Below are 58,520 nucleotides of genomic sequence, written 5' to 3' on the forward strand. Positions count from 1 at the left end.
TATTAGAAAATACATATATAATAATAATAATAATAATAATAATAATAATAATTAAAACTCAAAATATGTGTCCGAGTGCCACAATGACCTTCCTTGTGATTTAAAAAAAAAATTATTTATTTATTTATTTGATTAAAATGTTTATTTTATTTTTTAAAAAACATATTAAATTAAAAGTATCGTTATCTTTGACTAAAGAGAAATGGTTAAAGGAGCTTTCAAAACCCCAATCCGAAATTCGAATCGGATTAAAAATCTAAAATTCAAACTCAAAATAATTATTACTTTTTATTATATTTTTAAATATATTATATTAGATTTTTAAATAAGCTCTTAAAAAAAATTTATAATCTGTCATATGATCCTANAATTGGATACAATTTTCTGTAAACATATTGAATAGCAAATATATCTTTATAAAGTTCAACTTTTTATATTTATTTCTTTAAAAGTTCTAGCATTTTTAAATATATCCCCACTGTAAGAATTCGTTAGAAAAATAAAATATTTAACCATGATTAGTGAATGACATAAAATAACCTTTTTATCCCTTTTCTATTATTTGTGATGGTAGAAAGAAAGAAAATAACCGTTGAAATTTTTTAGAAGGACATTTCTATATAATTCTAACAGTTGGAGCTTTTGGAGAAATATATTTGTGATAGTAAAAATATCATTTCACTTATCTTCTATTAATAACAAATAGTTTTCCAACGGTAATAAATCAGAGAGGAAAATATGAATATCATCGGACTTTTTACAAAAATAAATATAAAAAGTTAAACTTTGTAAAGATATATTTACTATTCGTTACGTTTACAGAGACATGTTTGATAAAATAAAGTTTGGTGTTAAGGCCTATCAACCGCTATTAGATAAAATGAAGTTAAGGAAAAAGTATATAGGGATATACTTCTACGTATACCGTAACCGACTCATCGCGATATGCGGAATGCAATATTACGTACGAAAATAAATATGATATCTTTCTAACGTACTGTCTCACCGCAAGTAACACAATCTCCCGGCAATTCCAAACGGAGCCTAACTCTAAAAAAAAAAAAAAGTCTTTTACTGTGTGGTTAAGGCTATTCCTGTAATTATTAGTAAACAGAGGGGCTACATCTTACCAGCTCAGCATGATGTATTGGAATTCTCTTTATCCTGCTGCTGCTTTTCTTCTTCTTCTTCTTATTCTTCTCCCACTTCCATTGCCTTCAAAAGAACTTCTTCTTCCACTTTCAGTGCCTTCAAAGGAACTGCCCAGAATCAGACTTTGCTGACACACTTCTTCCTTTCACCCAAGGAAAAAAAAAAAAAAAAGAAAAAGAAAAAGAAAAAGGAGCAAGAGGAGGAATAAATCTCCATTTTGGGTACTTCCCGGTTTTCTCTGAATCTTTTTTTTCCCCCTTCTTCTTTTTCTTTCTAACTTAACTGAATCATTTTTATGTACTTTTTTTTGTGTAAATTATGTTCAATTGCTTCCAAATTGATGGTGTGTTATGCTGTAATGGATTGAGTGGAGTTGATTTTTGTATGTTTTCATTTGAAATTGAGGGATGTGGTTATGCAATGAAACTGGGAAAAAGGGATTAGGGCATAAGGATATGCCCTAATAAGAGACCCACCCACTTGTTTTCATTCTTGTAGAGTGGGTTTACACACAAAAATCAAGAGAAATAAGAAGTAGGAANTTTCTGTAAAGATATTGAATAGCAAATATATCTCTATAAAGTTCAATTTTTTTATATTTATTTCTGTAAAAGTTCTAGCGTTTTTAAATACACCCCCGCTGTAAGAATTCGTTAGAAAAAGTAAAATATTTAACCATGATTAGTGAATGACGTAAAATAATTTTTTTACCCCTCTTCTATTATTTATGATGGTAGAAAGAAAGAAAATAACCGTTGAAACTTTTTAGAAGGACATTTCTATATAATTCTAACAGTTGGAGCTTTTGGAGAAATATATTTATGATGGTTTCACTTATCTTCTATTAATAACAAATAGTTTTCTAAATAGTTTTCCAACGGTAATAAATCAGAGAGGAAAATATGAATATCATCGGACTTTTTACAAGAATAAATATAAAAAGTTAAACTTTGTAGAGATATATTTACTATTCGATACGTTTACAAAGACGTGTTTGATAAAATAGAGTTTGGTATTAAGGACTATCAACCGCTATTAGGTGAATGGAGTTGAGGAAAAAGTATATAGGGATATGCTTCTATGTTCTCTGATGGGACCACAGAAAATATATCATAACCGACTCATCGTGATATGCAGAATGCAATATTACGTACCGAAACAAACATTATATTTTTCTAACGTACTTTCTCACCGCAAGTAATGCAATCTCCCTATAATTCCAAACGAAACCAAACTCAAAAAAAAAGTCTTTTACTGTGGGGTTAAGGCTATTCCTGTAATTATTAGTAAACAGAGGGGCTACATCTTACCAGCTCAGCATGATGTATTGGAATTCTCTTTATCCTGCTGCTGCTTTTCTTCTTCTTCTTCTTCTCCCACGTCCATTGCCTTCAAAGGAACTTCTTCTTCCACTTTCAGTGCCTTCAAAGGAACTGCCCAGAATCAGACTTTGCTGACACACTTCTTCCTTTCACCCAAGGAAAAAAAAAAAAAAGAAAAAGAAAAAGAAAAAGGAGCAAGAGGAGAAATAAATCTCCATTTTGGGTACTTCCCATTTTTCTCTGAATCTTTTTTTTCCCCCTTCTTCTTTTTCTTTCTAACTTAACTGAATCATTTTTATGTACTTTTTTTTGTGTAAATTCTGTTCAATTGCTTCCAAATTGATGGTGTGTTATGCTGTAATGGATTGAGTGGAGTTGATTTTTGAAATTGAGGGATGTGGTTATGCAATGAAACTGGGAAAAAGGGATTAGGGCATAAGGATATGCCCTAATAAGAGACCCACCCACTTGTTTTCATTCTTGTAGAGTGGGTTTACACACAAAAATCAAGAGAAATAAGAAGTAGGAAAAGAAATAGACAGAGTTATTAGCACTTCCCTTTCAAGATTGGGCATAGATATTCTTGTACATCAAGGATTTAAGTGCCGACAAAATATCGACACTATACGACCCCTGTGCTAATGGTGTGGATCTTAAACGCTAACTAACTATTTTGAAAAAAACACGTGCTGATAGAAAAAAAACAACCAGAATGTTCGTGGCCTTCTACCTGATTCTGCCCATCTGCATGTTAGGTCTATTGTTGGGCCTCTTGCTGTTAGATCTATTATGAACTACAACCTCACTCAATTTATTGGGCTCACTCAATTCAATTTATTAGTCTCCTGGACCTACTATCACGGACTAGAAACTTAAGACCTATTTTAGCCAATAATAAATAACTAACAATCTCTTGCTCACCCAACTCAACTTATTAATTTCCTGGGTCTATTGTCACGAGGTAGAAAGTTTGACCTATTTTAGACCAATAATAAATAACTAACAAATGGCACGGCTAAGAACCCTCTGTTTTTTTTTTTTTTTTGAAATTACCTAGTTAGTTACCTTAATAAAATACAAACGATTAAACAAGGAGATATAATAAGCAAGTAAAATATATTGATGCCAATAACGTAGTATGTCGATACACAGGTATTTTTGTGAACTGCACACATCGGCATGCGACGCTATGAACTGCGCCATATCCTGCAGGCAAGTCTTTGGCACAACCAAGTGCCACAGCACTTAATCCTTGTTGTACATGATGCTGCCCTTATCCAGCTTTTCTTTTGATGGAATGTATATCCATTTTAATATGTTTTGTCCTGTCATGCTACAATGAATTGCGAGCAATGCTGATAGCCGCCTTTTATCGCGATACAACGTTAGCGGCCTCATATCTGACTTCTGCACAAACTGTCTGAGCACTGATAGTTGCCATGCGCCGTAGGCAACCACTGTCTGTTCTACTTTGCCAAATAACTAAGTTTCTGCTTACAAATGTTCGCTATCCTACCGTTGACCTCCTGTAATAAGGCGATCCGATCCAATTAGTATCTGTAAACATTTCAATCTTTAAATGCCTATTACTCGAAAATAGAAGTTTTCTTGCCAGAGAGCTGACTTTCGGTGCCTCAGAATACAGTTAGCGACATCTAAATGTAGCCTTCTGGGATCATGTACGTACTGGCTGTACGTAGTAACTAGAGAGGCAATATCGAGTCTAAAAGTCGTCATATGAAGTTGTTCACTTTATTTGTCTACATTTTTAAATATCTTCAGCTGTTTTATAATGTGGTGGGCTTGGTGAATTTGATGTTCTAATTCAACATGCATATTCTCATCTAATACTTGCAAATTATATATTGCTCATTCTCCGTGTTATTTGCTCGCCGAATTCATGGTCAACCTAAATTTGTTAAGTTAGTTTCTCTTCAGTGAAAATGTATACACCTCTTCTTTACTGTAGTGAAAAAGGTCGGAAGTCATGGAAGACGGCGGTGGAGATTGTCTTAACATGTTCTGTCTCGAAAAAATCTGGCAAAACTACGTCTCGTTCGCCAAAGAGTACAGCCTATATGGCATTATTGGTGCTCTTCTTCTTGCCGTCATTAGCCCTTTAATTTTTTCCTCAATAAATGCACACAAGACGAAGAACAGAAAAAGAGCAGTTCCCGTCGACGCGGGTGGCGAACCGGGTCTAACGATGCGAAACAGTAGGTTCTCATCTTTGATTCAATTCCCGTGGGACGGGGCCACGACAGTGGCGGCTCTCTTTGAGCAGGTTTGTGAAAAGCACTCGAAGGATCGATCACTCGGAATGCGGAAGCTAATCTCAAGAGAAGTAGTAGAATCCGGCAACGGAAGGAAATTTGAGAAGCTGCATCTTGGGGAATACGTGTGGCAAACTTACGGATTGACCTTTGAACGGGCTTGTAGCTTCGCTTCTGGGCTCATCAAAATGGGCCATGAAAGAGATTCTCATGTTGCTATTTTCTCCGATACGCGAGCTGAATGGTTCATTGCCGCTCAGGTGCAATTATATTATGTACATAGCATTCGGCATTTATAAAAGAAGAAAAAACTTGAAAAGTACCATATAGTGACTACTTTTCTTTCTCCCAGGGATGTTTCCGTCAGAATATAACAGTTGTGACAATCTACGCATCTCTTGGTGAGGATGCTCTCGTGCATTCGCTCAATGAGGTGATTTTATTTGTTCTGCATGTTTTTTTCATTGTGTAAAAGAATTCTTATACTACACCGATTTTGTCGTCTCATCTTGACGCCGACAAATTTCTTACAAAACTAGACTTCAGTATAATCTGCACTGTCCTTCTCCAACTTCTTTTCTCTTGTTTCGTTCATTTCCAGACGCAGGTATCAACCCTTATTTGTGATTTCAAGCAACTGAAAAAGCTACCTGCAATAAGCTCGAGACTGCCGAGTATAAAGCGTGTCATTTACTTCGAAGATGAAGCAGTTGATGCTGCTGATGGTGGTATAGTTGATCACCTGAAGCATTGGACGACTTTGTCCTTTGCAGAAGTTGAGAGTCTTGGGAGAACAAACCCTGCCGATCCAACACTACCTTCGAGCACAGATGTCGCTGTTGTAATGTATACAAGCGGAAGCACGGGTTACCCAAAGGTTAGCGTTATTCAACGTAGATATTCTGTGCAACATCATGTTTCTTCGTAAAAATTTTCGGAGAATACTCTGCGCTCTTTTCGGGAAAGAGCAAGTTTTAGTTGAGGAAAATAAGCACAATTCTCGATATCGTAATGGCGGGCTATCAACCTAACATATTGCTTGTATTTTTTGTGTACATCATTTTGTATTTACTTATACATTATGTTGTCGCATTCTCTAACTTTAACTGTCGATTTCGTGAAATTCCATCATATAGAGCCTCGGCAATGCTTACAACAGGTAATATAAACTATATTTCAAGAGACCTTTTTTTTTTTCCAAATTCTTGAAATCGCTGGGATCTAGTTAAATAAAGGTTACAATTGGGAAAAGGAATTTTAAAAACAACAGCAAACCATTAAATTAGACATTGAAACAATAAAATCTTAGTTGCCTGAAAATTTGACAAAAAGGGATTTTTGGTTCATGTCATCAATGTTGATGTTGATATATTGACACTGTAAGTGCTGCACTTCTCCGACCAATTTTTATGCGTCGGATACAATTTATTAAGGATGAAATCGATGTGATATAATATGAGTGTATCCAAGGATTTAAGTGTCGTGGTATAGGGTAGTGCCAAAAACTTGCCGGCACGGCACGGCATGGTGCGTGCCGGACCGTGTCGATACGTGCCGGTCACAAAAATTACATATATACCAACACATAATTGCATGAAATATAGCAACAAAATATTCTAATTGCTTATTATGTATCTTTATGAAGTCTTTTGAACTTTGAAAAAATTAGTTACTAATTTAAAGAAAAGAGAGTTTTTAGCTGTGCAATCGGCATGGGGTTGTATCGTGCTGATATCTTATTGGCACAGTACGACACGACAAATACGGCCTCTGCTGAAAGGCACTTAAATACTAAGTTCTAACACTTTGCATTTCACTTATTAACAACTTAAAATTCTAAGTTCTAACACTTTGCATTTCAATTCCTGTTTGGATTATTTGAACTTTGCCCACATCCTGACAGTTTATATTATGTCTAATATAATATACTGACCTTACACTTTGAATGATGTATTTTATAATGCAGGGAGTCATGATTACTCATGGAAATATAGTAGCCACTGCTGCAGCTGTTCGGACTATTATTCCCGATTTAGGCCCCAGTGATGTGTACATGGCATACCTCCCCTTAGCTCATGTTTTTGAGCTCGCAGCCGAGGTCATTTCATCTTTTCAGTAATATTTCGTAGCCTACATTTAAAACTATTAATCAGTAAAATGTAATATTGTTTCGTTTTCGCTGTCTAGGTCGTGATGTTTTCTGCAGGTTGTGCGATAGGTTATAGTTCGGCGTTGACGATGACAGATACTTCTAATAAGATCAAGAGAGGGACTAAAGGAGATGCTTCCGTCTTAAAACCTACTCTCATGATCACCGTTCCTGCGATTCTGGATCGTATTAGAGACGGGGTGCTGAAGAAGGTTTCGCTTCCTACAACAAACTGTTATCTACCTTGTTATGTATATTGATGAATGTTAAATAATATGAACCGACCGTCAATCTCTGATAGCTTGAGCTACCAGAGAGCGGTGTTTTTAACATTTCTATTTAACACTCCCCCTCAGGAGCGTAGCGGGACTGAAACTCGTGACCTTTTACTCTGATACCATGTTAAATAATATGAAGCAATCGTTTATCTTCAAAAGCTTAAGCTACCGAGGAACAGTGTTTTTAATATTTATTTTTAACAATGAATATATGCACTCGGAAACAACAATCTATTTTTGGTTTTTCCGTTTAGGTTGAGGAGAAGGGTGGAGTTGCTAAGAAACTTTTTAATGTTGGATATAAACGAAGGCTCATGGCGATTGACGGGAAATGGCTCGGGGCGTGGGGACTCGAAAGGCTTCTGTGGGATAACTTTGTATTCAAACCAATACGCTCTATAGTCGGAGGACGAATACGTTTAATGCTTTCTGGAGGTGCCCCTTTGTACGCCGATACTCAACGATTCATCAATATATGCCTGGGGTAATTTTATTTTTTTTTTATAATGAAAGTTTTAGATTTATTGGTCATTAAATTTTAAATAGCATATTGCATTTGTGCCTTGGATTTTCCAACTAATATTTTACAATGTTATTAATAAACTGCATTAAATACACGCTGCAGTGTTCCGATTGGTCAAGGGTATGGGTTAACTGAGACGTGCGCGGGAGCAGCTTTTTCCGAATTTGACGACCCTAGTGTGGGTCGTGTCGGTCCGCCTCTCCCTTGTTGCTACATTAAGGTGCCTATCTTTCCCCACGTGAGAGTTTCGGCATGTCAGTCATTATCACCTCTAAAGAATTCACGCGTGGTAGAAACTTTTTTTTTTTTTTTTTTTTTGAGAGATAGGTAGCATGCTACCCGCTTCGTTTATTTCATTTAGAAATAAACTTAGCTGGAAATGTGAATCAATTAGGATTCGAACTTGGGACCTCGGGTACCAACCACCAAGCCCTTTGCCACTTGCGCTAGGGACGGTCGGTCGCGTGGTAGAAACTTATTGGATCGATTTGGTGGATACGCTAATTTGTGCATGTTGCGTGAATTCGTGTGTGAACTGTGTCTATGTAATCACATGTGCGCGTCGCCTGCACGCGCTTCAGCATGTGATCTTTGTTTACATATAGATGTTTCTTTGTTTTGTGAATGATGTCTTCTTCTATCTTAATCTTCCACAATGCTTGTTGCATGTGTAGCTCGTGTCGTGGGAAGAAGGCGGGTACACGATCTCTGACTCCCCAATGCCTCGTGGAGAGGTGGTAGTCGGCGGTCATTCCATAACGAAAGGATACTACAACAACGACGAGAAGACGAACGAGGTTTATAAAGTAAGTCTGACTTCATTTTGAAATTACTTTCAAGAACATAGCTTGCTATCCGCTGAAAGTCTGCCGAACATTTCTTCAGGTGGATGAGAGGGGAATGCGGTGGTTCTACACCGGTGATGTCGGGCAGTTTCACCCTGACGGTTGCCTCGAAATCATCGATAGAAAGAAGGATATCGTAAAACTTCAACATGGAGAGTATATATCCCTCGGAAAGGTATCTTCTTCCCCCTTTTCTAAAAGAATAATGCAAGTATGTAATTTCCAGCGGCGCAGTGCCCTGCCGAGCACTTGCCGGTGAATACCGTGCCATGCTAATGTGTGTCATTGACAAATATACTTGTGTGGCGACACAGACACCATTGGCATTGGCAAAGGGGTACAGGGTTGTATCGTGTCGATACCTTTTTAGCATGGTACGGCAGGGTGGACATATCTTATCTGAATTTTCTCTCTTTGTATCTCTCTCTCCCTCTCTCTCTCTCTCTCTCTCTCTCTAGATTGAGGCAGCTCTAGGGACGAGCAATTATGTCGAGAACATAATGGTCTACGCCGACCCATTCCACAATTATTGTGTTGCCTTGGCCGTTCCGTCCCGTCAGATACTGGAAAAGTGGGCGCGAGACGCAGGGATAGAATACAGTAAGTTTGAAGAGCTGTGCCAAAGTGATAGAGCCATCCAAGAAGTCCACCAATCTCTTGTAAAGGTTAGCGTCGACTATTAAAATAACCATTTAGTCTTGTTGCTTATCTTCGCATGATATATCAAAATGATCGTCGTCAGCTATCCGTGACAGCTATCCGTGATAAAATCGGGGAGAATGTGGTCAAAATCCGTAATTGAGTTACAATCACAATGACCGAATTTATTATTTTCATGCATAAGGTTAATGATTACAAAGTAGGAAAGATTTCAAAAAGATTCGTAAGGGTTGGAATCAACATATAATCTATTGAATATAAACTATTAAAACACTACTTTTTGTTAGCTTAAGTTTTTGGAGATTAACCGTTCTTTTATGTTATTTAATACGGTATCAGATCCAGAGGTCGTGAGGTCGTGAGTTCAAGTCCAGCTGGGCTCCGAGCTTCATTTAATTCAATTTTTTCCTATTCAATTCATTTAACTCTATGTTAAATATAAAAATATATAAACACTGCTCTGTAACAGCTTAAGCTTTTAGAGTACAACGGTTGGATGTTTATATATACTTATATTTAACACTCAACGAGCTGAACATGAGCGAGCTAGGGCCGGCTTATGTTCACTCGTTTATTAAACGAGCCGACCGCGAGCTGGCTTATTAAAATATCGAGCTGAAAGATCCAGCTTGTGATCCAGCTTGTGTTCGGCTTGTTTATTAACGAGCCGAACACAAGCTGGCTCGCGAATAATAAATTAGATTGTCAGTCCTACTATTGACTGAAAAGTTGAAAGAAAATTAGAAAAAAAAAAAAAATTACATTTGGGTTGGCCTAAGCTGGTCTAAAAACTAAATAATAAAAATTTATAATATATTTATTTATTTATTTCAGCTATATCAAGCCAAACACGAGCGAGCTGCTCTCAGCTTATGTGCGGCTCGTTAAGATTTCGAACTGAAATCAGCTCTTTTATTAAACAAAAAATCGATCTCGAGCTCATTTCGACCCGAACACAAACTGGCTCGCGAACAATAAGCTGGATTGCCAGCTCTAAACAAAAGAAACATTCAATCGTTTTCAATACAGCGGTAGCGATTCTAGCGAGTATTAACTCATGTGCTCTCGTGTATAAATTGTGTAGGCGGCGAAAACCGCGGGGCTCGACAAGTTTGAAACCCCGGAGAAGATGGCGCTGCTGCCCGATCCGTGGACGCCGGAGACGGGACTCGTCACGGCGGCTCTCAAGCTGAAGAGGGAGCAGCTGAAGGCCAAATTCAAAGATGAACTCCACAAGCTCTATCACTGAATCTCAAATTTGTGTCTCCTCCCACATATTATTGTGATACATATATATTATTATGATATGTATAATTACATGAGTTTGATGTGAAATTAAGCATTGGCTTTTCAGAACTGGAGGTGACAAATTTGATGCATCTTAGATGCTGCTTTTTGTTCAGTGTAGTTCAATAAATGCCTGCAGAAGGTGAAATTACGGATTTACCCTTGTAAAGTTTACATTGTATTTTTGTAATTATGTGCATATAAACTGGTTGGGGTTGAGCATCGATCGGTTCGGTTCGTTTGCTTTTTTTGTATTGTTTTCAGAACCAAACCGAAACGAACCGAACTTAGAAACATAAACCGAATAAAATTGAACAAATTCGGTCGGTGCGGTTCGGTTTGGTTCAGTTTGGTTCGGTTCATTTAGATTCAATTAAATGTTTAACTTGTTTAACTCCTAAAAGTAGAAATAATTATTTGGACTAAAATTGAGAAAACCTTCTTGAAAATATTCAATTTTTTTTTCTTTTGCTTTCTTGACTTTTAAAATTTATGTTTTATTTTTTGTAAAATTTTAAGTTGATGCACTTTTAGGGTTCCTCTATTATGATTCTATTCCTATTTCATCTATTTCATATTATTTATATCGAAAAATATCCTTTAGAGGGGCAAGAATACGTTAAAAAGTAAAATTAATTATTTTGGGTAAATTTAGAATTTTTTTTTATAAATACTCGTTTTTCACTTTGCTCTCCTGCTGTTTAAAAATTTATATTTTATTTTCTCAAAATTTTAAGTTTATGCACTTGACGCCTCCTTTCATAATGTTTCGTCATCATTGTTCCGTCTAATTTCATATAATTTATATTAAAAATATATTTTAAAACTAAAATTCAAACAATATATTAAAATTTTATTTTTTTTCTCTACAATAAGTATGAGAATAATTTGGTCATTTCGTCATCTTCAGTAAATAGCATTTTTAAATTTTTTTTTTTTAGAGAGATAGGTAGTACGCTACCCACTTCGTTTATTTCATTTAGAAATAAACTTAGCTGGAAATGTGAATCAACTAGGATTCGTACTTGGGTCTCTGAGTACCAACCACCAAGCCCTTTGCCACTTGCTCTAGGGACAGTCGGTAGCATTTTTAAAATTTTAAGAGCGTAAAATGCAGGTTTAGAAAGTCAAAGAGAAAAGTAAAAAAATGAATATTTAGAGAAAATTTTCTGTATTTTTGCCAATTATTTGCAACATCAACTGCGGAATTTTTTTTATAAATAACCCTATTAATTTTTATAATTATAAAAATTATTTTTTTAAAAAAATGAATATTTAGAGAAAATTTTCTGTATTTTTGCCAATTATTTGCAACATCAACTGCGGAATTTTTTTTATAAATAACCCTATTAATTTTTATAATTATAAAAATTATTTTTTTAAAAAAATAATTATAAAAATCGACCTCTAAATGTGGTGAATGATTCACCGCATTCATAACTCCTGTTTAAAATAGAAAAAGAATAAAAGCGGTAAACCATTCATCGCTTTTACCATTGTAGAAATGTAGAAATAAGTGGGGAAAAAAAAAAAAGCAGTAAATGGTTCTCCGCTTTTAGAAGCGGTGAATCATTCACTGTTTTTATAGGACCATATTTATAAATAAAAATTTAATAAGTTTATTTTTAGAATAAAATTTTCGATGAAGACTATTGCACTAAAAACCCCTCAACTGCGCCTACGTGGCTACGTGAAATTGAACCCACGTGTCCAAATAATGCTTAGCATGAAAACCGCTTTGTACTCAACTCAAACTACATACATACACATACAACCCCTCTACACCAAAAAGCCGCTGCTTTTATTATCTTTTGCTTCTGTTTCTGCTTTTGCTTCTGCTTCTCATTCATGGAAAGCCAACAACAGAAGATGAACCCACCGCACGTAGAACAAGATCTCCAAAAAGGGGCGGAGCCGCCACCGCCGGTCCACCGCGACCGCCGTGCCGTCGTCCGATCCTCGATCGAGCGAGCGGTCGCGGAGGAAAAGGACGGAAAAAGCACCGATGATATAGCCGAAGCAACCGGGGACGACAGGTCGGGGGATGCTGGACAGCGGTGCCCTGGCGTCGCCGAGCAGGCAGACCACTTCCGCTGCGTCTGTGCAGCAGAAGCTGATGCTGATACAAATACTAAGACAGTGTAACGAGAGATGCATGCAATAGTAGCAAGTGATGGAGACCTTATATGTTATGTATGTATAAATATAATCTTATATGTATTGTATAGTGTGTATGGTGTTTAATTTGAAATATAACTTACAAGTAAGAGCTCCGTACTTTCAAAAGCATAGAAGCCTAGCTCTATATAGTACACACACACACACACCACACACACACACATATATATATATATATATAATATTATATATAGTGCAGAGCTACTATGCTATCGGAAGCATAAAGTAGTTGATGCTTCCGATTTTTTAGCCCTTGATCAAAAATTTTACGATTGGGATGATAGCGTCCCTTAGGGTTGAGTGGTCTCCATTGGTTAATAATATTAATCCAATTGTTAGAATGATTAATGGAGTTGATCTAAGGGCTAAAAAAATCGGAAGCACAACTACTTTATGCTTCCAATAGCATAGTAGCTCTACTCTCTCTCTTCTTCTCTCTCTCTCTCTCTCTCTCTATAATATACTATATATATATATCGAGAGAGAGAGAGAAGAGAGAGAGAGGAATTAGCTACCCTATCCTATTGAATAGGATGGAGACCATCGTCGTGTCAAGTCATTCTTTATGGTAGAGATGCCGAATCGATGATCCAAACCATTAAAGTTGATCTAGAGTATTTGAAGTATCTAGAAACTAAATTTCAAAAATTTTAACAATCATTTACATGGTGACCAAAGGATCGTAAAATTGGCAATTTTTTACGGCCTATATGAGCTGTTTGCTTGTTTAACGGTGTAGGACAATCCAAACTGCTTGAATTTTTGATAAAAAAAAATTTTATACTATTTAGATAATATTTGATAACTTTGATTATGAATTGAGAAAGTCTAACCTCTATTTTAAAAAGGTTATTTATTTATGACCGTTCATTTTTGGACTCTTCAATAGACTTGATAATAATTTTTAAAAATTAAAAAATTCGGTTTTTAAATTTTTCTTATAGTGTAGATCAATATATATATATATATATATATGACATAATAATTATGTTATTCCTTCTCTAAATAAGATTAAAAATACTTAATAAAAATTCTTCAGCTTATGGTACTATTGAATTATTTTCAATGTTAAGTGATAAAAATTTGTGATCCATAGTATTGAACATGATTTGAAATATTTTAGAACATAGGAATCCATTTGTGTGTGTTTTTTTACATTATTTATTTATCTCGTGATCGAGTGGTTTTAAAATTAAACAATTTTAGGCGCTCTCTTGTTTAATTTTGTAAAATTATCCAAAATTGTGATCAAATTGTTTCTACATTTTTTAGAAATTATTTAGAATTTCCTTTTATTGCAAAGATCAAGATATATCTTGAATATAAAAACCATATCCTTTATTTTTTTTAAAAAAAAGGTCAATTGATGAGCTAAAAAGTAATTTTCAAAATAATAAAATTTTTAGTTTCTAGAATGTTCAAATGTTTTATTAGAGTACTTCAAAATATCACCCCTCGCAAAATCTAAAATATCACAAATACCCTTTTAATCATTCAAAACTATCTAATACTTCTCAATACATAAAAAACTCTCATCAACACCCCTCTGAACTCCAAATCCTAAGCTTAAACCAAAAATCTTTTTATATTTATAAGGACTTTAATAATATTTTTAAATTTAGAGGGGTATATATGAAATTACATTATTTTATAAGGATATTGAAAGTAGAGGAATTTATTGCAGCATTGCCTATAATTAAATTATTGATGAAGATAAAATGATTTTACACTACAAAAGCTGAAATATTAGTTTTCATAGTTCTCTTCTAATAGTTCTATTCGAACAGCATTTTTACAAAAGTTTAGCACGTCGAGAGACTTTTATACCTATTTACTAAAGTACTAAACCAAAATTTGAGTCTAATTTTTCTAAAAAAACTTCAATTTGCCCCTTGTGATTTAGCGCATTCTCGGTTCAATACTTTGTGATTTGAAGTGTCTTGCTTATGCTATCTTATGATTTTACTTCTATCTCATTCTTATGACATGTCATTAATTAGAGTACTAAATTAATATATTTTATAAATCACTGGATAGCTATATAAAAATATAGATTAGTAAAATGCTATAATTTTGTCACTATGTGGTTTGTAAAATATATTAAGTGGTTTACTATTCTCTTTTTTTTTTGGAATCCGAGATAGTACTTCAATATCTATCTATAAAGAAAGATTTTTTTTTCTCAATTAAAATACAAATTTTCAACAAATTTTATCACTTTAGAAACTTAACACTAAATCTGAACAGCGAGATAGAAATAAAACCACAAAATACATAGTAAAGTGAAGCACTTCAAACCACATATACTAAATTGAGAATGCGCTAAACTACAGGGTTACAAATTGAAGTTGTGACTTGCAATGAGGTGAAAGTTTAGAGGAAATATAGTGTCGAATTGTTGGCACCAACCGTTAATTCCAAAAATTCGGACTATTTTAAAATACACAGCCAATTCACTTAAAGCAAACTAACACAGCATTTACAGATCTCGATTGTGATTTGACCAAACTAGCCTCTCGCTATTTCGAACATGACTCGCCCCAACCTAACATCCCGCCACAGGGCAAAATGCTAACCTATTTTAACCAACAAATAGCTTCTAAGATTCAAATCTCTCTCTTATAGATTGAAGCATTTAGGAGGTGTTTGGTTCCTTGAAAAATCATATAAAACTATTTTTAGAAAACAAAAGTTTACGAAAAAAAAATCCCTTTCTAACAATATGTTGCAAAGGATTCAATAATTCATTCAAAAAAAATATTACACTACTACATATTCAAATTTGATTATAACCATTACATAGCAAATAGTTATTACATCCAAAGATTAGTAGTGGTGGCTAAGAAAATGGTCCTCAATCCAATTGTTGCATTACTCAAGCAAATGAGACATTATCCTTTTCCTTTTTTTTTTAATCTTGTTTCCTTTTTTTTCAATCATCCATATTCTCCGAGTTCCCGCGCCGCCTCCACGGGGCGACGACCGGCGAATGCGGCGGCGGGCGGGGGTTCCGGAGGCACTCGACAAGGCGGCGGACGAAAGAGAAGAACGGTCGGAAGCGGTAGAGCAGAAAACCGATCTGACCGATCGCGCCGCCCGTGAACGTAACAATCGCGAGAGGCTCCATAACTTTGAACTTTGGAAACAAAAGAAGTGTGAGATTTGTTTATAAATAAGGATCTAAAACTATAGATCTTTTAGAATATGTGTAAAAGCTAAGAGGGAGATGTATTTATAGTACCTTAGCCCTAACTAAGTAACTACTATTGTTTAGGAGTTTTGAGTTGGTTTGTGAAAGAGAGGGAGAGGTTGATGTATTTCTCTCTTTTGTTTTCCGAAAAAAAAAAATTAATAATGACTATTTTAAGTAACAAGAAGAATACTACTAACCAATCCTTAATAATAATAATAATAATAATAATAAAGAGAAAAAGAAAAACTAGGGGCCAATTTCGGAACGGCGAAAAGTTGAGGGATGTGTTGGCTTTGGAATAGAAGAGATATGAAAGGCTATAATAATTAATAAACAATAATAAAAAAGAAAGGGTCTTTCTTAAGTTTCTATTATGTTAAAAATAAAATGGCCCTTAAACTCCTTTTATAGCCCTTCATTTCTACAAGAGTTTTAGATCTACTATTTGGTAACTTATTATTAGTAACTTCACAGTTTCTTAACCAGGTTGTAACTCCAGGGAAGTGCATTAACTTAGGGAGAGAGTTTGAATCCTTAATGTAGACTAGATTTATGATAGAACACATGCTTTGAATGAAGAGAATTTAGAAGTAAACAGAATCTGAATCTACGATTAGCACCATCAAACACAATTTATAACTTTCGAGGAATCGAATTTTGCGATTTTTAGAGTCTCAAACACCTGGTGGATTTACGAAGTCAAGTATTCGACAAATGATGTCATAGAATCACAAAATCTATTTACTATATACTAAAGTAGAACCCTGGGTGATCACTTCGTATAAAATTGACACGTGGCACCCTCTAGGCTTGCCACGTGTCATCTTCAAATGTAAATTAGAAAATTAGAGAATAATTATTAATTAGGAAATTAGTATATGGAATAATTAGCATATGGAAATTAGTATAAAACTAACACAAATATAAATTAGGAAATTAGTATATGGAATAATTATTAATTAGAAAAAATCTATAACTTTTATTTTTATTATTATTCCATAGNGTTATTTCAAAAATTATAATTTTTCAACCATTCAGCTCTGTCATTTTATTTTTTAAATAAATTTAGAGATTTTTTTTGAAAAAATTTACTAATATTATGATATTTATCATTTCACTTATCTAACAATTTATCTATATTGTTATTGGAGCAGATACTTTCCATCTTCATACAATAAAGTTTTTTTCTTTATATTTTCTTGAAGACAGATATCTATATATTTTTGAATCTTGGAAGTTGGTATGTCTCTCATATAACTTTTGTTATTTTATATTATTATATTTGCCGTGCATCGCACGGGTCAAAAACTAGTATAACAAGAAGAAGAAGACAGCATGATGTTGCGAAAGTGGAAATAGGATCGACTTAAGTTTGCAAACATGGTAATTGCAAGAACTTTTAAGGTATGTTTTCATAATAGCAGGTACCCTGGTGAAATGGTATAAGGTACTCACGTAAATTATCCTAAAGATCGGGCATTCCAATCCCGGCTTTAGCATCGTATGTCTTCTCTAGAACAAGTTCCATCGGTGTATCCTTAGGACCAACTGCAAAGTAAAAAGAAAAAAAAGAAAAAGAAAAGAAACCGAGTGACCATCTTTAATGCATACGGCAAAAGCAGATGTGAAAAAGCAAAAGCAAAATATGGCTCAGTACATATATTCATAACAACTATGCAAGACGCAAATACACTCAGTCCATGAATCGGTCTAGAATCAAATCTAAAATTCATACAAACAAGTGACCATCTATCAAAACTACGTGGGCTCCGGAAGTTACGGAGAGTGTAACGGCCCAGCCTACTAGCGCTAATAACTCGTTGGGTCCAAACAACTGGCTCAAAATGCTTAAGCCCGGTTATTAGTATTAATGTGTCCATCACATATAAAAGCCCCTCACACTCTCTCATATTATTCGATGTGGGACTACTAGAGTGTCACACGCTGCACGACTGCTGACGGAACAACTTTCATGATCTGACATGCATGTCAATAACTCGTTGATAACTTTGTGAATAACTTTTGGAGTCCGAATCTTTGATAGGCATGTTGTTCACTACATAAAAGCCATCCTGTGGTTCTTATCTGTTTCTGTTCTTGGTCTTATTTTTGGTCAATTTGGTTTCAATGTCGATAATCCAACTATGGAAAAACTTATTTTCACCATACACACCCAACTCTAAAAAACTTTTTCTCAACGTATACACCCAGCTCTTGTACGTGCTCACAACTAGTTAATGTCATCAGAATAAAATTGTAGAATAGCATAAGAAAATCACGAGTGCTTTAATCTACGCGGCTACGCCTAAAACAAGTGAGCAGAATTAGGCATCTTAGGAAACGTACGTATGGTTGGTCTAGGTTTTCTCCTCTCTTTTAGTATTTCTGGGCGCGGAATTACGGCTCCAGATGCTTCTTGCCCTCTAGAGACTCTGACCTTAGCCCCATCTTCTAGATACTTGTATCCAATCTTACAAGGTCTCCTGCATGAGTAAGTGTGGGACGCAAATTACTAGCCAATAACAACAGAACAAAAAAAGAGAAGAAAATAAAAGAAACAAAAAATAAAAGAGTATTACACATGGCATTCAATGACAGAAACCAGTCGAGTCTAAAAATTGGGAATAACAAATATCGGATTGAAAGAACGCCACGAAGGTGTTGTTTGTACCCCTCGATATATTGTGTTTTGCACACAACTCCCAAAAATGACACAAGAAAAGGTGTTTTACCCCCCGGATTGATACAGTAATCACATCGAATGAGGTAAATACCGACAGAATTTGTATTGTTGATAGAATTTGTTCTGCCTACCGCTCGTAGATGCAATTATTGTATCATCAGGGAGGTAAAATATATATATAAATACTGTTGGAATTAAAAAGCAGCGAAAACTTAGAAACTGGATAGCCAACACATCTAGAGACCGAAATCAGATCAGGGTTGAATTAGAACCGGCCAATGTGGAGACACCACATGGCATACATATATATATATATATATATATATATATATATATAGAGAGAGAGAGAGAGAGAGAGAGAGAGAGAGTCCATCTACTATCCTATGTTGAGGACATTGTCCTATCAAATCGATTTGAATGATCAGAACTTCAAATTGATAATCAGCACCGTTGAAATTGATCTACACAATTAGAAATGTTTAGAAACCAAATTTTGTAATATTTAAAAATCATTATCAAGTTCATCTTAAGAGTTGAAAAATGAACGGTCATAAATGAATAACCTTCTTAAAATAGAGGTTAGACTTTCTCAATTCATAATCAGAGTTATCAAACATTATCTAAATAGTATAAAGAATTTTCTATCAAAAATTCAAACAATTTGGATTGCTCTACACCGTTAAACAAGCAAACAGCTCATATAGGCCGTCAAAAATTGTCAATTTTACGACACTTTGATCACCATGTAAATAATTTTTAAAATTTAATAAAATTTAGTTTCTAGATATTTCAAATACTCTAGATCAACTTCAACGGCTCCGATCATCCAATTTGGAATCTCTATCATCAAGAACAATTTGATAGGACAAGTGCTACTATCCTCTTAAGAGGAAAGTAGCCCTAGCCTAGTTATATATATATATATATATATATAATATATATATATATATATATATATAACTAGGCTAGAATACTATCAATAGCACCAACTAATATGTTATGCTATTGATTTTTTAGCCCTGGATGAGAAACGGGTGGTTAGGATGATGTGAGCCCCTTAGGTTGAATGAGTGGGTGGTTGAATAGTATAATCTAACGGATAAAAATAATCAGAGGGTTAAATCTAACGGTGAAAAACTCAATAGCACCAAATCCTTGATGCTATCGATAGTAACCCCAGCCAGACTCATATATATATATATATATATAAGAGAGAGAGAGAGAGAGAAGAGAGAGAGAGAGAGTAGGGCTAGAATACTTGTAAAAGTATCATGGGGGTGATACTTGTGTGTTTTTAGCCCTTGGATGGAGAGATGTGAGGTTGAGATGATGGTGGTAGTGGTGGTAGGTGGAATAGTGTTTAATCCAAGGGCCATTAATAATCAAAAAGTAGATCCAATGGCTTAAAACCTAATAGCACCATGATGGTGATACTTGTAAAAGTATCATAGCTCAACTCTATATATAATATATATATATATATATATATATATATATATATAATATATATATATATATATATATATTATTTCAGGATTATGTGCAAAACATGATATTTCAGGGGGAACGAAGTGCCGATTTAGCCTTAAATGAATCATACCCAGTGACTGGATCAAGAACTTGGACATTCGAAACATGAAGAGGAGCTTCAATTGAAAAGATCCCACCTTCATGTCCTTGCCCCTGCTTTATGTGCTTTTTGACCTGTAATTGAAATCACTCGCAATGTTTAAACCTAGGAAATAAGGGAAGAAATAGCCGAAATAAACTAAAACCCGCAACATTAAGTGAGAGGGGGAAAAAAGTGCCCGACCATCCTGAACACTAACTCGATCACAAATCGCGACATCAACTTCAAAAAAAATAACTTATCTTTGTGATTGTTTCAATACCAACCTAGCTCCGAATTCTGTTAATTCGTCTTAACGATTTATCCCAAAAATTCTCCAAGCATTCAAAAGTAGAGAGGCAATTGAATCATTTTGCTTTCACTCAAATTGTTATGATGAATCAACATGAAAGTGTTAGGTGGTCTTTTAACTCTCTAAAGTTTGGGTGTTGATCTGCGATCGAGCGAAAGTTCAACAGTGTCTAGGCATAAATTTACATAAAGTGGGACATAAACCCTAAACCACTAAAACCCTAATTCTTGCCAGAAACAAAATAGCAGGCAATTCTACCCAAAACAAACCGATTACCCGTCAACCACAATAACAAAATTGCACCGAATTTGATGTTAACTTCTGATTCAAAATACCGCGTAAATTACAAGTAATCTGAAATAAGGCTGATTCACTTAGGATTGATCATGAATACATCAAATTAAAAGTTGAGATATGGAGAGTTAATACCAAATTCTTGCCCTCGACGATGACGCGGTTTTGGGATCGGATGACGCGCTTGATGATCCCCGTCTCGCCCTTATCTTTCCCCCTTATGATCATCACCTAAAATCCCTCCAAGAACAGCAGAGATTAGCTCAAAAAACCCAAAAAAAAAAGGACAAAGAAAAATTTGAAGAAAATCGGATGTTATAATACCACCTGAAACACTCCCAAAAACAACAAAAAGTAGACCAAAAAACGAAAAATGATGAAGAATGTAAGATCTAATACCATCACCAAACACCTCCCTCCCACCAAAACAAACAAAATTTAGCTCAAAAAAAGGGAAATTTTGAAGAAAATTAGATCTAATATCATCACCTAAAACCCCCCAACAACAACAAAAGTTAGCTCAAAAAAAAAGAAAAAAAAATTATTAGATCTCAATATCATCACCTAAAACCCTCAAAAAAAGGGAAAAATTAGACAAAAATTGTATTGATTAGATCCATTTGTTTCTCAGAGAGATTACGTTGTCTCCTCGGAGGATCTTCCAATGCTTGATGATCTTCTCCGCTGCTTTCCACCCCATCTCTCTCTCTCTCTCTCTCTCTCTCTCTCTCTCTCTGTAGCTTCAAATCGCTCGGATTTAGGGTTTAGGGTTTACGAAATTGGGGGATTCGACATGGTCGCACTCGCACCTTAATTTTCAGAGTAAATTGCCCCGATAGTCCCTGAACTTTCACATATTTTTATTTAGTCCTCAAATTTTTAAATTCAACATTACCCATCTTAAAAAAATTCAAAAATTTTCATTTTATTACTTACCTATATTTTCTCAAGAAATACTAAAAGGGCACGCTACATTTGGGATGTCAATCATAAACTCCACCCATCCAAATTACTAATTATATCGATGTGATTAATAAAAAATACTGTATTCTTAAAAGTAGAGATGCCAATGGAGCTGATCCGGAAGAGTATGCATAGCTGATTAATCATACAAGGCGGGTCTCGACGAGAACACATTTTTAGCAGATCGGACTAGATCAAAAAAAAAAAAACACTCCTTATCTCCCGCTGTATTTTCTTAGCGGATCGGGACATATTATTATTTTTTTTTTTTTTTGGCCCTCCACTTATCACTCCATTTGAGAAGGATCTGAATGCGAACTCTACTAATCCGAACCCATTTGCATCCCTACCTAGAATGGATGGGGTATTAGTCTATGATTTACGCCCACTTTAGAATGCATAGATAGCATTTTGCTTTTCTATTAGGGGGTAAATTATTGCGCTTATTATACACCTATTGCATATGTACATCTATATATATATATATATATATATATATATATANTATGTATATAATATATATATATATATATATATATATATATATATATATATATATATATATATATATATATATATATATATATATACATTATTTTCAGGATTATGTGCAAAACATGATATTTCAGGGGGAACAAAGTGCGATTTAGCGTTAAATGAATCATACCCAGTGACTGGATCAAGAACTTGGACATTCGAAACATGAAGAGGAGCTTCAATTGAAAAGATCCCACCTTCATGTCCTTGCCCCTGCTTGATGTGCTTTTTGACCTGTAATTGAAATCACTCGCAATGTTTAAACCTAGGAAATAAGGGAAGAAATAGCCGAAATAAACTAAAACCAGCAACATTAAGTGAGAGGAGGAAAAAAGTGCCCGACCATCCTGAACACTAACTCGATCACAAATCGCGACATCAACTTCAAAAAAAATAAAGCAAACAACCTTATCTTTGTGATTGTTTCAATACCAACCTACGTTAATTCGTCTTAACGATTTATCCCAAAAATTCTCCAAGCATTCAAAAGTAGAGAGGCAATTGAATCATTTTTCTTTCACTCAAATTGTTATGATGAATCAACATGAAACAGTGTTAGGTGGTCTTTTAACTCTCTAAAGTTTGGGTGTTGATCTGCGATCGAGCGAAAGTTCAACAGTGTCTAGGCATAAATTTACATAAAGAGGAATATAAACCCTAAACCACTAAAACCGTAATTCTTGCTGGAAACAAACTAGAAGGAAATTCTACGCAAAACAAACCGATTACCTGTCAACCACAATAACAAAATTGCACTGAATTTAATGTTATTATGATTCAAAACATCGCGTAAATTACAAGTAATCTGAAATAAGGCTCATTCACTTAGGATTGATGATGAATACATCAAATTAAAAGTTGAGATATGGAGAATTAATACCAAATTCTTGCCCTCGACGATGACGCGGTTTTGGGATCGGATGACGCGCTTGATGATCCCCGTCTCGCCCTTATCTTTCCCCCTTATGATCATCACCTAAAATCCCTCCAAGAACAGCAGAGATTAGCTCAAAAAACCCAAAAAAAAAAAGGACAAAGAAAATTTTGAAGAAAATCGGATGTTATAATACCACCTGAAACACTCCCAAAAACAACAAAAAGTAGACCAAAAAACGAAAAATGATGAAGAATGTAAGATCTAATACCATCACCAAACACCTCCCTCCCACCAAAACAAACAAAATTTAGATCAAAAAAAGGGAAATTTTGAAGAAAATTAGATCTAATATCATCACCTAAAACCCCCCAACAACAACAAAAGTTAGCTCAAAAAAAAAGAAAAAAAAATTATTAGATCTCAATATCATCACCTAAAACCCTCAAAAAAAGGGAAAAATTAGACAAAAATTGTATTGATTAGATCCATTTGTTTCTCAGAGAGATTACGTTGTCTCCTCGGAGGATCTTCCAATGCTTGATGATCTTCTCCGCTGCTTTCCACCCCATCTCTCTCTCTCTCTCTCTCTCCGTGTAGCTTCAAATTGCTCGGATTTAGGGTTTAGGGTTTACGAAATTGGGGGGATTCGACATGGTCGCACTCGCACCTTAATTTTCAGAGTAAATTGCCCCGATAGTCCCTGAACTTTCACATATTTCTATTTTGTCCTGAAATTTGTAAATTCAACATTACCCATCTTAAAAAAATTCAAAAATTTTCATTTTATTACTCACCTATATTTTCTCGAGAAATACTAAAAGGGCACGCTACATTTGGGATGTCAATCATATACTCCACCCATCCAAATTTACTAATTACATCGATGTGACTAATAAAAAATATTGTATTCTTAAGAGTAGAGATGCCAACGGGGCTGATCCGGAAGAGGATGCATAGCTGATTAATCATACAGGGCGGGTCTCGACGAGAACACGTTGTTAGCAGATCGGACTAGATGAAAAGAAGAAAAACGCTCCTTATCTCCTGCTGTATTTTCTTAGCGGATTCAGAAAGATTATTATTATTATTTTTTGGCCCTCCACTTATCACTCGATTTGATAAGGATCTGAATGCGAACTCTACTAATCCGGACCCATTTGCATCCCTACCTAGAATGTATGGGGTATTAGTCTATGATTTACACCCACTTTAGAATGCATAGATAGCATTTTGCTTTTCTATTAGAGGGTAAATTATTGCACTTATTATACACCTATTGCATCTGTACATCTATATATATCGTAGATTTATAAACTTTTATTTTAAATCTTGCATTTCAACACTATTGTCTATGACTCTAATGGACCATTGAGTTATAATTTTTTTTTTTTGTGTAAAATTAGATATTGAGTCATAATCTTGGCACTAAAGTAATAGCTCAATTTACCGCCGAATCTGGCTACAACAATTCAGATAATTCGAACTAAAAATTAAAACAAATTAAAATTTAGGGATAGAACTATAGCCTAGTACAGTGATTCTTATCCTGTAGGGTTGTTTGATAGATAGCAGGATTTCGAACTCTGCATTGCATATTTTTAAGACTTGATCTTTCGACCTTATCAAATAAACTCAGTAAATTATATTTTTTAAGGCATGTGCATATTTTTTTTAAGTTTAAGGATACAATTGCACCCGCCTTATAATTTGAGGACCGTCGGTGACTTTTAGGGTGTGTACATCTTACATCTTTGATCTAAGAGGTGATAATTTTTAAAAAAGTTTTAAGTTAAAAAGGAAAAAAAAAATTGATAAGATAAGTGAATTAATTAGGACCATGATTAAGGTTAGGGAGTAAAATTTACACGCTAATTACAAGGTGTATGTATATAGCATTGCTCATATATTGGTCAATCCTTTTTGAGGGTTAAAAACAAGGGTTTGTTGTATATAAATCTCTTCAAAATCCTCTTAAGATCAAAACATTCTTGAGAAAAAGAAACTTTTAGAAGAGAAAAAGTAAAAGATTTAAATTACACTTTTGGCCCTCAAACTATGATGCATGTGACGCTTTAGTCATCAAATTTTAATTTGTTATAGTTACTTACCCAAACTTTCTACATTATTGCAATCAAATCCTATAGTCCAATTTAGTTAATTAAATATTAATTATCACTAATGTGAAAGTAATAAAACAGTATTATGATAATAATGCAATAATAATTAAGATGTTATATCACTTTTATATAAGCGACACATATAAAGTTTAAACGCAAATTGCAATAAACTAAAGTAATCAAAATTGCAATAAATCGAAGTTTAATGACCAAAGTGCAGGGCATCTCATAATTTGATGACCAAATGTGCAATTTAGCTCAAGAAAAGGCTTTTAACTTTTTCTAAAAGATGCTTTTTAAATCGCAAAAATATACAAATTATGTATTAAGTAATCTAGGGTTTCTATGGTTCTTGTAACATCAGTAAGCCCCCCCAAAAAAAAGCATTTATTGATGGATTATTTGTCAAAAAATTGAGTGAAAGTATCCAAGATACACCAACATTTAACCCTCCTTTGTACCCTAGTAATAATAACCAAAGATATACCAACATTTAACCCTAACTTTGTACCCTAGTAATAATAACCGAAGCATGCATGGCAAAAGAACAAAAAAGAAAAAAGTGGAATAACACAAAGCATGTGATAGTAACTTAATATAACCAAAATTGTGTAAGCTCAAAAGGAACAATCCAACCAAGAACCGAAGAGAAAAAAAAGGGGGTATGTTTAAGCATATATTACACAGATTAATCACTCTTTCCAAAAATGGTAACATAAAAAGTTTCTGATTATATTTTGCTAACATGTTACGTTTCCGACGAACGCGAAACTCCGGTTTGCGTTTAATGCATCGAACTCGTTACATTAGTTACTGGAGACCTGGAGGGGGGTGTTAGGAAAGTTCGGTTATCAGCCGGTTGCACTTCTCTTCCAAGATCTTCACAGCTTCGGTGAAAAGCACTTCCGGAGGTAGAGCTCCAGTAGATTCAACGGTAACTGAGAAAACAGATCACAACAATTGAGTTCGTCGACGGTGAATTATAGGAAGACCCCCTTAACTATGGTCACGGTTTGAGATAAGACCCCTCGAAACTTTTCGGTTTGAATTATTTCGGTCGTTGGAATCGGAGATTTCGTTAAAACATGACGGTACTTCACTAGCTATTGGATGTTTACAATTAGAAAAATATGGTTTAGTAGTCAATTTTTACAAAAATAACCATTGCCTTAAGTGAAATCCCCAATTTATTTGGTGTGAATAACTTAAAAAAATGAAAAGCATAAAAAGAATTAAAGTTCGAAGGGCTATTTCATAATGGCCTATAGTTGAGGGGTTCTCTGTACATTTTTAACAAAACGAAGTAATATAAGTAAACATTTGAAACTCCTATCAACTCGACGAGGAAAAAAAAACAGGAAAACAAAAAAACAAGCATAACAATTCTATTTTTGCACAAGAATCTTAAACAAGGAAAGGCTCTCCTTACCCAAAGTTGCTTATCCTGGAAATTATCTGGGCGAATAAAGTGTATTTACTGTAGGATTACTTACAGATGAAATGATCCTTGACGCGCCTAAGTTCCACGGCTTCTTCAGTTACCCCCCGGATGCATTCTCTGCAGAGGGTGCAGGCTCGTGGTCTTGCTGCTACTGCTCTCTTCTTACCTGATAATGAAAATATAATAAGGATCAAATACAACTGCTCTCTTCTTACCTGTTAATGAAAATATAATAAGGATCAAATACATATTTACTCGCTGAAGCTTGATTCCGATTTCAATTTCGTTCTCAAAGAACTAGAGGAAAAACAAACCTCGCCTGTGTCGCATCTCACATGCGAAAAACAAAATCCATGACAACTGTTGTTATTCATCTCTCAACAAAGCGTATCACATAATTTACCAAATATTAGGCAACAATTTATATTAATGTTTTGACGATTTCACAAAAGATGTACTCGCCATATCGTCCAAATTATGGCTACGCCTATTAATCAAAAGCCATCCGTCCATATGCTATTCAGAACACAGCGATGGTGATACACACAAATCATAAGTTTTTTCTTTAATTTATGATATTTCAAACTGCATACGTTCATATATTAATTATTATAACCCTACCAACCACAATACTGCAACGAACTCCTTCAAATGGAGCTCCAATATATTTTTACCTTGACCAACAAAAATAGAAACAAAAGAGAGAGTATTTGCAAAAATGTGGAATGCATCCCAGATTAGTTGGAAGTTCATGGATAAAAAGGATGGCAGAGCACCCCATTATCCAAGTAGTGAAGGACAACTAAAGCAGGTAACAACTTAACGGGACAGGAAAAAGAAGGAAAGTTGGCCAAGTTGTCTCTAATTAAAGGAGAAAAAAGAAAGGAAAACAAAGAATAGATTTAGAGCATGAATGCAATAAATATGGACAGAACTCATAGGCCATCAGACAAGAATGATAGAGGCGGCATATATCAAATGTAGTGCTCCACAACAGACGTTGCATAAACGCTTATCTAACTTCATAATGTAGTCATACAGTCCCTCCAATTAAATGAGCTCCCTGTCATCATACTTGAACTCCTTAAAAGTTGTTTAGTTTGGTTTGCAGTTTGCACTCCAATTTAGGTAGTCTTTTGAATAGCGTAACAAAGAAAAGCATATTTTACAACCTAGTCATCAGAAAAGTCTATTACGACCCAAAGAAACAGAAAAATAACATTATTGCAACCAATCTATACATCACAAAATTTAGAATGAAATTACAATCCTAGTTTCTAAAGAACCGATTTGTATTTGACAAACAGTGTATGCTAGAGATTAAAAGAGAAGTTACCATTTCCGAGGTCTTCAATATCAAAAACATTAACCGGACACTTCTTTACGAGCTCCTCCGCATCAGCCCCAGTAACTTCTTTCAGAAATACAACCTAACAACAGATGAATAACTTCATAAGGAAAATAAGAGATTATAAAAGATACATGCATATGTAATAAATAAGCTTACAACAAAGAAAACATTCACCTCGGGAAGCATTCTGTACCACGCTGTAGCAACTGGAGACCACTTGGCATGATCTTTGCCGATACCCTTCACTGCATGTGCCTCAAGCTCAATGGCCTGTAAAAGGATGCAAAATGACATGATCAGTTGCATCAAAGCTCTTATTTATATTCTCCATATTCATTTCGCAGATTTAAAGGGTCATGCGGTAAAGTGTAATGAAGAAACTTCAAAGAGAAAAGGATACGTGCTAGAGACATAAAGTTATGAGAAAACACGTAATGCAACACATAAATATCAAAAACTGAAACAATTGAAAATGCACTGCATAGATAAACCCAAACTACCAAGTCATGGCTAGGGCTTGAACCACATCCTGACTAGAAATTAAGGAATAAAATCTAATGTGAATTGGGTTTCTGCATTTTAGACCGATTGAAGTAAATAATGTTATACATGAAGCAAATCACATTGAAGTAAATAGTGTTATATATGAAGCAAATCAACATTGTCACTTCACTTGATAATATTTTTAATTTGTTGATAGGATTCGCAAATACACATATAATAAAAGAGCGTATGTAGTCACAGAGCAAGGCTACCCACTAGCATACCAATTTCGGAACAAAAAAAAACTGACTTAATTTAACATTATATGGAGCTCCTTCTGACGAACTTAGATGCTCCGTTCTACATCAAGAGTAACTCCTAAAACATTAGAAATGCTTGCATAATAATTAAAACACAGTTATATCTTTGTTAATTTTCCTTATCTCCAAACTATTCACCAAACAGAATTTTAGGACAGTTCATGAAGGTATCATACAAAATGGACAGAATAATGTCAACAACCACAAAGGACAAGAATTGAGAAGTACCTGTCCTGCACCAAGCTTAGCAAGAATAATATCTTTATACGTCACTCCCAAGGGCTTCTTAGAGACTTCTAGTTGATTGCCACTGAAAGAAGTGTATGTTTTTGGTTCCGCGGACTGGCTAGGAGTTTCCTTGTGAAGTTGACTGCCGTCCGGCAACCACTTCAATTGATCTGACTTTACTGCACAGATATTAAAAGTCATAAGAACACAACAAAATCGCACCTAAGATTTGACTATTTAGAAGACTAGGCAGCATCATAGGACAGAGAATCCTAAGTATTAGAAAATATTTAGTTATGTTAACAAGATAGACAACAAGTAGACGGTGTGATTTACTGCAGAAGGTGAGCAGAAGGTGACAAACTTAAAAATTGCTAACCCACAAATGAAACAACTTAGAAAGAAAACAATGGAAATACACTTGGTTGAGAAATATGTGAACTCCAATGGGAAGTCACAGCTAAATTCATGAGATATTTCCACTTGAGCATGTAGCAGTCGATGCACGCCGATAATAAGTGCACATAATTGAAGTTGATAGCATGTAAAACCTACCTGTAAGCCGTGGGGAACCCTTTTTACATGATATTTTCAATTCATAAACAATAGTATTCCTTTCATTCGGAACATCATTTTCTGTAAAGAAGGACAAAGAATAATAGACCCACCAATTAGCACACAAGTCCAATAATTGCAACTACAATCTTTAGCATAAAGACTAAGCACACAAAAAGTGAAAATAGATGTTTATTCATTGTACAAACCTGAAAGATATTCAAATTGTCTTGGGTCAGCATCTAGTGGAATAAGGCCTAGCCTATGAGCTAGTACCTCATCTGCAATAACTGAGGTGTTATCAACCATAAAAACTTTCTCAATAGCCATTGTGGGAACCTATTAACCACAGGTAGAGAATATAAGATATGAACCGAGTAGTCAAATAAAGGACCGACTACATTGTGAATTGCACTTCACCATCTTGGTAATCAAAACCTATAGATAACACTTGACCAACTAAAAAGCACTGCATGTTTACCAACTTACAGAAAATAGTTAAGTGCAAACATTTCATAAATCTAGCAAGTTACGTCACAATCTGTGGGCTTTAATTATCAAGGTGGTAAAGCACAAGTCACGATATATCCAAAGGGCATTATTTACATGTTAGCCCTAAATAAAAGATGTAATAGAGAAATAACGTAAAGAACCTTAGACTTTCCAAAATTGTACACAGTGCAAGCACAAGTAAATTTGATGGATTTACTTTTTTGGTAATATTTATCCAAATTCTGTTACTCTGTAACAGTATAGACATGTGTACAGCACATACCTCTGCAATGAGGATTCTCCTGAATGCATTAGCGATTGAAGCATCAATTCCAATCATATCAAATTCCATCTCGTCCTCTGTAAGCCATTTAATTTCAATTTTAAAATTCTTGCAGAAGTTGTCCATTCGTAAGCTATTGTCAACTCCCATCGACGCATATGCCCCAGAGTACTGAATACCTTCTGTCTTTAGATATAAAAATGCATCATCATTACATCACACATGAAACAATAGCATTCTACAGCAAAATTTCTGTCCATGATACGCAAAAAAAAAAATGCAAATTCTTTTTATAAAAAAGGTCATAAATATACAGACTTAGAAAACACAGGACAGGTCTTCATAATCATAATACACCAACTTCTTCAATACTCACTTCTAAAACAATAATATGATGATGATCTTATAATAGATACTTTCACCTACATATTAGTCAATGTCTAATATATAAAAGTGGCTAAATCTAATAGATATTCTTTGTAGAATGGACTCGGATAACTATCAAAGGAAACGTATATGATGAATAATTCTGCAAAGGATAAGTATAGCCATGGAAATGTCATTCATACCGAGAGACTATACTAAATTAATAAGTATCAAAACCATAGCTATCCAACATATTTAAGGCTAAACAGTTAAATCACCACAAATTTCGAAAAGTCCTTTTCTATGCTTCGGATTCAACAAATATTGGATAATAGAAAGGGGCCAAAAATATGATCTTTTTTCTACCCAGCAACAAAACAATGTATTCAATCCACAAAAATATATATTAAAAAATATATATATGTAAAAAGGAGGAGGTGATACATAAATATCATAAGATGTTTTTCATAGGGTTCAAATTATATTCTCTAATAATGCAAAGATTTATGGACGATACAAGTGAAATGGTGATTACTCCAACTACAAATATTCTCGAAAAGAATTATATTTCACCGGACACTTCTACCACCTTTACTCTATAGAAATATTTGTTAACCTAAAATTCTTTATTCTATTTTCAAATCCAAAAATAAAAACAAAAAAAAGGCCAAAAATTCGATCTTTTCCCACACAGAAACTCAAAATCGTATCAGAGAACACAAAAGTGAGCTTAAAAAAAAGGAGGATTCACAGGATTAAGGATGCAACAAATTCGGAAAAACAATTTTATAAAAAAAAAGGGAAGGAGATCGTACATGAATGGGAGCGTCGGCTTTGCACACGACGCGCGTCCTTTGGAGCTCGAGGTGCTCCGGGAGCTTCCCCTTGGGCACGTCCTCCATGTCCAATGCCGAAACCTTCGGCATCGTCATCGATGGGGAGAGAGAGAGAGAGAGAGAGAGAGAGAGAGAGAGAGAGAGAGAGAGGGTTAGGGTTCTGGGATTAGGGTTTTGGGAAGAGGGAAAAGGTGTAATGTCCTGAAGAATAAGTAGTTTAATAGTTAGCAGGGGAAGGAAGTAAAAATGTCAACTTTACAATAGTAAGAGCAGAAATAAGGGCAACAGCAGGGTGGCGAGGAGCGAGCTCGGCGGTGCGCTCCGGCGAGAGGTTGTGCGGGTGGAACGCCGGCGGGAAGCGACTACGAAAGGGCTCAGGCGCCGGCGGAGTAGAACCGGAGGCGACTTAGGGCGTAGCCGGAGACGGAGAGGAGAAGAGATCGGGCGGAAGAGAGATCCGACCAAATCTACAGATTTGGGGGGAAGTAGTAGGCGGATCGGGCGGTCGGATTACCGGATCGGGCGTAAAACGCGGACCCAAGCCCCGCCGGGTTGCGGGTGACGCGGAGAAGGCGGGAACCGACGCCCACTTACCGTTACGCATGGATCGGGCGAACCGGAGCTCGGATCGGGGCGAAATGGCGAACCCAAGACCCGCAGGGTTGCCGGTAGTGCGGAGAAGGGCGGACCCGAGTCCGTTTGCCCGACAATCAGCAGAGGAGATCGGGAAAGCCCCAGGAAAGGCCCAACTACCATCGAATTGGCAGCCTATCAGGCCCACACTCCAAATTTACCTTTTTGCTGCTTGACCCCATAGGATAGTTTATTTTTAATTTCAGTACAAATGTTAGGCAGTATACATATATAGAGTTGAGCTAGAATACTATCGATAGTAAACGAGCCGTTTTACTACCTATTTGTTTTCGATGATAGAGCTTCCAAATTGACGATCGGCTCCGTTGAACATGATCTATACCACTTGAAGTGTTTAGAAATTAAATTTCAAATCTTTTCGACATCATTTGCCTAATGATCAAAGGGTTTCAAAATTTGTAATTTTAATAGTCGATAAGAGGCGTTTTCTCATTTAACGGCGTAAAGATATCCAAATCAATTGAATTTTTGTTAGAAAATTCTTTAAACTATTTAAAACAAGATCTATACTCTTGATCTTGATTTCAAGACTCCTATCATCATTTTTTAAAGAATATTCATTTTCAGTCATTCATTTTTCTATTCACTTAATAGATAAAAGAATAATATTAAAAGTGCGTGAAATTTAATTTCTAGGTAGTTTAAATGGTTTAGATCATATTTAACGGAGCCGATCGTCAATTTGGAAATTCTATCATCGAAAACAAATCGATAGTAAAACGACTCGTTTACTATTGATAGTATTATACCTCAACTCTATATATATATATATATATATATATATACAAGAATGTAATTGCAAGGGACATCAATGAGAAATTAATCGATCTTCTTCCCCAAACTTCTTCTTCTTCTCTAAACTCTCCTTCCCCAACTCTTATATCTTCTCTACCTCTAATCCCCTATCCTCATCTCAATTTCCCCTCTACCTCAATCTCTATCTCTATCTCTATCCCCAACTCTACCTCTACTTCTCTTTCTCTTTTCTTACCTTTCTCTACCTCTAATCCCCTATCCTCATCTCAATCTCCCCTCTACCTCTATCTCTATCTCTATCTCTATCCCCAACTCTACCTCTACTTCTTTTTCTCTTTTCTTACCTTTCTTAGCATCACGACCGGAAGCACCCATCATCCTCATCGCCGACCAAGCCTCGGATCAATTTCATCATCGAGGCTGCAAATCGTCCGGAATATTACAAAAGGAAACGGGATTATACGCGCTTGATATGGAGGCTTCGTTGTAAGGTGGGAGGATAGGTTTTCGGAAGGGTTAATTGCATATTTGTCCCTAACCGTTACTATATTTTAATTTTGGTCTAATCTTTTTGAGTGATTGGTAAAAATGTATGGAAACACCTCAACTGTAGTCTATTTGAAATTAGATGCCTCAATGCTATATTATTTATTAACTCTTTCTATTTGGCATTTTATACTCAAGTTATGTACAAAATTTTATTAAATTTAATAACTTTATTAATTATTATTGATTAGTTTTATTTGCTAAAATATAATTAAAGTTATTAATTTGATAAAATTACCAATAAATTTGATAAATTTTTTTTTTCTTTTTCTTTTTTTGACCCCCTAAAATCACTTTGAAATTTTTTTTTTTGGGCCGGTTTGGATCGGGTATAAAGAAGGATAAGAAGGGAGGGATAACCCCCTTATCCTTCTTTATACCCAAACACAGGATGGAACAAGTTGTTCCACCACCCCCGGTACAAGAGAGAGAGAGAGAGAAAAAAAAGAAAGAGAGAGATTTTTATTTTAAATTTAAATTTAAATTTTTAAAATTTATAATTTATAATTTTAAATTATAAATTTTAAAGTTTAAATTTTAAATTTGATATTTTAAAATTTAAATTTAAATTTTAAATAAATTTTAAATTTTAAATATAATATTTTTAGTTTTTAAATTTTAAATTTGATATTTTATATCTTTCAAATTTAAATTTGGTCTTAAATTTAAAATTTTATATTTAAAATTAAAATTTTTGAAATTAAAATTTTAAATTTCAAAAGTTAAAATTTTCAATTTAAAGTTATAAGTTTAAAAATTTAAATTCAATTATAGGGATAATATCATTATTTTCTATTTATAAATATCAACTATTCCACCTTATACTCACATTTTCATCCAAACATAATTTTTCTAGTTCCAACTTATACTCATATTTTTATCCAAATAAAAAAATATTCTTATTCTTACGAAAATCCATATTTATACCTATTTTCGGTATAACTAGTTCTTGCTTATACCTGAACTAAACGAAGCTTATAGTTTTCAAAAGTTAGAAGTTGAAGCGATTCAACTTAAAAAATAAAAGCTGAGATATGTATTACTTTTTGTCAAGGGAATAGTGATTTCCTAATAAGCTACAGTTGAGGGCCTCTCCATATATTTATCTTTTTTTATCATTTTATAATTAAGTCCCATCTCAATCAACCACACAATTTAAACATACTAGTGAATTACCCGCGCGATGCTGCGGATATAAAATTATTTTTATAATAAATTTTATTTTTTTAATATTTTTATATAGTTTTATAAATCTAATTATTAATTAAATAAAAGTTATATAAAAATAATTTAATAGTTAAATCTATTTAAATAAAAGTCATTAAAATTGATATATGCGCAAAGTAAATTTATATAATAATTTATTTTATAAAGATACATATAAAAAGAATTTGAGATAAATCTATCAAAATAATTTAAAAAAATTAATAAATAGAAGGAAAATAAAATTGTAAATGAAATTGTTTAATAAAATTAATTATTTATACACAGAAATACACTATATTTTTAAAATTTTACTCCTAAAATTTAAATACTATATTTTTTTTATTCAACGATATTTTACGTGATTTAAATTGTATCTATCAGGTTAGATTTTATTACGTGATTTATTATGCGTATTATTAATAAAATTAATTAATTATATTATAATTTAATTAATTATTATAATTTAGAATTTAAAATTAAAATTATGAATATTATAAGTTAAAATTAAAATTTAGAATTTAGAATTTTAAAATTTGAAAGTATCAAAACTTTAAATTTTTATATCAAAATTTAATTACTAATAAGCTGTTATACAATTTATTAATAAAATTAATTATATATATATATATAGAGAGAGAGAGAGAGAGAGTTGAGCTAGAATTCTATCAGTAGTAAACGAGCCGTTTTACTACCTATTTATTTTTGATGATAGAGCTTCCAAATTGACGATCGGCTCCGTTAAATATGATCTAAACCATTTAAGCTACCTAGAAATCAAATTTCACGCACTTTCGATATTATTCTTTTATCCATCAAGTGAACAGAAAAATGAATGGCTGAAAATGAATATTCTTTAAAAAATGATGATAGGAGTCTTATAATCAAGATCAAGAGTATAGATCTTGTTTTAAATAGTTTAAAGAATTTTCTAACAAAAATTCAATTGATTTGGATATCTTTACGCCGTTAAACGAGAAAACGCCTCTTATCGACTATTAAAATTACAAATTTTGAAACTCTTTGATCATTAGGCAAATGATGTCGAAAAGATTTGAATTTTGATTTCTAAATACTTCAAGTGGTATAGATCATGTTCAACAGAGCCGATCGTCAATTTGAAAACTCTATCATCGAAAACAAATAGGTAGTAAAACGGCTCGTTTACTACTGCTGATAGTATTCACATATATATATATATATATACATATATATACATATATATATACATATATGTATATGTATATATACATATATATACATATATATATACATATATGTATATGTATATATACATATATATACATATATATATATATATATGTATATGTATATATACATATATATACATATATATATATATATATATATACATATATATATATATATATTATATATGTATATATATGTGTGTGTGTGTGTGTGTGAGAGAGAGAGAGAGAGAGAGAGAGAGAGAGAGAGAGAATGAAGTGGAGGGTTAGGGGACAGGTGTCAACCTAAGGTTTCCCCAACCCTCCTTTAATGTAATAGAAGAAATAGATAGATATGTACCTGATTACTATTGCTAGTAAAATAAGAATTAGACTGAAATATTATTAATAGTATTTGGACTCTTTTGCTATCGAATTTTTAACCCGTGGATAAAAAATTATAGAATTAGAATAATAATGGTCCTCTAAGGATTTAGTGATGATCCACTTAAGGTTGAGTAAGTGATTAGTTAAATAGTATGATCTAAATAGTGAAATTAATTAAAGTGTAGATCTAACAGCTAAAAATTCGATAGCGAAAAGGCTCAAATACTATTAATAATATTCCAGCTAAACTCGTAAAATAAATACTTATTTACTTTAAAATTTCTAGGGTAAACTTCCAATCGCCCTTTGTGTGGTATAGCCTTTTTTTCCCTATTTTGCCACCGTAGAGTTTCAAAAATTACATTTAGCTATCGTTTAATTTTGTTTTTATTTCACTATAAAAGCCTGATAAAAAAAGGTGGCATTATATTTTTTTTTACAAACCAAATTATTGCGAGCTTCACGTTGTGATATCGTTTGCAAAAACAAAAAAAAAAAATATTTTTTCATCATAATTTTTTTCCGTACATAAGTGACACATCCTTCTAACAATCACAAGTAGGACTGTAGGAGGATAAAAAACTATTTGGAAGCAGGAAGTGAAAGAGTGAGAAATATGTGAGTTTTGCGAACTCGTCTGCGACTACATTCCCCACCCAAGAAAAGCTCAAATGCCGATATCCGTATATACTTATGAGACATAGTTCGAACGATCTCGTGACTTCAGTGCTGAAATAAACACCGACACCGACAAATTTTTAGGCATCTCACAAGTTCACCCTCCGAGATCCGAAGAGACAAACAGCCCAAAGCTTTTCAAACAATTTTCATAGTAAATATTTGGAAAAACTTCAAAAACCCCCCCATGGTTTCGTCGTTTCTCACTTTGCCCCCCTGTGGTTTAAAATGTATCAAATTGCCCCCATGTGGTTTCGTTTTTATCTTTTCGGTAGTTTTTTCGTTAATATTTTATTAAATTATATACAAAAAATTTCAGATACCCATCTAGATTTATCAAATATTCACTTTAGTACCCTTTAAATTAACTTTATCACTGATTTAAAAAAAAATAATGAAATTGATAAGAAAAAGAAAAAAAAGAAACCACAGGGAAACAAATTGATACATTTTAAACCACAGGGGGACAAAGTGAGAAACTACGAAACCACAGGGGGTTTTTTGAAGTTTTCCCTAAATATTTTTCTCACAAACTACCTATTTTACTTTTGGAAATAGTACCTTATCAGAATGGATTAAGATGGTTCACCTCTGCTAGAAACTGTTTATACTTTCTATAGTCGAAACTTAACAGCTCCCAAACTGACGAAAGACAGCTACTTGTCACGGACATAAATACCAAATGTGGCCCCAAGAGCGTCACGGCCAAGAGCGTCACGGTCGAGCCCCAACGATTGACCCGTGACATACTGCACAGCTTTTCATTGGCTTTTGGAACTGCACCTTTGCGGCCCTTGCTGCAAAATATGCAACACACAGCGGATCATTTGATCGCGGTAAATGCTATAGAAAACAATACTTGAATTTGAAGCCAATAACTACAGGCCAATTAAGGATTTCACAAAAACCTGTTGCCTTCCTTTTCTGGTTATTGAAAGTCTGAAACACATTATGAAGGAGAGACCTGATTGACAGTAAAAATTGCTATCCTTCCATTCAAAATCGATTTGTATAATAAATGCCAGGAATAGACATCTTTGGGAATGTCCAAGATCCTCCGCCGCTAGTTCTATAATCAGCACCGAAGGAATATCCACAACCATTCTGACATCTATGACAGCGGAACTTTCGTGGAGTTTATTGGATAATATACCGAAGAGTTCTTTATGCTAAAGTTCAAATTGATCGCACAACTCCACTAAAAATTTCTGGTTTGCAACGTGTCCTTCTCAGACAGTTTGCGAGGGATGCACAAACTATCGCTCACCCTCTGTATGAAACTTAACATCAGCCAAAAGAGTCGCAAAGCAGCGTCTCGCCATTGTTCGATTGAGGAGCGAAAATCAACCTTTCCTCACCATTAGCTTCTTGATCAACACAGAAGGTCTTCGGATCATGGATGTTGCAAAATGGGGAGGGATTATTGGATATCACCAGTAATCTCGACAAGAGCAAACCCCATTCTCAATATGGTGAAACCTATTAGTGTCCTTAATGATGATCTCCCTCTCAGCGATGGTAGAAACAAGCTTGGCAAAATGATGGCAATCTCCACAAATCCTGAGATTCATCGTTATCCTAACGGGCGTCTCTCGACCAGTATTAATTAAGACAAAGGCGATGGCCAGTTTTTCACTATGCACAGTAAGATGACTCTCCTTGTCTTCCTCCTCAACATCATGAAGTGCGGACTCAGTTGCAGCAACGTAACCCAATTCCTTCATTCTTCCTAATAAAACATCAAGTTTTCTATAAATCATTTTTGACTGCAGATGTGACTGATCACCAACATGAAACGTATGGACCTTACTCCCGAGCTCAACGTTACTACACCCTGGCACTTTCTTGATGCCTTTGTCGGCCATGACGCTCCTCACCGATGTAACTTCCTCCCATCTCCCCGCTCTAGCATAAATATTAGATAACAGGACATAATATCCAGATTGCTCAGGGACCAATCTGAACAACTCATCCGCCGCAAGCAACCCGATCTCCATATTAGAATGAACCCGACAGGCACCCAGTAGAGCTCCCCACACTCTATCATTTGGTCGAATCGGCATCTTTGTGATGAAAGCATAAGCTTCTTCGATGCAGCCGGCACGCCCTAGAAGGTCCACCATGCAAGCGTAGTGCTCGATTCTAGGAACGATCCGATACTTGTTGGTCATAGAACGGAAGTAGCGCCTTCCCTCTTCTAGAAGGCCGGCGTGGCTGCATGCAGCAAGAAGCGAAACAAAGGCTATGGAATCGGGTTCTACTCCCGATTCTCGCATCTTTTCAAAGAGGGCAATAGCTTCTTTCCCACGCCCGTGCGTACCGTATGCCGAGATGATTGAAGTCCACGACACGACATCGCGCACGCGCATTCCGTCGAACACGTCTCGTGCATCCGCCAAGCATCCGCAGTTTGCGTACATATCCATCAGCGCGTTCTCGAGCACCATATTGGGGCGCATCCCCTTTCTCTTAATGATTTCATGGATTCGCTTCCCTAATCCAAACGCCGAGAGCTGCCCGCAGGCGGGAAGCACGCTGGCGAGCGTCAAGGCATCGGGTTCCGGCCCGGCCGTCTCCATTCGAGCGAAGAGACCAACAGCTTCCTTAGCCATGGAGTTATTGGAATAGATAGCGATCATGGCATTCCAGGCGATGGGGCCCTTGGCAGGCATTTCATCAAACAGGTCTCGGACGAGGCCGATGTCCGCGGGCGCGGCGTCCGCCATAGCGGGGAGCACGCTGGCGAGGGTCCCCGCATCGGGCGCCGGCCCGCGGAGCGCCGCCATCTCCCTGCAGGCGGCGATGGAGCGGTCGAAGCGCCTCTCGCGCGCGAAGCCGGCGATGATGGCGTTCCAGGAGACGACGTCGCGGCGGGGCATCTCGGCGAAGACCTGGAAGGCGCGGTCGGAGCGGCCGCAGCGGGCGTACATGGTGATGAGAGCGTTCGCCACGAAGAGGTTGGCGTCGAGGCCGAGTCGGGCGACGGCGGCGTGGAGCTGGCGGCCGGCGGGGAGGTCGGCGGCGTCGGAGCAGGCCTTGAGGGCGCAGGGGTAGGTGTAGTGGTCGGGGCCGGGGGACATGGAGGAGAGGAGGCGGAGGGCGTCGCGGGGGCGGCGGTGGGAGACGTAGGAGCGGATCATGACGTTGAAGAAGACGGTGTTCTTGAGGGGCCCCGGCACGGAGTCGAAGAGGAGGCGGGCGCGGCACAGGTCGCCGCAGGCGGCGTAGGCGCGGATGAGCTTCACGAGGAGGGCGGGCTGCTCCCCACCCCCGCCGCCGCCCCCGCCGGAGAGGAGCAGACGGGCGTGGAGGGAGCCGACGGTGCGGAGAGAGGCCGGCGAGCGGCATCGGTCGAGGAGGTCGACGAGGACGGTGCAGCAGCACCGGCCACTGTCGGTGGATTTCGGTGGGAGGAGACGAGTTAGGGAGGATCTCATTCCATTCCCACCACCGCCACCATTGCTACGGAACCCAGGCGGAAGAGAAATTTCCCTCCCTTTTACGCTGCTAACGCTTCACTTACGCTCCACTTACAAATTACAAATTACATCAATGTCATATTACTATGAGAATGAATTTGACATCAATGTCAAATTTCAAGGATAAAACTAAGATCGAAATTATAGTCAACCTTCGAGGACTCAAATTTTCACAATCCAAATATTTGAGATAGAAATTGAAATTCAATTCAAACTTAGGGGTTAAATTTGCCGTTAAATGAAAATTTTGCTGATATAAAATTGATGTTCTATCGGCAATTACTTTCTTGACTAGGAGCAAGAAAATGATTATTTCTATACATATGAGAATGAATTGTTAATACTCCGACAAACAGATTAGGTAGAATGCTGGTTTGTTTTTTTATCATCTTATAATATTAATTATTATGGAAATTACAGTTTATTGGTTGTGTATAATTTTGTGTGTCGAGAGAATATCAAATGGTAAAACTATTTATACGAGGATAGCTTTTAGCTAGGATAAACTTCAAATCGGCCCCTATGGTTTTACACGAGGATAGCTTTTATCCAGGATAAACTTCAAATCGGCCCTATGGTGTAATGAACTTTTACTTTATCATTCCATGATTCAAAAGTTACACTTTGCCCCTATGTAGTTTAATTATTATTTCACCGAAATTTTTTTTATTAAATTAGATGGTAAAGCAAACTTTTTTTAGAAAACAATAGTATGGAAAAGTAAAAAATGTGCTAAACCATAAGATAGTTGATGTCCATTTTTGAACCACAAGTTAGTGAAGAGAAAAATGAGCTACCCATAAAGGGACCGAGTGCAACTTTTTGAACCACGGAGGGGCAAAGCGAAAACGTGTTGTACCACATGGGGTCAATTTGAAGTTTACCATATCTCTTAAACCTACATCAATGATTGCGGTGAGTAGACCCGGCAATCTCGACCCATACCCGCGGGTGCCAAAAAATTACCCGTAAATTTGCGGATATAGGTACCAACTTTTTCAACCCAAAAAATTACGAGTAAAACGGATGGATACCAACAGTGCAAATGTTTCAACTATGCAAATCAGAACAGTCTACCCGTTGGGTAGACCCACCAAAGTCGCTTGCATGAGATAACTTATATTTTGTTGAAGCATATATTACACAGATTAATCACTCTTTCCGAAAATGGTAACATAAAAAGTTTCTGATTATATTTTGCTAACATATAACATTTCTGAGGAACGCGAAACTCCGGTTTGCGTTTAATGCATCGAATTCGTTACATTAGTTACTGGAGACCTGGAAAGGGGGTGTTAGGAAAGTTCGGTTATCAGTCGGTTGCACTTCTCTTCCAAGATCTTCACAGCTTCAGTGAAAAGCACTTCCGGAGGTAGAGCTCCAGTAGATTCAATGGTAACTGAGAAAACAGATCACAACAATTGAGTTCGTCGACGGTGAATTATAGGGAGACCCCCTTAACTATGGTCACGGTTTGAGATAGACCCCTCGAAACTTTTCGGTTTGAATTATTTCGGTCGTTGGAATCGGAGATTTCGTTAAAACATGACGGTATTCACTAGCTATTGGATGTTTACAATTAGAAACATATGGTTTAGTAGTCAATTTTTACAAAAATAACCATTGCCTTAAGTGAAATCCCCAATTTATTTGGTGCGAATAACTTAGAAAAATGAAAAGCATAAAAAGAAGGGCAAACTTCAAATACCACCCCTGTGGTTTAAAGCGTATCAATTTAGTACCCTATGGTTTCATTTTTCTTTTTTCGTTAGCTCCTTTATTAACATTTCGTTAAATTATATACAAAAAACTTTAGATACCCCAACTAGGTTTATCGAATATTCACTTTAGTACCTTTTAGTTTCAACTTTGTCACTTATTTAACAAAAAATATATATATATAGTGAAAGGGATAATAAAAAGAAAAAAATAAAACCATGGGGTACTAAGTCGATACACTTTAAATCACAGAGTACCAAAGTGAGAAAGTGTGAAACCACAGGAGTGGTATTTAAAGTTTTCCCTAAGAAGAATGAAAGTTCGAAGGGCTATTTCATAATGGCCTATAGTTGAGGGTTTCTCTGTACATTTTTAACAAAACGAAGTAATATAAGTAAACATTTGAAACTCCTATCAACTCTACGAGAAAAAAAAAAAGAGAAAAACAAAAAAACAAGCATAACAATTCTATTTTTGCACAAGAATCTTAAACCAGGAAAGACTCTCCTTACCAAAGTTGCTTATCCAGGAAACTATCTGCGCGAATAAAGTGTATTTACTGTAGGATTACTTACAGATGAAGTGATCTTTGACACGCCTTAGTTCCACGGCTTCTTCAGTTACCCCTCGGATGCATTCTCTGCAGAGGGTGCAGGCTCGTGGTCTTGCTGCTACAGCTCTCTTCTTACCTGTTAATAAAAAGATAATAAGAAAAAACAATCAAATACATATTTACTCGCAGAAGTTTGATTCCGATTTCAATTTCATTCTAAAGAACTGGAGAAAAACAAACCTCGCCTGTGTCACATCTCACGTGCAAAAAATATTCATCTCTAAACAAAGCATATCATATAATTTACCAAATATTAGACAACTATTTATATTAATGTTTTGACGATTTCACAAAAGATGTACTCGCCATATCGTCCAAATTACGGCTACGCCTATTAATCAAAAGCCATCCGTCCATATGCTCTTCTTCAGAACAATGGTGACACACGCAAATCATAACTTTTTTCTTTAAGTTATGATATTTCAAACTACACATGTTCATATATTAATTATTATAACCCTACCAACCACAATACTGCAACGAACTCCTTCAAATGGAGCTCCAATACATTTTTACCTTGACCAACAAAAATAGAAACAAAAGAGAGAGTATTTGCAAAAATGTGGAACGCATCCCAGATTAGTTGGAAGTTCATCGATAAAAAGGATGGCAGAGCACCCAACTATCCAAGTAGTGAAGGACAACTAAAGCAGATAACAATTTAACGGGACAGGAAAAAGAAGGAAAGTTGGCCAAGTTGTCTCTAATTAAAGGAGAAAAAAGAAAGGAAAACAAAGAATAGATTTAGAGCATGAATGCAATAAATATGGACAGAACTCATAAGCCATCAGACAAGAACGATAGAGGCGGCATATATCAAATGTAGTGCTCCACAACAGACGTTGCATAAACGCTTATCTAACTTCATAATGTAGTCATACAGTCTCTCCAATTAAATAAGCTCCCTGTCATCATACTTCACCTCCTTACAAGTTGTTTAGTTTGGTTTGCAATTTGCACTCCAATTTAGGTAGTCTTTTGAATAGCGTAACAAAGAAAAGCATATTTTACAACCTAGTCATCAGAAAAGTCTATTAGGCCCCAAAGAAACAGAAAATTAACATTATTGCAACCAATCTATACATCACAAAATTTAGAATGAAATTACGATCCTAGTTTCTAAAGAACCAATTTGTATTTGACAAACAGTGTATGCTAGAGATTAAAAGAGAAGTTACCATTTCCGAGGTCTTCAATATCAAAAACATTAACCGGACACTTCTTTACGAGCTCCTCCGCATCAGCCCCAGTAACTTCTTTCAGAAATACAACCTAACAACAGATGAATAACTTCATAAGGAAAATAAGAGATTATAAAAGATACATGCATATGTAATAAATAAGCTTACAACAAAGAAAACATTCACCTCGGGAAGCATTCTGTACCACGCTGTAGCAACTGGAGACCACTTGGCATGATCTTTGCCGATACCCTTCACTGCATGTGCCTCAAGCTCAATGGCCTGTAAAAGGATGCAAAATGACATGATCAGTTGCATCAAAGCTCTTATTTATATTCTCCATATTCATTTCGCAGATTTAAAGGGTCATGCGGTAAAGTGTAATGAAGAAACTTCAAAGAGAAAAGGATACGTGCTAGAGACATAAAGTTATGAGAAAACACGTAATGCAACACATAAATATCAAAAACTGAAACAATTGAAAATGCACTGCATAGATAAACCCAAACTACCAAGTCATGGCTAGGGCTTGAACCACATCCTGACTAGAAATTAAGGAATAAAATCTAATGTGAATTGGGTTTCTGCATTTTAGACCGATTGAAGTAAATAATGTTATACATGAAGCAAATCACATTGAAGTAAATAGTGTTATATATGAAGCAAATCAACATTGTCACTTCACTTGATAATATTTTTAATTTGTTGATAGGATTCGCAAATACACATATAATAAAAGAGCGTATGTAGTCACAGAGCAAGGCTACCCACTAGCATACCAATTTCGGAACAAAAAAAAACTGACTTAATTTAACATTATATGGAGCTCCTTCTGACGAACTTAGATGCTCCGTTCTACATCAAGAGTAACTCCTAAAACATTAGAAATGCTTGCATAATAATTAAAACACAGTTATATCTTTGTTAATTTTCCTTATCTCCAAACTATTCACCAAACAGAATTTTAGGACAGTTCATGAAGGTATCATACAAAATGGACAGAATAATGTCAACAACCACAAAGGACAAGAATTGAGAAGTACCTGTCCTGCACCAAGCTTAGCAAGAATAATATCTTTATACGTCACTCCCAAGGGCTTCTTAGAGACTTCTAGTTGATTGCCACTGAAAGAAGTGTATGTTTTTGGTTCCGCGGACTGGCTAGGAGTTTCCTTGTGAAGTTGACTGCCGTCCGGCAACCACTTCAATTGATCTGACTTTACTGCACAGATATTAAAAGTCATAAGAACACAACAAAATCGCACCTAAGATTTGACTATTTAGAAGACTAGGCAGCATCATAGGACAGAGAATCCTAAGTATTAGAAAATATTTAGTTATGTTAACAAGATAGACAACAAGTAGACGGTGTGATTTACTGCAGAAGGTGGCAAACTTAAAAATTGCTAACCCACAAATGAAACAACTTAGAAAGAAAACAATGGAAATACACTTGGTTGAGAAATATGTGAACTCCAATGGGAAGTCACAGCTAAATTCATGAGATATTTCCACTTGAGCATGTAGCAGTCGATGCACGCCGATAATAAATGCACATAATTGAAGTTGATAGCATGTAAAACCTACCTGTAAGCCGTGGAGAACCCTTTTTACATGATAATTTCAATTCATAAACAATAGTATTCCTTTCATTCGGAACATCATTTTCTGTAAAGAAGGACAAAGAATAATAGACCCACCAATTAGCACACGAGTCCAATATTTGCAACTACAATCTTTAGCATAAAAACTAAGCACACAAAAAGTGAAAATAGATGCTTATTCATTGTACAAACCTGAAAGATATTCAAATTGTCTTGGGTCAGCATCTAGTGGAATAAGGCCTAGCCTATGTGCTAGTACCTCATCTGCAATAACTGAGGTGTTATCAACCATAAAAACTTTCTCAATAGCCATTGTGGGAACCTATTAACCACAGGTAGAGAATATAAGATATGAACTGAGTAGTCAAATAAAGGACCAACTACATTGTGAATTGCACTTCACCATCTTGGTAATCAAAACCTATAGATAACACTTGACCAACTAAAAAGCCCTGCATGTTACCAACTTACAGAAAATAGTTAAGTGCAAACATTTCATAAATCTAGCAAGTTACGCCACTATCTGTAGGCTTTAATTATCAAGGTGGTAAAGCACAAGTCACGATATATCCAAAGGGCGTTATTTACATGTTAGCCTTAAATAAAAAATGTAATAGAGAAATAACGTAAAGAACCTTAGACTTTCCAAAACTGTACACAGCGCAAGCACAAGTAAATTTGACGGATTATTTTTTTTTTGGTAATATTTATCCAAATTCTTTTATGCTGTAACAGCATAGACATGTGTACAGCACATACCTCTGCAATGAGGATTCTCCTGAATGCATTAGCAATTGAAGCATCAATTCCAATCATATCAAATTCCATCTCGTCCTCTGTAAGCCGTTTAATTTCAATTTTAAAATTCTTGCAGAAGTTGTCCATTCGTAAGCTATTGTCAACTCCCATCGACGCATATGCTCCAGAGTACTGAATACCTTCTGTCTTTAGATATAAATATGCATCATCATTACATCACACATGAAACAATAGCATTCTATAGCAAAATTTCTGTCCTTAATATGGAAAAAGAAAATGCAAATTCTTTTTATAAAAAAGGTCATAAATATATAGGCTTAGAAAACACACGCCTTAGAAAATGCAAATTCTTTTTACAAAAAAGGTCATAATCATAATACACCAACTTCTTCAATACGCAATTCTAAAACAATAATATGATGATGATCTTCTAATAGATGCTTTCACCTAGATATTAGTCAATGTCCAATATATAAAAGTCGCCGAATCTAATAGATATTCTTTGTAGAATGGACACTGATAGCTATAAAGGAAACGTAAATTAGAAAACTGATATGATGAATAATTCCGCAAAGGATAAGTATAGCCATGGAAATGTCATTCATACCGAGAGACTATACTAAATTAATAAGTATCAAAACCATAGCTATCCAACATATATAAGGCTAAACAGTTAAATCACCACAAATTGCCAAAAGTCCTTTTCTATACTTCGAATTCAATAAATATTGGATAATAGAAAAGGGCCAAAAAAATGATCTTTTTTCTACCCAGCAACAAAGCAATGTATTCAATCCACAAAAATATATAAAAAAAAAAAAAGTAAAAAGGAGGAGGTGATACATAAATATCATAAAATGTTTTTCATAGGGTTCAAATTATATTCTCTAATAATGCAAAGATTTATGGATGATACAAGTGAAATGGTGATTACTCCAACTACAAATATTCTCGAAAAGAATTATATTTCACCGGACACTTTTACCACTTTTACTCTATAGAAATATTTGTTAACCTAAAATTCTTTATTCTACTTTCAAATCCAAAAATAAAAACAAAAAGAAGGCCAAAAATTTGATCTTTTCCCACACACAAACTCAAAATCGTATCAGAAAACACATCAGTGTGAGCTTAAAAAAAAAAAAGGGGGATTCACAGGATTTAAGGATGTAATGATTCGGAAAAACAATTTTTTTAAAAAAAGGGAAAGAGGTCGTACATGAATGGGAGCGTCGCCTTTGCACACGACGCGCGTCCTTTGGAGCTCGAGGTGCTCCGGGAGCTTCCCCTTGGGCACGTCCTCCATGTCCAATGCCGAAACCTTCGGCATCGTAATCGAGATCGAGATCGAGATCGAGATCGAGAGAGAGAGTCTTATAAGGGTTTTAGGGATTAGGGTTCTGGGGGGAGGGGGAGGGGGAGAGGGAAAAGGAAACGGGATTTTACGCGCTCGCTACGGAGGCTTCTTAGCAGGGGAAAGGAAGTATGTAACGACCTGGATCGGGCGCAAATCGCGGACCCACTATCCGCCGAATGAGGGTCAGGTGGAGCTGAGACCCGACAAACCACTTACCCGACCAAGAGGAGCTCCAGGACCGCTTACGCCAAAGGGGGCCCGCGTTAGCATCAAAGAGCTTGACGGCGGAGCCTGTAATGGCAGCAGGCAAGTTGAGAGGAAGGCGGAGCTTGACGGCGGAGCAGCCTGGAGAGAGGAGGAGGTCCGGACGGTGCTAGGGCATACTCAGAGCTCGGAGGGGGGCGATGGGAGGATCGAGAAGGGAGAAAGGGGGGGAGTCCGACATAGTCTAGGAGGTTGGGTCGAAGCCTCAGGATCTCGGAGCGGAGGCAAAACGCGGACCCAGTACCTGCCGGGTTGCGGGATAGTGCGAAGAAGAGAGGACCGAAACCCACTTACCCGGTTACCACTCAGCTGATGGATCGGGCTGGGCGGACCCACCTTCCGGAGCGGGTGAGAAACGCGGACCCACGACCCGAGCCTTGGAGGATCATGCAGATCGGGCAACCCGGTACCCGTTTACCCAATTGCAAGTCATTCAAGCTTCGGACAAGTCAGATGGCAGCCCACCCGAGTTTCTTCCTCAATTTATCACTTTTGCTGTTTAGCCCTCATAGGATAGTTTATTTTAATTTCTTTATTTTTTCTTTTTTGTTATTTTTTTAAGAGATAGATAGCACGCTACCCGGTTTGTTTATTTCATTTAGAAATAAACTTAGCTAAAAATGTGAATCAACTAGGATTCGAATTTAGGTCTCGGGTACCAACCACCAAGCCTTTTACCACTTGCTCTAGAGACAGTTGGTAGTTTATTTTAGTTTCAGTACAAGTGTTATGCAGTATATATAGGTACAAGAATATACAAGAATATAATTGCAGGGATAGGAATAATGAAATGAATTAGTTTATTTTCTTCCCCAAAAGTTCTTCTCCAAACCCTTCTTCTTCTCTGCTACTTCTCTTCTCAATTTCTCCTCTATCTCTAATCTCTATCCCAATTTTTTATCCCACTCTTATCTCTTCTCTACTTCTAACCCCAATCCTCTATCTCTATCTCTATCTCTATTCCCGCTCTTCTCAACCCCCTCTGTGTCTTCTCTTATCAATCCAGCAATAATTTACCTCATAATTACCATCAGGAAGCTCCCATCATCCTCTCCTCTCCGCCATACCGGCCTCAGCGAGTTATCGTTATCGGTGATTACGGATCGTCCGGGATATTATGTTGGAAAAATTAGTTCTCTTTTGAAATCTTTAGTCAAATATTTGTATAAACAGTTTTGTTTGAAAACAATTTATCCACTGTTTTTAGAAACGTTGATTAAGAACGCAATGAATAAAAGCTATAGAGAATAAAGGATTAGATGGAGCCTGTGAGTCGAGGCGTGCGATTGCACTGTCCTAGAAGCAAGATTGCCCCTCCACGTACGAGGCGCCGGCAATCACTCCTAGCGATACAACGACCTTCGTCCACCCCGTCGGCACGGCTTCAGGGTGGCGCAAGAACGAACCGTCACAGCTTTTCAGAGATCCAGCAAAACAGTGAAGAAGAAGGAGAAGAGAGAAAAGGGGAGAAGCTCAGGCTAGGGTTTCTGTATGTCACTACTATCCTAACCCAGCCACTCACCCTAGTAAATAGGAGAGCAAAAGAAGGGTTCCAACGGGAAGACCACCTTCCCGAGGTAGACCGTTGGGGCTGGTTGAGTCCCGAGGTGCGACCCTTCGACTGGACCAAATCTGGACCTAATCCAGGTAAGGTCAAAAATAAAATAATAAAATGAAAAGTGTAACAAAAATAAAGTGAACCGGGTTCACGCGCGCCGCCGCCCGGCTCGGCTCGTTCCGTGTATTTAGACAAGAGCTCCACTCTCATCACTTCCCAAGTAATAACAATGAGAATAAAGAAGTATATAAACCAAATCAAGTGAGGGTCTCTTTCCAATGTGGGACTAAACACCACATGAAAAGAGACCAAAGCTTGGGCTCCCAGGCAAGGCCCATTGACAGTGGGCTGCCCACAAAGTCCAAAGATCAAATTTAAGTTTTAATACATATGGGCTTTTGAAGAAGTTTTAAATCACTTGTTTTAAAATCAAAATACTAACATATTACAGGTGCATGAATAAGTTTTCGGAAAGGTTAATTGCATATTTGTCCCTAACCGTTACTATATTTTAATTTTAGTCTCTAATCTTTTTGGAAAAAATGTATGGGAACTCCTCGAATGCAGTCGATTTGAAATTAGATACCTCAATGTTATATTATTTATTTATTAACTCTTTCTAGTTGAGATTTTATACTCAAGTTATGTTCAAAATTTTATTAAATTTAATAACTTTATTAATTATTATTGATTAGTTTTATTTGCTAAAATATAATTAAAGTTATTCAATTTGATAAAATTACCAATGAATTTGATAATTTTTCTTTTTCTTTTTTTCTTTTTTTTTGCCCCCCTAAAATCACTTAGTTTTCAAAAAGCTAGAAGTTGAAGCAATTCAACTTAAAAAATAAAAGCTGAGGTATGTATTACTTTTTGTCAAGGGAATAGTGATTTTCTAATAGCGATTTATCTTTTTTATCATTTTATTTTACCAACCACACAATTTAAACATATGTACCTGATTACTATTACTAATACAATAAGAATTAGGTTGGAATACTATTAATAGTATTTAAACTCTTTTGCTATCGAGTTTTTAATCCCTAAATAAAAAAATTATAGAGTTAGAATAATAATGGTCCTCTAAGGATTTAGTGATGATTCACTTAAAGTTGAGTGAGTGGTTAGTTGAATAGTACGATCTAAATGGTAAAATTAATTAAAATGTAGATCTAATGGCTAAAGACTCGATAGTAAAAAAACTCAAATACTATTAATAGTATTCCAGCTAAACTCGTAAAATAAATACTAATTTACTTTAAAATTTCTAGGGTAAACTTCCAATTGCCCTTTGTGGTATAGCCTCTTTTTTTTTTTCATATTTTGCCACCATAGAGTTTCAAAAATTACATTGAGCTATTGTTTAATTTTGTTTTTATTTCACTATAAAAGCCTGATAAAAAAAAGGTGGCATTATATTTTTTTACAAGCCAAATTATCGCGAGCTTCACACTGTGATATCTTTTACAGAAACAAAGAGAATATTTTTTGCATCCTAATTTTTTACCCTTCTAGCAATCACAAGCAGAAGAAAAAAAAAAAGAAAAAAAAAAGGACCTATTTGGAAGCAGGAAATGAAAGAGCGAGGAATATGTGAGTTTTGCAAACTCGACTAAGTTCCCCACCCAACAAAAGCCCAAAACACGATATCCCAATAATTATGAGTCAGAATTCGAATGATCTCCTAACTTCAGTGCCGAAATAAAGACCAACGCTGACACAAATTTTTCGGCATCTCACAAGTTCACCCTCCGAGATCCGAAGAGACAAGCAGCCCAAAGCTTTTCAAACAATGTTCATAGTAAATGTTTGTCTCCCTTCAAATTATTCTTTCTTGTGCTTGTTTTAGATGCGGGGCAAAGCCACCAACAACAGGGTTTGAATGAAAATGTCTCAGATGCTTCTCACAACTTGAAATCAGTATATTTTTACCCCTCCTTTTCACAACTTGAAACCAGTGTGTTATTTGCAGCAGAATCAGTTAAAAAGTTCAAATGCCTTTTGAGGACAACGTGTAAAAATCACAAATCGAACCTTTGGAAACTGTCTCATGTATCCGTAGCAGTTTTTCAGAGATTAACATTTGAAATAGCCTCACCGAATTTTCTGGAGCCGAAGTTCATCTACAAACTAACAATAAGCTTTTCTACTTCTTTTTCTATTCGCTGTTTTTTATTTTTTTTTAAATTCCATTTTCAATTTTACTTTGTTTACGGTCACTCGATACCTCGTTGGAAATTGCGTTTGGAGTCTAAATGACCTCACCTGCGAGTTCTAGTTCGACTTTGTATTTCTCTCCACATCGGCATTCGACAGTATCTGAAATTCCCTGCAGAAAAGGATAATAGTAGCTAATTCCACCATTATTTCGCCGTTGTAGATAAACACCACAGAGCACGACTACGATGGCGACAACTAATCGACATGAACCTAGAGTGTAATCAGAAATGGTTATCTATGTTGTTTTTTACAAGGAATGTTACCTTCATTTGATTAATCCGATCTTGAAGAGATTCTGTGTACTCGGTTTCACCAGATTTATCGCATAACAAAGCATTATGTTCTGCTTCCAAAGCGCTCAAATCCATTTCCCGAAGCTCGCGCTACAATGCACCGAGAAAAAAGCATAAACCATAATGTAAATGAAAAGATAGCTTGGAAAATTAAATATTGAACAGCGATGATACGATTCAACTCACAGGAAAACCACCTATTGCATGCTTCACCTGCTCTATGAGCTGTTTGTTCTGTTAAAGGCAAACATTACTTCTTTTCGGGATGCTTAACTGAACAAACAATTTACTGGAGAGGTAAAATAAGCTAAAATAAAAGAACGCCAACCCTAAGTGATATATATTAGGGCCTACATTTTGACGAGCAAAGAGATATGTATTGCCATTGTAATATAAGCGGAGAGAGGCAAAGGGAAATAACATGCTAGTTGAAAGAGGATAGTACATAGGTCTCGCTATATCTCAATGTGGCAGTTGAAACCCGTGATATTTATAGGGGATTCCCTATATTTTAGCCTTATTAAAAATGCAGCATGGTTAGCTAATAAGAGAAGAAGATAGTCAATACTCGGCAGTTTTCAGAAAGAAGCGCGATTTTTTTTGTTTCTAGTTCTTCCATTTTAAGTTTTGTGGACTCCAGCTGAATTGTCAGTTCCTTTTGCTTCTCAGTCATCTGAAGTACCTTCAATAAGAGACATTGATGAAGAAATTTTATTACGAAATGCTACTAAAAGTACTTAGCAAATCAGGTCATTTTCTCCATATTCACCTGTAAATGAAGTGCACAGTCCATACTTCCTGCATAGAGTGGCATTTCATTAATCAACAGAGTGAAAATGTAATTATCTGCAAATGAAGTGTTAAAGACACAGACAACCAAGATTTTTCAAATGAAGATATCTGTCCGAAACCGACAGACACATTAGTTGAGCTTAGGCTTTTTTTTTTTTTCCTTCTTTGAAAAAGAAAAAGAAGTACTCATCAACAGAAAAAAAAGGACCAAGATTTCCTCAATCTTCCTGTCTTTTTTCCTTTTCTCACTCACAAGTGAGTAAGAAAGATCTCATACCTTCGATCGAGCCTTGCATACTGGGAATATTCTCAACCTATTGCAGTAAGCTCATTTGAATTAGTAGGCAAAAGTAATGTCATGGCTACATGGGAAGAAAAATGGTCACTAAATAGCGCTTTATCAAAGTATAAACTATTTTGGACACTAAAATGTTTCGTTAATCTACAATTCCATCCAACAAAAAAAAAATCTTTGGAAGAACTCAACTTGACAAATAAAGTATTGGTAATGGCACAAGTGATAGCAATGTTTGCAGGTAACATTATAGAATAAATGGTTGGCTATAATGGGCTTTTCAAGGAGGGAGCTCTTTTATTGACATATTAAGCTTGTTGATGCCAAACTTATGGAGACAATAGGAGCTTTTATTCACTAAAGAAAGGATAGACTATTGAGCTACTTGTTCCCCTTCAGTATACTTTCTACTCTAAAAAAACAATATATATATTTCTTCGAAAAGAATGAAAGCTTACTGGTTCAATATTTACTGGCATCTTCTGCGTATGGGAGTGAAACCAGTCCTACAGAAAAAAAGAGAAAAAAAAAAAGTGCATAATGACTGGAGAAATACAAGACAAATGAAGGGCAAGCGCTCAAAGCTCTTGAAAAATATAATTAGCTGGTCAAAAGAGCTGAACAGGACTACACAGAAGATAACCTGTTGCTCTTGCAGCTTGTAATTCAATTCTTCTTCTGCTTTTTTGTAGTATGATCTATAATATTAAAATAAAAAAAAAAAAAACATTCACTAATTTATGTAAAGTGTAATACAAAGTTTTCTACGAAAAGTACCTTTTCTCCTTTAGTATTCTTTCCATGCTAGCAATTTCCTGATGAAGCAGCTCCAGAGTCTGCAATTTAAAGAGAAGCCTTTCAAACCACCGTATTTACTACTAGTCAACAAAATTGAGGTTCCAGCAGAAGCTTCTAACCCACAGGAAGCATAGACCAAATGCTCAACAGATAATAATATCTTTCATATAGTCACTGTAGAGATACTACCAAAAGAAATATATCAGTAAAGTATCACATCAATTTCAAGAAAGGGAAGAGAATAAGGAATCTGTCTAACAGATTATCTGCAACAAGTAGTTTTCCCCAAAGAATAGAGGTGGCATGGTAACTACTTTATGCTTCAGGTTTCATGCAGGTTCTCAAATAAGCTATATCTCTGTCACGTTGTCTTTGTTGGGTTGCTCAGAATCAAATGATTAGCTTGCTTAATCTATCTAAACAAATGTCATCTGGACATGATGGCACAATCATCCTACTCGCAAAAATGGAATGTACGTGAAACTTTCGTACATTACTTAGTAATCCAAAGATGAAATGTAAAACGTAAAATGGTTCTATAAATCTATCATCTTCCATAACAATGAAGGGATATTAAGAACACGGACAAAGCCTCATTTATTCTTCCTGAAGTAGCACCTCAAAATAACCAAATCATTTAACTAAGCAAAGCATGGGTTGAAATCAGACATTTCCTACTTGAGCAGCGTTTTGAACATTCTTCATGACCAGCAATATAAGGCATAATTGCCAGATTAGTATCTACAGATTAGTATCTCACACATATTGATCAACCGGTGCTCGGATGCCTTGATATTAACTGATAATCATCCTAAGTGGTCAGGAAAAGCTCCTTATACCTAGACAAAATGTACATCGAAATGCTAAGCATGTATTATTAACTCATTCTATCAAAAAAGAAAGAATTATTAAATACAATAAGAAACACCCTTTCCAGCCGAAAGCAGATATCCTAATATCGGAAGGAAAACGAGTTGCTTCAAAATAAGATGGTGACCAAGTATTCCGAAGGGAAACTAAGATAAATAGATCGGCCCATATTCAAGTTTAGGTGAATATCAGTTCAATTATTCACATTGAAACTACAAAGCATGCATCTTCATATTTCTAAGTACATTTAATCAATGCAGATAAGAAGCAGCAAGTTAGAACAGAACAAGAACAAAACCACACCAGTAGCACATTTCCCATATGCTTTTTGGAAACAAGACAAGAGAATAATAATATTAGCACATCAATATATCATGGACAAATAGAAACGGAAAACATGATAAATAAAAACCTGTTTAAGGGTGGAGCACTCAGTCTGCAAGGAGGTTATCTTTCTCTGCTTTTCAGCTATCTCCAAACCAACCACTGCCTTCTTTTTGAGCATCTCCTCAGCTTCCTCATTAAGTTGCTTTGTCTCTGATCTTACTGCAAAGCCCATAATAACCAATCAATAATAGGTAGGAAAAAGAATAAAAATAAAAGTTATATAATTTTGTGGCCATTAATTTTAACAATGATTCCCCACCTAGGGATGTCATCGAACATGGATATCAAACATTGAGACAGTTTTAACCGAAGCTAGATGACGATGGTTTTGGTCATAATGATGGTTTCAATTTTGGTTTCGGTTTTGATTTTCGCTTACACTACAATCGAACATGAATTCAAAACCGAACCCGAATCCATATAAAAACGTATTATATACATATGAAAATAAAAAAATAATAATAACTATCGAATTTAACTGTTAGTAAGCTTTAATGATTTAATTTACTATTGTAGTGTAATAAGTGAATTCCGATATTCGATTCCAAATACAGAGTTCGGTCTTTTTACTGGCTAGGGTTTTGGTTTTAAATGTCCACAACTGTTCGGAGTCGGATTCAGTTTTGAATTTTGCAAAAATCGTCCCAAAATAGGTTTCAACAAGCCACTGGGTGTAGCATTGCTACCATGAGCATAGTAAAGAACACTTCGTGACATAGTAAAGAACACTCGCAGAATGCTCGAGTGCGCATTGATAAGGGGGCTTGCTAACATGCTCCATACGCAGATGCTAACGTGCACGGCCCTCCTCGGCTATCGTGCACTGAGGAAGAGAGGGGGAGCATCTCCACACCCTTCTCTCTCATCCCAACCCCAAGAACACTTCGTAATCCCTCCCCATTCGCCAATTCGCCATGATCTCTCCAACATACACCCAAATCACACACTCTTGCTCCCACCAACACGTACAAAAAGACACGATACAGAGAAGAGGAACAAGAAGAAGGGACGAACCTAGATTGAGATCGCTCTCGAGGGCGACGATCGCGGTCCTCTGCTTCTGCTCCTCCGCGGATCTCTTCACCGCCTCCTCCTCCACATCTGAAACCAACAATTTCGCAAGATCAAGCTCAAAAACCGGAAACCGAATCGAACCGAACGAAAACCCTAAAAACGCCATGAAACGCCATGAGAGGGGATCGAGCTCGATTGGAGCTCAACGGGAACAGAGAGGAGTGGTCGATACCGTTCACGTAGGATCGCAGGGTCTTCATGTTCTCCAGGTAGTGCTCCATCTCCGATCGCGAGAGAGACAGAGAGAGAGAGAGAGATGCGATGGGAGGAGGGAGACGACGACGACGACGACGACGACGACGACGACGACGACTAGGAGGAGGCGGGGGAAGGAGCTGGAATTTATAGAGGATTAATTGTACCGTTGGTCCCTAACATTTACTCTTTTTCGCATTTCGTCCTTAATCTTTTTTTCTTAGTTTCAGCTGTTCCATTTTAGTAACTTTTATATATTATTCCACTTAAGTTTAATTATCTCAATTATCAAATATTTTTTAATTAATTTTAGTGAAATACGCTACGCCAACTCTAATAAAATCATGCCTATTTACATTGATCTTAGTCATCGTCCGTTAAATTCTAATCAATCCTGACACTAATTTTTTTTTATATTTTTAAAATAACTTAATGGCATGATTGATTTTATATTAAAAATATTAGATGCTTCAAAAGAGATAATCGACATCATATGTGAGGTCAAAATAATCATAAATATAAAGGCTGATATTGAGAATGGTGAGATTGGACTTGATGTGGCGAATCGTGCGTATATAAAAAATTAAGAGGAGGTCAGGATAGGGAGGAAAGTGTAAAACTGCTAAAGGTTGGGGATCAATGGTTCAAATTATTCCAAAAGGCTCAGAATCTAATTAATATTGGGGACCAAAATAAAAAATAAAAAAAATAAAAAAAAATAAAAAAACAAGAAAGAACTTTTTGGCGCCACATGTGTCCTGTAAACCTTTTTGAAGTATGAATTTATTTCTCTAAAATTTTAATTATTCAGTAGAGTAATATAAAGTTTTAAAATATACAAATGTTATTCCTATAAATTGCCAATATTAGTTTATTCTTAAATTTCTATCATTTTTGTACAGTATTTTCGGGATAATTTTATACGGGCCTGGTAAACATGTAAAATAATAAATATATACCTACAAAGTTTAAGTCGTCAGATATATCCCTTTAGAATTACTGCGACATTTATAGTTGCTCCTCTAGTATATTACTATTTACTTTTTAATAAAAAATAAGTGAAATATCAATTTTATCATTATAAATATATTTCTCTAAATTCTCAAAAGATCTAACTGTTAAAAATAAATAAAAATGCCCTCACAAAACTTCCAACGATCTTCTTTTTCCTCAACTAAACCCATCCAATCCACCATTATTGTAATCTCCTCTTTCGCTCCTTTCTCCTTTATACCTCTACTATTTCTATTTTTCACTTTTTTTGCCTCTATTAAAACCCAATTTAAGTATTTCTCACTAACCGAGTTTAAAATATTGGATTAATTTCATACAGGTCCCTGCAAACATAGTAAATTACAAATATATCTCTAAATTCAACTTTCATATATTGTTTCTATAAAAATTTTGATACTTTTAAATATGTCCCTACTGTTAGGACCCATTAAAAAAAATTAATGGCTAAATTATAAAAAACTTCCTTATAATAACCCGCTTTTTTACTTTTCCCCCATGATATTTAAAAACCTACACTTTGCCCCCTTGTGAAATAAAAAATATTCACATGGGGGTTACGGTGTGTAAAATGACCATTTTGCCCCTCGCCATTTTCGTCTTCTTCCTCATCTTCCTCAGCCGCCCCTTCGATCGGCCACGATTCCCACCTCAATCGTCCACGATTTCTCTCCATTTCCTTCTCCACCTGCTCCCCTTCTCCTCCTGCATCCTCGTCGCCCCTCGATTTCGACGATAGTAGGAAGAAAATCGAGGTGGGTGTTGATTGAGAGGTAAGCAAGGGCAACGAGGGCGAAGGCGAGGCGGCAGAGGAGGGCGAAGGGAATGTGGGGGAGGGCGAGGCAGTGGAGGACGGTAAGGCAGCGAGGCGGCGGCGAGGCGGCGAGCCGGAGGGAGGCGAAGCAACAAGGAAGAGGGCGGAGGGGTATTTTCGGCATAAAAAAATAGTTTATAACGGAACCCTAACGGTAGGGGATGAAGTGCACATTTTTCATTTTACAAGGGGGCAAAGTGTAGGTTTTTAAATAT

At 35.7% G+C, this 58,520-nt stretch overlaps 7 protein-coding genes across 21 annotated transcripts; 1 reads left to right on the forward strand and 6 right to left on the reverse strand.

Annotated features, from left to right (window-relative positions):
* On the forward strand, positions 1,182–10,721 carry LOC109720478 (long chain acyl-CoA synthetase 8-like). 3 transcript variants are annotated; one of them, XM_020247625.1, is made up of 12 exons: positions 1,182–1,373; positions 4,444–5,007; positions 5,100–5,180; positions 5,349–5,624; positions 6,714–6,845; positions 6,935–7,108; positions 7,429–7,658; positions 7,800–7,917; positions 8,372–8,503; positions 8,583–8,717; positions 9,001–9,207; positions 10,287–10,721. In XM_020247625.1, exons 2-12 carry the CDS (start codon positions 4,462–4,464, stop codon positions 10,449–10,451), a joined length of 2,196 nt encoding a protein of 731 aa, XP_020103214.1. In that variant the 5' UTR covers positions 1,182–1,373; positions 4,444–4,461; the 3' UTR covers positions 10,452–10,721. The 3 variants fall into 3 exon arrangements, with proteins under 3 accessions (XP_020103214.1, XP_020103213.1, XP_020103215.1); XM_020247624.1 differs by lacking the exon at positions 1,182–1,373 and adding an exon at positions 2,502–2,697; XM_020247626.1 differs by lacking the exon at positions 1,182–1,373 and adding an exon at positions 3,648–3,686.
* LOC109720701 (50S ribosomal protein L24-like) lies at positions 15,379–23,776 on the reverse strand. 3 transcript variants are annotated; one of them, XM_020247974.1, is made up of 7 exons: positions 23,706–23,776; positions 21,400–21,459; positions 20,895–20,990; positions 20,144–20,247; positions 18,207–18,343; positions 17,316–17,408; positions 15,379–15,803 (listed from the first exon to the last, which is right to left on the reverse strand). In XM_020247974.1, exons 2-6 carry the CDS (start codon positions 21,457–21,459, stop codon positions 17,326–17,328), a joined length of 480 nt encoding a protein of 159 aa, XP_020103563.1. In that variant the 5' UTR covers positions 23,706–23,776; the 3' UTR covers positions 15,379–15,803; positions 17,316–17,325. The 3 variants fall into 3 exon arrangements, with proteins under 3 accessions (XP_020103563.1, XP_020103564.1, XP_020103562.1); XM_020247975.1 differs by lacking the exon at positions 23,706–23,776 and having other exon boundaries at positions 15,379–15,796; positions 21,400–21,550; XM_020247973.1 differs by lacking the exon at positions 23,706–23,776 and having other exon boundaries at positions 21,400–21,550.
* On the reverse strand, positions 22,046–23,797 carry LOC109720357 (50S ribosomal protein L24-like). Its single transcript, XM_020247406.1, has 4 exons — positions 23,646–23,797; positions 23,140–23,235; positions 22,314–22,493; positions 22,046–22,072 (listed from the first exon to the last, which is right to left on the reverse strand). The coding sequence occupies exons 1-4, from the start codon at positions 23,703–23,705 to the stop codon at positions 22,046–22,048; spliced, it is 363 nt and encodes a 120-aa protein (XP_020102995.1). The 5' UTR covers positions 23,706–23,797.
* On the reverse strand, positions 25,834–47,747 carry LOC109720652 (DNA-directed RNA polymerases I and III subunit rpac1-like). 6 transcript variants are annotated; one of them, XM_020247903.1, is made up of 10 exons: positions 47,699–47,747; positions 31,588–31,689; positions 30,407–30,592; positions 29,841–29,970; positions 29,632–29,712; positions 29,077–29,255; positions 28,220–28,315; positions 28,031–28,124; positions 26,747–26,860; positions 25,834–26,191 (listed from the first exon to the last, which is right to left on the reverse strand). In XM_020247903.1, exons 1-10 carry the CDS (start codon positions 47,705–47,707, stop codon positions 26,088–26,090), a joined length of 1,095 nt encoding a protein of 364 aa, XP_020103492.1. In that variant the 5' UTR covers positions 47,708–47,747; the 3' UTR covers positions 25,834–26,087. The 6 variants fall into 6 exon arrangements, with proteins under 6 accessions (XP_020103492.1, XP_020103494.1, XP_020103491.1 ...); XM_020247905.1 differs by lacking the exon at positions 47,699–47,747 and having other exon boundaries at positions 30,407–30,483; positions 30,586–30,592; positions 31,588–32,492; XM_020247902.1 differs by lacking the exon at positions 47,699–47,747 and adding an exon at positions 31,895–32,491 and having other exon boundaries at positions 31,588–31,809.
* On the reverse strand, positions 37,919–40,811 carry LOC109720651 (putative pentatricopeptide repeat-containing protein At3g49142). The gene has a single exon (XM_020247900.1). The coding sequence runs from the start codon at positions 40,457–40,459 to the stop codon at positions 38,453–38,455; it is 2,007 nt and encodes a 668-aa protein (XP_020103489.1). The 5' UTR covers positions 40,460–40,811; the 3' UTR covers positions 37,919–38,452.
* Positions 41,550–48,175, reverse strand: LOC109720654 (DNA-directed RNA polymerases I and III subunit rpac1-like). Of its 3 annotated transcripts, XM_020247908.1 has the most exons (10): positions 47,873–48,175; positions 47,597–47,698; positions 46,378–46,563; positions 45,811–45,940; positions 45,602–45,682; positions 45,058–45,236; positions 44,201–44,296; positions 44,012–44,105; positions 42,796–42,909; positions 41,550–41,900 (listed from the first exon to the last, which is right to left on the reverse strand). In XM_020247908.1, exons 2-10 carry the CDS (start codon positions 47,681–47,683, stop codon positions 41,797–41,799), a joined length of 1,071 nt encoding a protein of 356 aa, XP_020103497.1. In that variant the 5' UTR covers positions 47,684–47,698; positions 47,873–48,175; the 3' UTR covers positions 41,550–41,796. The 3 variants fall into 3 exon arrangements, with proteins under 3 accessions (XP_020103497.1, XP_020103496.1, XP_020103498.1); XM_020247907.1 differs by lacking the exon at positions 47,873–48,175 and having other exon boundaries at positions 41,559–41,900; positions 47,597–47,734; XM_020247909.1 differs by lacking the exon at positions 47,873–48,175 and having other exon boundaries at positions 41,559–41,900; positions 46,378–46,559; positions 47,597–47,730.
* On the reverse strand, positions 51,567–56,577 carry LOC109720053 (liprin-alpha-3). Of its 4 annotated transcripts, none has more exons than XM_020246928.1 (12): positions 56,458–56,577; positions 56,226–56,312; positions 55,237–55,370; positions 53,934–53,992; positions 53,800–53,854; positions 53,615–53,662; positions 53,139–53,175; positions 52,839–52,867; positions 52,638–52,742; positions 52,256–52,303; positions 52,040–52,159; positions 51,567–51,885 (listed from the first exon to the last, which is right to left on the reverse strand). In XM_020246928.1, exons 1-12 carry the CDS (start codon positions 56,504–56,506, stop codon positions 51,808–51,810), a joined length of 849 nt encoding a protein of 282 aa, XP_020102517.1. In that variant the 5' UTR covers positions 56,507–56,577; the 3' UTR covers positions 51,567–51,807. The 4 variants fall into 4 exon arrangements, with proteins under 4 accessions (XP_020102517.1, XP_020102516.1, XP_020102519.1 ...); XM_020246927.1 differs by having other exon boundaries at positions 52,638–52,751; XM_020246930.1 differs by lacking the exon at positions 52,638–52,742.

The sequence above is a fragment of the Ananas comosus genome, linkage group 14, assembly GCF_001540865.1.
Source record: "Ananas comosus cultivar F153 linkage group 14, ASM154086v1, whole genome shotgun sequence".
Classification (NCBI taxonomy): Eukaryota; Viridiplantae; Streptophyta; class Magnoliopsida; order Poales; family Bromeliaceae; genus Ananas; species Ananas comosus.

What these genes read in the sequence shown, in the direction of transcription:
- LOC109720651 (XM_020247900.1), bottom strand. Translation starts at nt 40,459, where the DNA reads ATGAGATCCTCCCTAACTCGTCTCCTCCCACCGAAATCCACCGACAGT.
- LOC109720654 (XM_020247907.1), bottom strand. Translation starts at nt 47,707, where the DNA reads ATGCCGAAGGTTTCGGCATTGGACATGGAGGACGTGCCCAAGGGGAAG. An exon ending in CTAAGCTTGGTGCAGGACAG is followed by an intron (nt 44,297 to 45,057) that starts GTACTTCTCAAT and finishes ATCCTTTTACAG; the next exon opens with GCCATTGAGCTTGAGGCACA. An exon ending in TATTGAAGACCTCGGAAATG is followed by an intron (nt 42,910 to 44,011) that starts GTAACTTCTCTT and finishes TTTTATTAACAG; the next exon opens with GTAAGAAGAGAGCTGTAGCA.
- LOC109720478 (XM_020247625.1), top strand. Translation starts at nt 4,462, where the DNA reads ATGGAAGACGGCGGTGGAGATTGTCTTAACATGTTCTGTCTCGAAAAA. An exon ending in GAAGCACGGGTTACCCAAAG is followed by an intron (nt 5,625 to 6,713) that starts GTTAGCGTTATT and finishes TTTATAATGCAG; the next exon opens with GGAGTCATGATTACTCATGG. An exon ending in TTCATCAATATATGCCTGGG is followed by an intron (nt 7,659 to 7,799) that starts GTAATTTTATTT and finishes TACACGCTGCAG; the next exon opens with TGTTCCGATTGGTCAAGGGT.
- LOC109720053 (XM_020246927.1), bottom strand. Translation starts at nt 56,506, where the DNA reads ATGGAGCACTACCTGGAGAACATGAAGACCCTGCGATCCTACGTGAAC. An exon ending in CCTGCGATCCTACGTGAACG is followed by an intron (nt 56,313 to 56,457) that starts GTATCGACCACT and finishes TGTTGGTTTCAG; the next exon opens with ATGTGGAGGAGGAGGCGGTG. An exon ending in ACAAGCTGCAAGAGCAACAG is followed by an intron (nt 53,663 to 53,799) that starts GTTATCTTCTGT and finishes TTTTTTCTGTAG; the next exon opens with GACTGGTTTCACTCCCATAC.
- LOC109720701 (XM_020247974.1), bottom strand. Translation starts at nt 21,459, where the DNA reads ATGGGGTGGAAAGCAGCGGAGAAGATCATCAAGCATTGGAAGATCCTC. An exon ending in AGATCCTCCGAGGAGACAAC is followed by an intron (nt 20,991 to 21,399) that starts GTAATCTCTCTG and finishes GAGGGATTTTAG; the next exon opens with GTGATGATCATAAGGGGGAA. An exon ending in AAAACCTAGACCAACCATAC is followed by an intron (nt 17,409 to 18,206) that starts GTACGTTTCCTA and finishes TTTACTTTGCAG; the next exon opens with TTGGTCCTAAGGATACACCG.
- LOC109720652 (XM_020247902.1), bottom strand. Translation starts at nt 31,704, where the DNA reads ATGACGATGCCGAAGGTTTCGGCATTGGACATGGAGGACGTGCCCAAG. An exon ending in GGAGAATCCTCATTGCAGAG is followed by an intron (nt 29,971 to 30,406) that starts GTATGTGCTGTA and finishes TGTGGTTAATAG; the next exon opens with GTTCCCACAATGGCTATTGA. An exon ending in GGTACAGAATGCTTCCCGAG is followed by an intron (nt 28,125 to 28,219) that starts GTGAATGTTTTC and finishes ATCTGTTGTTAG; the next exon opens with GTTGTATTTCTGAAAGAAGT.
- LOC109720357 (XM_020247406.1), bottom strand. Translation starts at nt 23,705, where the DNA reads ATGGGGTGGAAAGCAGCGGAGAAGATCATCAAGCATTGGAAGATCCTC. An exon ending in AGATCCTCCGAGGAGACAAC is followed by an intron (nt 23,236 to 23,645) that starts GTAATCTCTCTG and finishes GAGGGATTTTAG; the next exon opens with GTGATGATCATAAGGGGGAA. An exon ending in TCGTCGAGGGCAAGAATTTG is followed by an intron (nt 22,494 to 23,139) that starts GTATTAATTCTC and finishes TTTCAATTACAG; the next exon opens with GTCAAAAAGCACATCAAGCA.